Source organism: Lepidochelys kempii, chromosome 11 (genome assembly GCF_965140285.1).
Source record: "Lepidochelys kempii isolate rLepKem1 chromosome 11, rLepKem1.hap1, whole genome shotgun sequence".
Classification (NCBI taxonomy): Eukaryota; Metazoa; Chordata; order Testudines; family Cheloniidae; genus Lepidochelys; species Lepidochelys kempii.
This window is the reverse complement of record NC_136390.1, coordinates 53,467,539-53,528,486: the sequence shown is the minus strand read 5'-3', so window position 1 is coordinate 53,528,486 and position 60,948 is coordinate 53,467,539. Positions and strand designations below refer to the sequence as shown.

General features: G+C 43.5%; 1 protein-coding gene and 1 long non-coding RNA gene across 3 annotated transcripts; one reads left to right on the top strand and one right to left on the bottom strand.

The window, feature by feature from the left end:
* Positions 1-2,548: 2,548 nt before the first annotated feature.
* Positions 2,549-32,529, bottom strand: LOC140895757 (uncharacterized). 2 transcript variants are annotated; one of them, XR_012154339.2, is made up of 5 exons: positions 32,318-32,529; positions 15,360-15,586; positions 15,115-15,201; positions 8,499-8,779; positions 2,549-5,082 (listed from the first exon to the last, which is right to left on the bottom strand). It is a non-coding gene; the product is annotated as an uncharacterized LOC140895757 (long non-coding RNA). The 2 variants fall into 2 exon arrangements; XR_012154340.2 differs by having other exon boundaries at positions 32,322-32,529.
* A 7,765-nt stretch (positions 32,530-40,294) lies between these two features.
* CAVIN2 (caveolae associated protein 2) lies at positions 40,295-53,874 on the top strand. Its single transcript, XM_073306222.2, has 2 exons — positions 40,295-40,931; positions 51,257-53,874. The coding sequence occupies exons 1-2, from the start codon at positions 40,476-40,478 to the stop codon at positions 52,046-52,048; spliced, it is 1,248 nt and encodes a 415-aa protein (XP_073162323.1). The 5' UTR covers positions 40,295-40,475; the 3' UTR covers positions 52,049-53,874.
* Positions 53,875-60,948: the final 7,074 nt, after the last annotated feature.

Genomic DNA, 60,948 nt, shown 5'->3' with positions numbered 1-60,948 from the left:
AATGCTAAGGGAGTCTTAGTTAAAAGATGGCAGCACTGGTATGCTTTTCTAAGCCAGGGAACTATTTTCAGAAGTTGATTCCAGTCTGCAGGTTTTCAACGTATTAAAAAGGCACAGAAATGTGTGTTTAAATATCTTTGGCCTATTGCTGGCCTTTTCGAATCCCTGGAACAGACATTTCTTCTTGCTGATGTAGATGTAGGAAATTCTACCTAAACTCTAACAGAAAGCCAGAAAAATAGATAAGCAGACTAATCCTGTAGCCTATCAGACCCTGTGCTCCCAAAGACTATAATTTGAGTCCTTGCATTGCAGTCTTGGTCAGCAGTTTGTTCTTTTTTTTTTCTTTTTTAATCTCAGGGATGGGGAGGAAAATGTTTCCATTTTCCTAAAGGCTGAAACATTTTGCTGCAGTTTGTTGGCTGACAGCAGCAGCATGGGAAGCCAGTTCCTGACTGGTTCTACTTTTGCAAAAGCCCTTTCAGAAGTAAATGGAAAAGACCTTAAAGGAATTGCTAACAGTTTGCAGCGTGGGGGGGAGGTTAAACTACATAAACCGCCCTCCTCACCCAGGTCCTAATTCTCTCTGGCACCTTGTGATGCTACTCCAACAGGAATAGTAATGTCTTTTAGGGAAATGTCTGATTATGTCAGTTAACAAGGTCAAACAGTTCCAAATACAGTTGCACTGTACAAGCAAAAGATATTGCTTTTGATGCCTTTGGAGACTCCAGTCTGGTTAAAAAGAAATTAAAAAAAAAAACTAGAAGTAATTTGCCCCAGAATGATGTAATATCACTTTCATCTGAGTTCAGTTCATTTGCTCTAGAAAGAACCAGGAAAAACAGTGTGGGAAAATGAAATTTCAGTCAATCACCAGTGGAGGAAAGACAAGTGTAGCAGCAGAGATACATGAAAAGCAGCCATGGCTACAAATAATGGCCCTTTTCCGATAGGCAGCTCAACATGGACAAAACCCCACACAGGGTCCCAATTAAGCCAGTGGGTCTTTTTGTGGGTACAGGGAGGCCTGCTGTACAAAGAGCAGCTTGTAGGATGGGAGCCTGGAGCTGTCAACTAAGAGACATAGAAAATCACTACAAAAATATATTACACTAGCCCCAAATATATTAGCCCCAAATATTTACGCACAGGATTCAAGTGTTTGGAGTCGTTACTTAGCATGGTGTGGCGCTTTATTTTATAAAGGCCATTTTGGAACAAGGCTTTGAACGGCTGACAAAACATTAAAGGCTTTTCAGGAAATTTACATACATCGTTCTTGCAGGAGGACACAGAACATTAGCAATCTAAGTTGTCCTTGCCACCTTCTCCCTGCAAACAGCATCCTCAAGCACAGCTCCGCCTCTTCCCCCTCCCTTGCCAGTTTGTCAGTTTGCCTCCAGGCCCACAACCAGTATTACCAATCCCAAGCAGTCCAAAATCATGAGCCAGGTCCAACAAAAATCGAGACTGGTTTAAAAGAATTTATTTTGGGGTCTTTTTATTTGCCTTTTTATGAGCCTTTGGGATGTACTCGTTTCTTATCTCCAAGCTTTTCTCTAAAACCATGAAGGCGAGACACTCCCTTTTATTTCCCCCCATAATAAAAGCTGAGATTCTCATTTAAAACAAACAAAACACCAAACACCACGAGATTTGCAATAAAATCACTGAAGGTTACAGGACTGCATAGCTTTGGGGTCATCCCTGACACTGAAACTCCTCTTTTTCTTTCTTCTACCGCAAGTCCACACATGTCCCTGTCACTATTTTCTGTGCTGCACTATTGCCTGCATACAGCTGGGACAGTTGTGGAACTGCTATAGAATAAGCTAATAGCACTGAGGTGTAATAATTTTACAAATTCTCTCTGTCACCTGGTCCATGAGGTAAAGTTATCGTATAGTGGGTGTGATGCTGCTCAGTTGTGAGACACCTCACCACCACCTGCCCTTAACATGAAGTAGTCCTGTCTGATGGAGGTACAAGATACAAGCACTATCTTCCAGGCCTCACACTCTCCGTACAGATAGCAATAAGCACACATCAACCCCCGAGTCCTCAAAGCATGCCCTGCAGTGTCCAGGCCCTTATCCACTTCATAGAATCATAGAATATCAGGGTTGGAAGGGACCTCAGGAGGTCATCTAGTCAAATCCCCTGCTCAAAACAGGACCAATCCCCAATTTTTGCTCCCGATCCCTAAATGGCCCCCTCAAGGATTGAACTCACAACCCTGGGTTTAGCAGGCCAATGCTCAAATCACTGAGCTATGCCTCCCCCGCTTCTTCTTCTTTGAGTATGCGTAACGTGCCTCAGGTGGCACGTGACCAGGATTCATCATTGAATTTGGTCCACTGGTTGGATCATTAGTGTCCCTGGCTTGGGCTGGGTACTGACAAGGAGTGCAATGTGAACGCTGATCCATGCACTCCCCGTTATCTACTGAACACATGCAGAATTACCAGGCCTTCTATTCCAAAAGGAACAGTACACACCAGCTTGTAATATTCAATACAGGACCATCACTTCACTTAACGCCCTTGCACTTAGATATATTCATAGTGAAAACAAGAATATGTTTATTAGTAAGGAATAGAGATTCAAGTAATAGTGAGTAAGAATATTGAAAATAATATAAAACCAAGTCATAACAGGATTTCTAGAGATTAATGTTAATTAACAATTTCCTCTCGTGAAGCCAAATGCTGTCCTTTTACTTCCTGAGTGAAGGGTGCCCAGGTGTCTTCTCTGCCACCCAAATCTAGTCAAGCAAACCTTTACAGTGCACCTCAAGACAAGGTTCTCTCCCCCATTTTTTCTTCTTCTTGTTAGTTTCTTTTGGAGGTCCTAACAAGCCTTCCTTTGTGTTCAGTTCAGACTGGTGACAGGAAGCACATTGTGAATGAATCAGTACTCAATTTACAGGTAAACAGCAGGATGGATAAACATCTCATCTGACAGAGAATCTGTTTTTCACCTTTCCTGGTGACCAGTACCTTGATACAGACTTTAAGAACATATCTGCAGTATACATACATAACTCCTTACACACTATCTGTACATACATTTCACAATGATATTGATGACCAGTGTGATAGTGACTTTCATTTGAGACCTCATGTGACACTCTTTGGTGAACTAAAATGCACCCCCTTGCCAAGCTGGCAAAATGAGGTTTTGGGGGCCACAAGACCTTCCATTGAACTACCTTAATTGGGAAGAATTGTGTGATTCCACGTGAGTGAGGTGATGGCTCAAGGCCTGGGGGAAGAGGGGCGGGTATACTCAGAGAGACCAGGATGGGTGAGTGGTGCAGTTAGCCCAGGAACTGACAGAACATCATGTATCCACCATACATCCTTTCATCTCATTGCTCCTTAACAAGTGCAGCATCCTTCTCAGACGTCAGCACATGCAGAGTGATACTGCACCTTCTCTCACGTAGAAAAAAATTAGAACCATTTCACACACATTCTCAAAGAATTCCCCTGGCCTCCCAGTTGTTTCAAGATACATCTTAATATTGCCCTCCTTGTTTTGCAAATCTACCATGGGCATGTTCCCTTGGCCCTAACCAATTTGGACACTGGGGAAAAAAAGGAGATTGAGGAGGAGGAGGAGGAGGAGAAGGCGTTTGCTCCAGGTTACCTTTCAGTTCTCGGCCCCAGTTCTGGGCTATGCCCAAACTGCACTTGGGGCAGCTCAGGAGAGGGGAAAGGCAAAGGCAGCTTCACACCACCTGATCCTGGGGCAGCCAAAGACTGAGAAGGACCCTACCATTAGTTAGTACAACCTCAGGACTACTCGAATTTTTATGCTCATCTGCTTATGGCTTCAAAAGTCATAAATATGCCTCCTTTCACAGTTTACATTCCCTCCATGACCCAGACTCTATGCCAGCCAGGGATTCCTTCATGCTGGTATAAAGCAATAGCAATAAGGCAAAGCATCTGGTTCTTTCTAATTCTGTCCCTACTACTTGTGTTCATTTAGCACCTGTTCCACCATGTAATCAGGCTATTGCTGGTCACAGAGCCTTCTCTTCTGTAGGTCCTGCCCCCTGGAATGGTCTTCTTGCTTTTCCCAGCTTTATACACTCCCCATCTCATATCAGATCTCAGACACAAACACATCTTTCAACCTTCGCTATGCCTCTTAATTGCTCTTTTCTCTCTCTTAGAGTATCTGCATCACTGTATCAATTAGCTCTGCAGTGTGGTTTGAAATAAACTCACTGTGAATGTCTCTGTACATATTAAAAGTGTGCAGTATTGTATTGTTTAATCAGCATGCATTATTATTTTAATAAGGGAGGCAAACAACAAAGAAAGAAACCCTGCTAAATTCTAAATGCCCTCAAAACCCACCTAAAGGCAAACAGCAGTTTTTGACCCTCTTATATCAAAAATAGACAGATGGTGAAAGAACCACTTCACTTTGTCCTTATCTTGCCTACAGATCAAATGAATGGAGAACTGGAGCAGCTTTGTTTGCATTAAAGAGCAGAGATTAGAAGAATAAAGGTAATTTTTAATGGATACCTGATATATTCATATATCCAAGTACCTAGGAGCCCTGAATTATTTTTCCTGAGGCTCACAAACATTAACCCAGGTCAGTAAAAATATCCTCGCCCACACAATACATATTATAACCCATTGTTTCTCAACAAATGCTGGGTACTACACTCTCCGCGACAGAACCTTCCAATGTATCTTGTAGCCTTCATCTACTTAGTCAGTGAATTCTTCAAGACAAAGCTTTGTGTGTCTTGCAAAGTGCCAAGCACATTGGTAGTCTTTCGTTGATAAACCATGCTGATCATAATATTAAATAATAACAAAGCCATACAGCTCAGGGATTGTGCCCCCTTGCCATTGTTTCTTTTGGAAACACACCACCATATACAGAAAATCATAGGTCTTGTCACGACAGCCAAGAACATGGGTAACCACAGCCATTGCAGTCCACAGATACACGAACTCATACCAAGGTCTCTATAGATGGACTCACAAAGGTGGCGGTTTAAGACTTAATAGGATTTACCATTTTGCTGCATCCGAGTGCTTTTTATCCCTAGGACAAAGCAAATGAGAGATGAAACCATCTGATGTTTTAGTGTGAAAAGTAAACACATTAAAACTCTCTCTTTTATGCATTGATTTAGTATTCATTCCTGAAAAGAGAGCAGCGACACTGAGGAACTGACTCATTCACACAAACAACCCAAACACTCACCACTGGGGTTCTCTCCTCCGGGCACTTGGGCTCCATTCATGTTCTGGGCACAAGTGACAGTTCAGGGTTTATAGGTTTTGGGGGACTATTCCCTTGTAGCATCTCATTCTGGTCCCTCATTGGTATTAATCATGAATCACTCAATTGATGTATACAGGCTTATACCAGGGTAAGACCAGGGTCACTGAGAGAAGTATCGCATCCACAGACATCATTGGACATTTTTACACATCTCCCCAAACCACAATCCAGCATCACTGACAGTTTCTGCTCAGCTGAGCCCCGAGATCCTGTCATTGTTGAATCCCCAGCACAGATGGTTCCTCTCAGGGTACGTATGAAAGGGTAAGACTTTGGGTGAGATTCTCCCCTCTGTTCCAGACCCTATATATCACTAGATAAGGAGAATTCCCTTGGAACACTGGAATGTCATAGATGGCCCAAAGCAGACCACCCTGCAAGCCCCTGCATAGGGGGTCTGTTGGGACAGGGCTATAGCATACACAACGATCTCCAGTCAAGCTCCCAAGGCACTAACAATGCAAAGCACAATATTGCTAGAGGATACATATTGCTCTTAATATGAATTACCTGATGTTAGACAGCAAGATAAATTCAGGATCATAGTCAAAGAATTTAGGTTCTGGCTCCCTGCTACAACAGAGCCAGGCATTTCACCACTATGAGCTAGCACAGCAAGAACCAATGAAAAAGGAGTTACTAATGTATGTCTTGTCCACACAGGCCCAATCCTTGGCTGAACCATGGCCTCTTTGTGTTGCTCCAATAATGCAAAGTGGTTCCATCCCTGGGAAGACCACCCCACTTTAAGGGGATTCTCTGGTAGCAAAGAGTTGGTATTTTTTCTGTTTTTCCATACCTCTTCCCTGAAGCTGGCCTAGGGAGTGTGGACAGGGGAAGGGGCATGGCAGGGGGCTTTCTTGCAACTCAATTATTCCCTGCTTGTGCAACAGCCCCTTTGAGGCAATTGACAGCTGGCATAAATGAGAATATCCTTGGGAAGGTTGGTGAACTGCGTAAGGATGAAGGGAACTGGCTCAAGATGTAGTGGCCACTGGATCAGGGGAGTGCAAAGGTACCTTAAAGTAGGTAGCTCTGACTTGCGGGTGTCCCCAACTCCAGCTCCATCTTACAATAATACAGAAATGAAGACTGTGATGGGAGCAACCGGGCTGAGAAAAGGACTTCATTGTTGTAAACAGACAAGCTGAATTAATCATGAATTCTCTGGAAAAGGAGCGCTAAGGAAGGGAAATTGATGATATCTTCAAACGGAAGTAAGATGGAAGTGCGATATGACAATCGCATGTGAGTCATGAACAAGGCTACATCAAGTTCAACTGAGGATGCACAAGGCCTTAAAGCATGAAAGGTGAGATTTCATCACTGAGAAATTGGGTCATATATGAAAGAAACGGCCACAGAAAACAAATCAGTAAAATCACTTTTGAAAGGGAATCAAATTTTTGCAAGAGGAAAATTATTGTGGGAAGATACACGTCAACGGAGTTCTGTTTTACTAACTGAGGCCTAGCAGGCCCACTTTAAGTGTGCACCTGACTGGTGGGAAGAGGTGCCTGAATTGTCACAATTGCCTGTTGTATAAAATTTTTTCAGAACAGATTTTAAAAGGAGGCGAAAAACTGAATTAATATAAACAAAGAGGTTGTATTAATACCACTCAAGGACTATGTTAAGATTCTGACTGATAAGTAAGCGTTGAGGACTGGAAATAAAACCAAAACTGGTGCTTTGGAAATCAGGCCTAATTGGTGGGCAAAATAATGAGAGGATGGGATATTCCACACATCATCCCATATAGGGAGCCCTTAGAAAGAGGGCTAGGGGAATAAAAAGAAAGGCGGGACTACTTCCACCACTACTACACCCATTGGTAAGGAATTTTTCATCGTGACACCTGACCACCACAGCTACCAGTGAGGACCAGCCTGATTCATGTGAGATCCTGCTTTGTCTTCCCCCTCCATCATGTGTCCCTTTCTGTTCCCCGCCTCTCTCTCTCTCGGTCTCTTTCTCTCTCAGCATTTCACCTGATCCTGAAATTAACTGCACCATATGGCACCAGCACAAGATGAGACAGCCTGTCCAGCTCTGCTCGACCTGAGAAGGACCAGTGAAGGAGGGGGACCAGACCAACCAGATGATGTCCCTAACCAGGGCTCGGTAGCTGGCTCCATAGTAGCAACTGTCATCTCCAACCTACCAGCCATGACTGACCAACTGCTCTATTTTCTGAAATTATCCACAAAAGCAGTATTTATCGCATCTTACTACCCTATCTCCTCTCTCCCTCTGTGTCTATCTTTTTTGTCAAAAACAGAAATGTGACTATCATTCCCAACTCAAAATTAAACGACAGAACTAATCTTTTCTTCCTTATCAAAAAGAACTGTTTGACAGAATAAGGAATTTTAACCAATATTCACCATTACTGAAATCGAATGATTAAGTCTGCTTTGTGTATTCACTCAATTTCAGTTTCAATGTTTTTTGCCTTGTTTTATTTCTTCTCCTTGTGTGTGTTTCAATCAATACATTTCTAACCTTTGGCATGAATCTCCTAGTGTGTTTGATACGCTACTAAGCAGGCTGATGTCTCTGGGTATCAAACCGTGTTTAATGTTGGATAGTTACAGGGTCATGTTAACACCTTTAACTCTTTGGGCCTATATATTCCATGAAAATTTATACAACAGTTCCCTTACTCCTTATCACCTACCATTTCATATGTTCCTCTGTTCAAATTTTATGTTAGAATCATCATAGGATTGATCATCAACAAGTAGCAACTAAAGAAGAACGTAAAAATATCTGCTGAAACTCTTCAGTGGAAGAATTTTTTTTTTCAACCCAGATCTTAACTTCCTAGATTGTAATATAAATCAATCCACTGGGCCAGATTCATCCCTAGTGCAAACCCACTGAGATCAACTTGGCCCATAATGTTTAATTTTTGTTATTAATAACCACACTCTCACTTCTCAAAATGGAGAACATTGCCGTTTTTAGAGATCTCTGCATGTTTGCCTCATGAATACAGATCTGCCAAATAATGTGGCAATAACGCCGGTCGTGAGCGAACAGTTACTTGTTTGCTCAGTCTTCATGTGCCACGGTGAATCTGAACCGGAGAGATTCTCAGGCTCTGGTTTACATGTTGAATCTGAAAAAAACAACTCTTTAAAACATGCTGATACTTCAGATTGTGTTACCTTAAATTATGTTCCATTGCAGAGCATGAAGCTGTAGGCTGCCTTGATGATATACAGGGAAAACAGAAAACAGTTCATCAGCATTTAAAAAATAATAGGGAGACAAGTGTTTTGGATCCAGAACGGAGTCCTTTTTTTGTGAGCGTCACAGCCAGCTGACCATGCTCCGGAAGCGGGTGGTAACGTTTTTCGGAGTATAACAGTCCTTCTTCTTGCACAATAGTTTTCATCCCAAGGAAGCCATTCGTTTTAGGCAAGTACTTCTTCCCAGGTGTTATTTCCTGTGGTGGCAGTTAGATCATTTACAATAATCAGCTTTTTTGCTTTTCATTTCACGTGTACAAAAGTCCGTGACAACCACCATCACCTAGTTTGCTTTAACCTACTCCGTATCACAGCACAGCAATGCACTGTAAAATCACATTGATATACAGGACTAACCATAGAAAGTGTAACAAAGTTACTGTGACAACTCTGGTTTCAGCAAGCCCAAATCCTAAGACATGTGCAACAATCAGGAGAATGAAAAGTGCAGCATTCGTATGGGGCTGGGTTGTTTGTTTTTGTATTAAAAGAATGCTGTCAACTTGATCTTTTTTAATTGACTTTTAAAAAAAAAAAGATCAAATAAGGCACCAATGAAGTCCTGTTTACAACAATGAAGGCACCATTAAAATCGTTTGTAGTGTTTTTTTCTGCTCCCTTATTGAGGTTTTAAAAGGGTCTTTTGCCCAAGAGAAATAAAGCAAACGTGCTCAGGCCCATTCCTCTTCTTCTGTTCCTCATTGACCACACTCCTGTCTGCTACCTTTTCAGCAGCAGATTTGCGGCTGCTGTTCCTGGCAAATGTCCTCAAGCATGGGGAAGCAAAAAAGGTGAAACTGACTAAACACAAAGACCCAGATCCTCAAAGATACTTAGGCACCTACTCCCAATGAAATTAATGGGATTTAGGCAGGGCTGCACAGAGGTTTTGGGGGATTGGAGCAAAAACTGAAATTGAGGCCAGGTTGCAACACCACTCAAATTTGGCGCAGATGCCCCCCCATCATTTTGAATGCCTTCTCAAACAGGGGATCCAGGGTAAACTGCCCCTTTTCCCACCCCATCCTGCATCCCTGGCCTTGGAGGATCTGGGACAAAGAGCTGTCAAATGCGCAAAGTAATCAAGCTAGAGAAACTTTTGTTCTTTAAACTTTTTTCAATGTCTCAGAACAGTAGTAGGTACAAAAGTTTCAAAGGGAAATGTGATTTTCTAATGATGGTGCCCCTTTAACAAAGGATGTGTCTGCACTATCAGAAAATCCCAAGGCTAGAAAAATAAATAGGGTACAGAAGAACCGCATGTGCCCATAGTTGCCATGCTGTGCACTATACTTACACTGTGGCCAACAAAGCGTAGAATATAAAATCCTACATGACTGCAGGCTATTCACGGTGGAAGCCATGGGATGTGGGGACCACACTACATCTGGCTCTGTGCAGACTGGGATAGGTACATGTTCCATTGATTTATACTCCATGTCTGAGAGATTTTTATGACATTAGTCACAAACAGCAACATGCAGGTGTGCAACCAGAATGAAAGAGAAGCTTAGACAGCAGGGCAGTGGAGACTGGATGGTTCAGAGGTGCTAGAGGATATAGGATCTTACATATCTAGGTCACCATGTCAAATCTAGCTGAATTTGGTGGTAGAAACAAGGTCATTACTATCAAACGGTTGCTTGGCGACATATGTGGAATGACGCAGCGGTCTCACTCCAGTGAATAGTGGACAGGTTTCCTCATTGCAAAACTCTCATTGTGATGCTCCTGTTGGTCATCACAGCAGAGAGTCCAAAGGTTAAACGAACCTAGCGGCTCCTCCATCGATTGTCCCTACTGAGTTGAGGTATGCTGGCAGCCCGATGTGTGGGAGGGGAGCATTGCTGCTTTCAGAGCTGCGCTGACGCTGTAGATAAGCTCCCCAGAGCTTTCAATCCAGCAACTTCCACAGACACTACAATCACTTTAAAAAAAAGCAGCATGGGTTGGTGCTGCAGACTGAACATCTGTTGGAAACTGAGCTCCCTATAGTTCAGTCATAACCTAGTCCATACAGCAGAGTTTTCCATAAAGACAACACAAGGGCCCGGATCCTACGGGGCACTGAGGCAGCTTTGCACCACTGTGACCACAACGAGGAGACTGGTGGCACCTCAAAGACTAACAGATTTATAAGGTGCCATCGGACTCCTCGTTGTTTTTGTGGACTAACATGGCTACCCCTCTGATATTCAGTTAATGAAGGATTCCCCAGGGCCTCCATAACAGCCTCCAGGCCACCCCTTTCCCATCCACCAGAACATGAGTCATAGTCAGGACTCTTTTGCATGCCAGCAACCCAAAGTTGCTGGAGAAGCCCCTGGAAGCAATTGGCAGCCAGCCTGGCTGCTATACATTGTGCCTGGGGACCAATCCAGTGCTCACCAGCCCAGGATGAAGGACTTCAAGTGACCTTTGCACAAGCACACCCTTCTGAACTGTGCCAAGAGCTCCTCGGGTGGATGCAGTCCTAGATCTGGGACAATCGGTCTTTTGATTTACAACAGCAGCCACACTGGAGGAGGCTGGCATTTTGATCACCAAAGCAATTCATGAGCTGCTAAAGAGCACAAGTAAATGAAACACTAAAAGCCATCATGGGATCAGTTATGCAGCCAGTGCGTGCAAGTAACTGCCAATGGACCTGGCCCACCTTAAAAATTGGGTTCATTTTATATAAGGTTATCAACTGAACAAGTTCCCAACGTACACTGCCTATAGCAGACTTCTCAAAAATTAATAGTCCTAAACTCCTCTGTATTCACAGAAAATTATTTGCATTTTTAAAATGTCAGCAGTGTCCTGTCTAGATGACTCTATGCTTATTCAGTAGCATGACCAAAAGCACTGCATGGCTCTACAGTGGCAAATAAGGTAATATTTAAATTATATTGTAGAGCTGGGCCGTTCAGTACCTAACCTCACTTGTTTTAACCCAGGGCGTGTCTTTGGGAAATATACATCTTTCTCTTTTGTCGGACATGTAAATCTGGAAATATTTTCAATATATGAAGCAGAACTGGGGTTATTGTGGGCAGGGACAGTCTGGTATAGAATGTAGTGTTTTTTTCTTTCACGCTGCGAGCAAGCACACGCAGGGCACCAGTGAGATGGGCTGCCCAAAAGAAGAGAGCACAGACACTGTCTCAAGTACCAGCACTTCAGAAGATTCTCCTCTGCACGTTTTGCTGAGGCGTCTTCAGAGTTAAAACTGGAGCTGGGTACTGGGTCTCACTTTTCCTTCGCGAAACTTTTCAGCAAAAGAGAAGCCTTTGGAAGAGTGATCTGTTTTCCGAATTCCAGTGGAAAATAGTGCTCAGCAGAAAAAAAGAAACTCAGGGTATGTCTACACTGCAATTAAACCCCCACGACTGGCCCGTATCAGCTGACTCGGGCTCCTAGGGCTCAAGCAGTGGGACTGTAAATCTGCAGTGTAGACATTCGGACTGGGGCTGAAGCCTTGGCTTTGGGACTCATCCCCCTCAAGGGTCCCAGAGCCCAGTATCAATGTAGTCCAATGGTGCCAAAACTTTTCTTGTCACATCCCCCCCTTACCAGTAATGGACTCTGTCTGCGCCCTACCCCCTTTACCACACAGACAAGGATTCCTCAGCTGAAGCACTTGGGCTGAAGGCAGAGAGAAGGACAGAACTGGGGATTGGGAGGAGCTGGGGCTAGAGGGGGAGCTGGCCTGGAGGCAGAGAGGGAATGACGGCAGAGCTGGGCTGGTGACAGAGTGGAGCTGTGGCAGGGGTCAAAGCTGGGCTGGGGGCACAGAGGGGCTGGGTGGCGCTCACTCCCCAGCCCCCACAGGGCCCTGCCACATGCTCCCCCGTAAATGTTCCTCTGCACCCCCATAGGAGGCTGCAGCCCACAGTTTGGGGACCACTGGTGTAGACATACCTCAGGAAACAAAGGAAAGGCTAGAAACAATGGCACTCACTATATGGTTTTATGAGGGTGAACATCAGGTACGTAGGGAAGCCAAAGGGCCATATTCTTAGTGGATCTTTGCCAGCTTACACCAGATGATGATCTGGCCCCAAATTGGTTTGCCTATCTTCTTAATACATGTTGTTTCTTTATTTCCTTTTCATATTGTTTAAATAAATATTATAACCCAGTATTTTCATGGCAAACATTCTGCTGGGCTTTTAAGAAAAGAAAAACAAAGACAGCCCACAGGGTTAGGTATTTTAGTTCCTCGAATTATAACAAATGAATGACATTCATGTTTGCTCAGATTTGCATCAAGGTACACAAATCAGTTCAAATAACAATTACAGCATTCGTTTGACAAAGAAATATGATCATTTCCACTATAATTATGTATTGCCTGTGTATTGCCATGTCCCGACACTTGAAATTCAACTTCCACGTTTACGTGATCGTGCCTCCAGACTATTATCGTTAGTCCTACAGATACAGTAACCTTTGGTCCACATCCTCACCTCCCACGTTAAAAGGCACAGGAGGAGGCTTCTGGGGGGAAAACCACTCCCAGAGACCCTCCATGTTATCCCATTGGGGTTCAAAAGGAGGCAAGGCCCACCCCACATCTGTTGGATCCCTGAGAGACCTGGTGCATCAATATGGACACTCTACACCAGCTCTGGCCCTCACTGGGTCCTCTTGCTCCCTGGCAACACATCATCAGTGAAGCTGCACTAGCCAGAGCTCCTCACTGACTCCAAGAGCAAAAAAATTCTTGATCAAACTCATCCTCTTCTACTTCCTCGTATTTATACGGCTAGGGGACACAAAGCAACACTGCTAACCCTCACCCATCCCCAAGATCATACCGCTATGCTTCATCCCATGAAATCTCAATGGACTTTATCCTGTCAATTTAACACATCATTAGGTGTAGAGACTCAGTGACCACAGGGGAACTAGAATACTCTAGAGTATTATTTCAAGCTGGGTCCCTTATTGGCCAGCAATTGCATATTATGCCTATTGATACTTTGCTACTTACGCATCAACCAGGTTTCCTTCCATTTAAGGGTTAGGAGCCTGTCATTCCAGATTTGGCATAGAACTGGCAAAAACTAAGTTCTACCGTAGGTACCTACATTCAGATACTTCTAATCACATTTTCTGGTTGTAAAATAAATCAAAGACCATGTATCTGTTTCTGTCTCTCTTATTTTTTACAGTGATTGAGAGAGAGAGAGAGAAACCCATAGAGTTACTACATTTGACATTAACAGATGGTTTGACCTTTTTTTAAAAAAAAAAAAAGGGAGAATGATCTTGGGGTTACTGCATTAATCTGTCTTCTGATTCAGGAAATGTGTGTTCAGTTCCTGGCTCTGTCACATTCTTCCTTTATAACAGGGATGGCCAAACTTACTGACCCTCCGAGCTGCACATGACAATTTGCAGAAGTTTGAGACCCGGGGCTCACCTCCTGAGGCTTGGTGCTTCAGACCCATGGGAGGGGTCTGCCAGGGCTCGGGGCTTCAACCCTGCTCCTGCTGAAGCCCCAATCTCCAACAGGCATGCTCTGGGGAGCTGAAGCCCCGAGACATCCCTCCCTGCTGGGCAGAAGCTCCTACCCCATCACCCTGCTGCAAGGCAGAAATCCCGAGCTCTCCCCGCACGATCCCAGTCTGGTAGATGGAGAATAATGGGGGCATAGAGGGCTCCGCAAGGCGCACTTTAACTGTAAAAGAGCCTCATGTGGCTCGGGAGCCCGGGTTTGGCCACCCCGCTATATAACCCTGGGCAAATCATTTAGGGTAAAATTTCCCCAAGTGACTAAGGAACCTAGGCTCCATTTTCAAAAGTTACTAGGCACCTAACACCCATCCCTTTGAGGATTTGGACCCAAGTCACTCAAAAAAAATAGGACTTAGGAGCCTAAATCACTTAGGTACTTTTGCAAAATATGATTGTTAATCTCTTTGTACCAAATATGATTGTTAATCTCTTCCCGTCTCTAAAATGGGGATGCAAATATTTCCCTTCTCCTACTCTATTTAGATTGCAAGCTTTTCAGGGCAGCTACAGTCCCTTACTTTGTGATTGTACAGGGCCTAATGCTAATCTCAGTTGGGGGCCTTTATGTACTAAAGTAAGTAATACAAAAAGAAACAGTGGGTGGAATTTTGAAATTCAATAAAGATCTGGGTGCCAAACTTCTAAGTGCCTTTGAAAATTCCAGTCTATAATAATAGGCTGCAGGCAAACATACAATCAATAATGAAAAATCTCAGGTTAGACAAGGGAATGTTTAAACTCTTTGGGCATGCCTTCTTTTGTGTTTGGAAAACATATTGTGGGCATGCCTGGAAATGAAGTAATAATAAATTATAATAATAATTTTATGTTAGAGGGATGCTATAAGAAAATAGGGTGGTACTTTCTTGCTGTATGAAGGAGTACTAAATGAAAGGTTAAGAATTCCCTGTTGCTGGGAACTGGGGTTCGATTCATTCCAAGTTTTTTGTTTCTCTAAGCATGCCTGTTCAGTCAGTCAAATCTTCTATGCTCTCTGCTTCTCACCAAAGACAACCTTATGTACCTGTGAAATTCATGGCTTTTTAGGCTCCTGATTCCAAGGAGGAACTCTCTTCAGTCCAGTTTGTTTTGGTGTTTGTTTGTTTTTAATCTGGAAAACAAAAGGGAGAAGGTCGTGGGCTTTGGGTTCACAGAAATTCCAAGCTGCATTCTCCCAATTTCAGCAACAATTTGTGCTCTATACCCACTTTCCTTCCCTCTCAGGCAGAATCAAAACACATTTTTCTTCCATGATGTCAGTGTACTCACAGTGATGGTGGGTTAAACAGTCAAGGAAAACTAAAAAGCAAGAAGGAGTACAGCAAAAACTGTATCTCAGAGCCCAGCTGTTCTCTGATGGTTACTGTTTCTTACAGGGCTGCAAAGCTTGGCCCCAAAAACTTTCCTTGATCACTTGCTTGAAAAAGTCCTCCAGGATATGTATTCAGAATCTGTTTTCCTTTCATCCCTTTTCATGCCATCTTCTCCCATCGTCTCTGTTAAGCAGAAATGGTAACTCAGATTGACATCACTTCTACAAGAGATGTGGAGCTATTGAATTATCTAAGGACAATCCTAAATACCAGCTTTTAAATGATAACTGATCCACTAAAAGCAAGAATTGTTTTAGACATGCCATGTCACATTTATAACGCTTCATTTTGCATTGCATTATGTTATGTCTTGCAATGTTATTTTAACAAATGTAAAGTGGCATCACACAACATGACAGGTGCCTCAGAGACTGAAGGAAAGCCAGTATCCAGATCCAGTATCCATTATATCTTATTCTATATAAAGGATATAAGAGAAATAAACAGTAAGATATTTGCAGAATATGCAGATTGAAAGAGGCCAGAGTCTTCCCCGATTACCTAATGAAAATGCATCTCTTACATTTTCTCTCTCTTCTTTGCAGTTAATATTTTATTTGCATTGGTTAAATCCTCTCTTCTTTTCTTCTAAATTTGGTAACAAGATAAGATGAATCCCTTTGTTTAGCCTTTTAATTAGTACTGACAATCTTAGGGAATGTATGAAACCAGGACAGTTTCCTTAGCATACCACTCTTAAAGAAAATAATTTCCCTGGATTATAGTAAAAAAAACTTCTGTCTGTTCAAATAGACTTCAAATCAAGTAGCATCCCAAATGATACTACGGCAGCATTCTGCAAAAGTTGTCTGTCATGGTAGATCACCTTCCTTGCTCACTCCAGATATGAATCCCAGTTAGAACCGGTCTGAAAAAAAAGCTATTTTCCTTAAAAAACATTCACTCCCCCTTCCCCCCCCCAAAAAAAAATTAAAGGTTTTGTTGGATTCAACAGTTTCCACAGAAGTTTCTAATTTTCATTTAATTTCAGATCAAAAAGTTTTGTTTCCGTTTCAAAATCCAAACCATTTTTGGTATAGAGAACTCTTTGTAGGGGGGGAATGGTTCTCCATTTCTCTCCCTCCTACACACACACACTTTTTCAGGAGCACCTAAAAAAAACAAAACACAAAAATGTTTTAGGTTTTGAATAGAAAAATTAAACAAATGCTTCTATTCAAAACTAAGTGAAAACTTTGCTTTCCTCAACAAAATTGGAATGGTTTGAAGGAATTGAAAATTGTTGGTACACATTTTCATTTTATTTCAAACAGGCTTTTTTCTGGTCAGAAAACCCTTTGCCCAACTCTAGGGAACCTCTGCAGCCTTACACAAAAAATAATTGGCTTCCTCTGGGCACAGGCATCCAATTGCACTGAATTCACTGCAGCTCAATCCCAGACCAGGGTCTCCATTCCAAAAGAGAAGTTAGGGTTCCCATGAAGTGCCATGACTAGGATTATACTATACTAATATTTAATGGGTTTGCTTACCTAACTACCTGAATACTACTTCTCTGAATACTTGCTGGATGAATATAATAATTGGCAAGTGATGTCTGACTAGCCATATGTTGTTCAATTTGTATCCACTGGTGCCCTGAACTTGCCTTTGTCCAAGCTGCTAAATATTCTATCTGGGAGGCCTTTTTTATTTAATCAAAGGAAAATACTTTTTCTCTCTCTCATGGAAATTTCATTCATTTTTAAATGAAAAATGAGTTTTATTATTGTGCTCTTCAAATGTGTGAGGACAATACACTGGTAATGCCTGGCATGTATGTGGCTTATTTTTTATTTGGCTACAACTCTTCACAGAATTATTGCTGTTCAGAACACACCAAAAGGAAGTCTCCTGTGCAAAATAGGATTTAGGCTGACTGATAAAGAGGAAGTATTTCTTCTTTTAATATTAATTTCTACTGGATACCATTCTCACCAGAGTAGAATTGTAGCTTGATGTTCTTTTAGGGTCACACAGTTCCTGTCAGACCTCCCATCTTTTTTTTTTTTTAATTCCCAAGTTTTCAATTTTCATTTAGTAGTGACATTACAGGTTTAGCTTTTAAAATATTGCTAGGGTATTGTTACTTCTTTTGGACCTGAACAGCTGGCCAAATTTGGGGTCGTGTGGATTGTTGCCTCTAGTAGGAGGAGTTGATAATGGAGTCAGATATTTCTTTGATGCAACCCTGTTTATCTACAAAGAATGTACAAAGTCCTGTCTCCCTGAACACAGTAAGAATCAAACACCAGGAGTCAGTCTTTTTGCACACAGTCCCAAGCCTCTTTCCAGCCAGTGCTTTTCCCACCAGTTTTCTCTCTCCGCTATTCTTAAAATCACTCTACAAGTGCATTTCTGGCTGTGTCATGACTTCCTTGCTGCCCTCTCTGTGTGCTTCTCCGGCGTTTCTGCTGTTCGTCTCACACACCCAAACACACATCTGCAATCCAATCAATTCCCTATTACTGCATTTGTTATCAGACCTCCAGGGAACCCCTTGGACTGCATAGCCCAGCCACAGCCCAGGCTAGCATGTGGCCTAATCCTTGGGCAATGGTTTTCCATTGTTTCAGCTATCACTAAATAAGGGAGCACTTAAATGTTCCCTCATTTAACTTGCACAGAAGAAAGCTGTCATGCCCGGGAGCTTCAATGTGATTACCCAACCCCCAGTACAACAGCATTAATACAGATTTACAACCTGAATACGGGACCAGTTTTAGTGCATCAGAATATATAGCAGCTGTAGAAAGTTTAACTTAGTCCTATGACATTTCTAGATTATCAGTTTCCCAAATCTTACACAATGAGAAATCTGGTTGATAGACAAGTGGCAACCATGCTGACAGTCTCGATTTGTAATTGTCAGCCAATAAAGGACACAGCTTTACAACCACTGCATCCAACTCAGACCACAACTGCATTATGGCACAGGCACTATAGGCTCACACTTAGGACCCCCGCTGCCTGAGTCTGCAAAGAGCCTGAAGCGATAGCTCTGAGAGTTGTGAATGCACCCAGGTCTCTCAGTTTGTGTCCACTGGTGCCCTGAACTTGCTTTTGTCCAAGCTGCTAAATATTCTATCTGGGAGGCCCAAATACTAATCACATTAGTGTTAATCACAGCCAGGAATAGTGGGGGCCCTGACAATACTAGAGGACTGTCTGTAGGGCAGGAGGAGAAGAGTGCAGCAGGCCTCACCCAAGCATCTGAGCTAAGTACTGAGGTGGGGAGAAAGGACCCATGCTGCCACCTCTGCTGCTCCTGAGGGGAGTAGAAGACCAACTGCCCTTCCTGAGGACAGAAAGGGGCACTGCCCCTGCCTCTCAGGGATAGAAACCACCTGCCACACCAAGTTGGTGGCAATGCTCCAGGGGCAGCGCTATGGGGGGAACCAGTGTCATGGTGTGCCAAGGGCCCCAGATCGTCTTAATCCAGCCCTTAAACGGGGTCCATTTTTGCTGCAGCCGGTCCCTTCAGCTGAGGTTTTTGTCTGTTTACACAGGTTAGGTGTTCTGTTACGACTTTGCTGTGAACTTCTAGTCTGAAATATCTCTTTGAGAGGGAGGCCCAGCGCTTCGCACACAGGATGGGGAGCACTGGCTTCTGTTTCTGACTCCACCACAGACTCTCCGGGTAAAACCCAGGCTACACTGAAGTCAGTGGAAGTTTTGTCAGCCATTTCACTGGGGCAAGGATTTCATCCTCTGGGTGACACTTGACTTCTCAGTGCAATTCATGCTACCGCTCTGTGCCTCGTCTCTAAACTGAGTGTACTGACAGCAAGGGGGGCAGGGAGGCTTCATGAATGAACAGCCGTAAAACTCAATGAAAGCCTTGGCTATAAGGCACCACAGAGGAGTCAAATATTATTAATAATTATGACTATTCATAAAAATAGACCAAAGCTGCACATGTTGGCACACCCAGAGTTTGCGAGTGTTTGGGCTCACACCCATGCCTGATGATTTGTCCGTGTTATTATTAATAACCCCCTCAACATTTATGCACATGCACTAAGCTCCATTTTACCAGCCTCCATCAAAGACTGCAAGGAGCTGGAGCTGGCCAACGGGGATTCCAGGAGCCAGCCTGGATTTTGCACCAGATACACATTGTTCTAGGGCAGGATGCAGAGTAAGATACATGTCGCTGTTGTGGTTTTCCTGGGCCGGTTCGAAACCAAGAGATCTGTGAAAAATATTGGATCTGACCTAGTGGCAACTAGTGACCAAATGTAGGGGTAGGGTAGAGCTTCATATACCAAAGTACCCCTTGCCCCTCTCCCCCAATCTCCCTCTCCTATATCTCCCCACGCAGAGTGACATCCTCATTTAAATCCATCCTATTTGCATGCACACACACATCCTCTTTCGCCCACTCTCCAGTCCTGTCAGCCCACCCCTTCTAGCTCAGATCTCCTCAAGTTCCTCCTCCCCCTCTTTCCAACCCAACCTCCTCCTCAGAGTCTCCTTCCCATCCAATCTTTCAAGGGTCCTTCCCAACACCACTAGATGCTGAACCCCTCAGCTCAGAAACTCCCACTCCCAGCCGAGTAGCACGGCCCCCTTTTCTCTCAAAAGCTCAGAACCTACAAACTGCTCAGTTTCCACAGCACAGAACCCCCTCCTCTGTCGGCTGTCCCTGCTCAAAACCCTTCTGCTCCCACTTGATCCCCCTAAGATCCACCCCCACAGAACAATCCATCTTCAGACTCAGGGGGCTTCTCTCTTCCAGCTGAACCCCAACCTGCCCACACAGAAGCCCTCCTCCCAGGCTCAGACTGAGCCCCTCTGCACCCCACTAAAAAGCCTGACCTTCCCATTCCCAGACATACCTGCAGCACAGAAACCCACCCTATCTCTCGCTGGAACAGGAGAAGCAGGTGCAGAGGAGCAGGGAGTACAAGGGCAGTCCAAGGAGCCCTATAGCCTGTGGTTGTGAGGCTGACCTGGATTAACTCCGCACAGGCTGGGAATCCCTGTTGAGTGACTGCTCCCTCTGTTGTCTGCAGTGGAGGAGCAGTGCCCTCGAGCCTCCAGCAGCTGGAGAAGCTTCGCCCACCAGAAATCCCCCGCTGGCAGCAGAATGGTACTGCACTCAGCATTTCAGTAGCCAGCCCACTATAGCACCCAGCTAGCCTAATTCCACGCCACTGCACCCGCTATACACCAGAGTAACTCATTTGAATTCCAGGGCACTACTGCTGGTGGAAGGGAGTGGCGATTCAGGCCCAAACACTACAGTGTGGCAGATACCTGCAGCTGGGACTTAGCCTGACCAGCACCTATTGACCTATTAGTCCTTGTGCGCTACAGTCCGGTGCCTTCCCCAGTAAGCATGAACTGACAGAACCTTATCAACCTTTTAAATGAGCTCTGACTCACCTCCAGGGCATTTTGCCTATGTTCCATCCTGCCGCGGATATTAACTTTTAAAAATTTAATTATTAATATTTATCATTCAAGGGAGGTTTTATTTACTGGATCTCATGTGACGTGCTGAGATCTACAGCCATCTAATCCACTGGCACCTAAAACTGTCATTGCACCCCAAATGGTGCATTCACCCAAATGGAACCAGCAAGGACAACAGTTTCCTGAAGAACCCTGCAGCGCATTTGCCTCCCATTCTCCAAATATAGGTACTCTGCTCCGAGTGGAGGTAAGGGTAAAACTCCCACTGACTTCAAGGGGAAAGGAAATAGGGCAATGGTGAGTTCTTTTGAAAAGCCCACGCAACATCGTTATTAGTATTATTATTTAATACTTACATTGCAGTAGCACCCAGTACCCATGGCGAGGATTGGGTCCCAATTGTGCTAATCACTGTACAAACACAAAGACACAGACCCCGCCACAAATACTTACACTTTTTAAAAGCAAGTGACATCCAAAGGGTGGGGATAGAGGAATACAATCAAATGAAGACACTGTTTCTTAACAGCATTTAAAACATGATGGTACCCAATGTTGGATTATTTACACTGTTTCAGAAGAAGTTGTGTTTTTCAGGCTAGACGCTCCGTTTTCCATAAGGTTTGGGGCCCAATTCTGGCTGTGATGTGTCTCAGCACATGCCAGAAAATCTGCAGCCACGATGGAAACACAGCAGTTTACTATCCTGACTCTGTTGAGAGGCCACTTCTCAGGCCCCTCATCACAGAGAAAACTTCTGGGGAGAGGCCACGGGTGTGATCTGCACACATATGCTTTGCCTGTCTTGATAATGGCAATTATACACCTCCCCTCACACAGCTTATTGCTGTTTCGAGTAGAATCAATCTGCTGGGGATGTCTGCCTGAGGGCACTCTCCATGTGAGAATCTGTGCACACTGTGTCAGTCACAAACTTAAAATGCACCCATTTGAAGGCCATTTCTGCAGTGATCCAGAATTTGCCTCACTGAGTTGACGTAAAATCCCTTTCTACCTGTAATAACAAACAATGTTACAACATCTAATAAGCAATCATATGGGGGGCAGAATTCACAGAGTTCAGAAATAACTTCAGACTCACAAATCATGGGAAAGAAAGTTATTCCTGGAGACCAACAGTAGGCCAGACTCACCAATACAATCTGCCTGCTTTGTGCCATTCTGGCAATGCCACACTATTGTATACCCATTTAACTAGCCAGCTAATCCTATTTTTGCAGCTGCTCTGTACCAGCTGAGCAGCAAACAGTGGATGGTGCCAGTGAGCATGGCCCAGAATGAATTCAAATTTGTAAAAATCAAAGGCAGCATGTGGGCCTGACACATTAACTTCAAGCTATTTTTCGTACCCTACTTAATGCCTCCTTCAAATTGGGACAAACCAAATTAGATTCTGACGTAGTGTGAAGAAAAAAAACTCAACACCTTTCTATTTTGTAACTGTGGTGTTTCTCAAAGCATGAGTAGGTGATGTGTAAGCTCTCCACACGGAGCATTGTTGGTGACCCCCTGAGCAGTACAGCAGCAAATATTCTAGTCTAAGGGCCAGACCAGGACAGGGAGGAAGGCAAGGGACTTTAATTGATATAGGTCTCTTCAATTTTTTTAAAATTCAGAACAGTTACTGGCTGACTTAACTCATGACCAAGACCTGAATTGTTAGGAAGTTTTCTAATTATTTATAATTGGGGCTGCATAAAAACCATGCATCACATAATCTCTTGGGGGCAGGGACTGTACCGTGTTTGTACAGCACCAACCCCAATGGGGTTCTGGTCGATGACTGGCGCTTCTACATGCTACCGCATTACAAATAAATAATAATTGTTATAATAATTTTAGGCTATTTCTTATTCTTCTACCTGAAGTTTTAACAAACAGTTCTAGCCATGATTACCGCATTTCTCTGGGCAAAATCTCTTCTCCAGATCTACACTTGGAAAGAACACTCATGCATAGATCTCCCAGGCTCACATTGAAGGGGACATTAGCCATCGTCATGGTATTCTCCCTTCTCTATTGGGAGCTATTTGCCCCTGTCCCCCATATACATCCCTGCCTCAACTTTCATGAATTGTCCTACAGTTAGATGGCTTCAGATCGGCCCTGAACCTGCACCATTGAAGTCAATAGGAGTACGTCTAAACTTCAATGTAAGCCCAGAGTCAGCTGACCTGTGTTAGGGAGCACTGGGCTTGAGTGTATACATTGTATTTTGACCCTAGATTAAGAATTTTCTGACCTGTGCTCAAACCTAGGGCTCAGACATCCACATTGCAGTGCGCCACTCAAGTCAAAACAACCATAGCCCAGAGTCCATTGACCGCCTATCCCTGCCCATCCTGGACCGTGATGCACTGTGGGAAAACTTTACTGCCCGCCCTGCACATTACCAGGAAGCAGCTCACTTCGCTCTCCATTGCGAACCCAGGAGGCTCTCAGACTGTGCTTTCAGATCTGTTCTTTCAGATCGGTGATCAGAACAGAATGCGTTAACACTGAGCTGCTCCTGTTTGCAAACCAGGGTGGGGGGGCTTCCATTTTCAATAGAGTGGATTGCAGGTTGTTGCAATAGAGAGGACTAAAGAAGCTGTCCCAAGGAATTGTGGGATACTACCAGATGACTTCCAGGACCAGAGTCAAGCAGGGCTGTGGCTTCGCTGCAAAGCAATAGGACTCAGACCCTGAGTCCCACCTCGATTTGAGCTCAGACCCTCTAGCCCTGCAGGGTCCTGGGACCCTGGGTTTGTGCATTTGCAGTGTAGACGCCAAGGGGGGAGGTTAGCCCTGAGGCTGGGCTCAAGCATGGGTTTACATGCAGTGGAGACATATCCTAGGAGTTTTATCATTAACTGCAATGAAAATAAGGTGAAGCCCATAGTCGCTACAGCTCTTCTTTCCCCACTTAACACTCCCTCTTTTCCTTCCACATAATATCAGTTTACCTATTACTCCCTGCCTAATAAATTATCACTAATGCTCTGGCATAAAACATTTATTATCCTGAGCATCATGTGACCAATGAGTAACTGTACATTTCTGTCCATATAATTCGCACACATTGATTTCACATGAAAACAGCCCTTGACTTGCATTGCAGTGATCCTGATAAATTAAACATGTTTAATGATTTTAAAATATATATAAAAAATGTTTTCTAAAGCAAAATTTCTCACTGGTTAAAAAACCTGTTATGCCACTTAGTAAAAAAAATACAACAAAATTACTAAATAAAACTAAAAGAATAACGACATACAAAATATCTTCCTCAAATATCAGCCAGTGCAGCCAGGTGATGGCTTAAGTTAATGGTGCAATGTGCTGCCAAAGGAAATCACCAACTGGATTTCTGCTCCTGGATAGTTGGAAGCTGGAGGAAGTACTGTTTTCTGTCTCTGGGGAGAGATCAAGGGTGCATATTTATCACTGCTATAAACCCGGGTCTGTATTACCTTTCTCCTGGAACTTCCTCCATGGTGCCAAAGGATCCGCATTACCAGAGAGTGGAAGGGTCAGCAGCCCCCAAGCTGGCACAGAAGCAGAAAGCCCCTGAATGGATGATCCTGGGATCTGCACATATCTATACGGATTCTCCAAGCCTGTGGGTAGGCCTTGCAACTCATTCCTCACTGAGACTTCCTTTCCTTTGTGCCCTCCCAGGCGTTTTACCATGCTGGTGGTCAGCAGAGGAGATGATAGTTTTTAATCTTACACTGGCTACAGTGGGACTTCAATTCGATTTCACAGGGTATAAATCAGGCTAGAGGTTTTTAAAAGCCCAAGGACTTTTCTCAGATCTGTGGCAGGTTCACAAGTACCCAGGCACAATATATGTAGCCTTTAAGAAATGGAAGAGAGAGGATCAAGGACGTTATTTTTTAAAACAATGGGCCACATTCTGGTTGGCCTTACCACTACGCAATCAAATCAGCATAAAAGAGTTAGACTCTTCAGTATTGATTTTGTTGGAATAAATGGGCCCAAAGTGTCAAAGGGGTTAGCATAACCCTGTCACTGTCCCACATTAAACCGTGTTAAACAAGCTTCAGGGTTTGGTATACAGAGACCTCAGCCCGCTTAGTCCCACAGCAAACACATCATTCAACTTTTCAACCTCGCATTTAAGCTTCAGCAAAAGGAGGGGGAAACAGTAAAAGCATTTGCAATATAAAGTATTAAGTAAAGCTTTTGTTTTAACGACATCTGTTGTTCCCTTTCTCTGTAGGGTCTTTAGAAGGAAAAAATACCTTGTCTGACAGTCTCTTAAATGGTAATAATGGTCCTTTGGGGGAAAAGAGAAAAATTTGGGCTGGAGCTGTTGTTAAAGTCCAGTCCCATTGCCCAGAAGCCAAAACAAGATAAACGTACACAAGAGGAGAAACAAAAGAATAGCAAAGATAGAAAATGCAGCTTCTGTCTCTGGCGCTGACGTTCACTGGCAGCCTTACTGATGGAGCAGCCACACATAGAGCACGCAGTTTTATCTGCCACTCCAAGGCTTGGCAAACTCATACCAGCATCGGGCTGTTTAGGGCATTGCTTTTAGATGCCTCTGTCTGGTCACAAGATGCCAAAAATATTTCAAATTATACAGCCTTGGCCAGCTAAGTCAGACTCTTATTAGACAAGAGGAAAAAAAGCTGATGGATAGGAAAGAGAAAAAGTAAGGTGGGGAAGGCAAAGGACACCAAGTGGGTGGGGCTGGGAGCTGGGGACAAAGTCTCACATCCCACGTGGGGTTCGGGATTCAGGTAAGCCAGTAGAGGTGGCAATGTCATCTGTGTCCCGCTCTCTGGCTCAGTCTGCTCAGGACATTTCTCAGGATCAGGACCACAAAAGCCCAGTGATGTTATGGTAAATCCCGGGATCCAGAAAAAGGTGTGGGGGCACAGCCATGATGGTGGAAGTCACTCCCTCCCTTTATTTCAGTCAACAATAGTCATGCTTCACTTTACCTCTGCTAATTTTCCCCCCAAAGACAGTTATTTTTAAGGATCCCAAAAGGGAGTGGTAGGTGGAATAGCCCATCCCCTCATTATTTTGCACCCCCCCATTATTTTGCGTGCAAGGTGTGAACAGGCGTGCCTGCACTCTGATCACTCAGATGTTAATTAGTTCCCCTTGAGAATGCTGATGGGGGTAATTGGACAATCAGGCTGGCTGCATGGATGGTCTAAGGAGCCCATTACCACGTCAGCCCAAGGCTGATAAAGCAGCAGGAAGGAAGTACCATAGCAGGGAGGGGCGGGGAAGAGGGGACCAGGACTAGGTGAGCTCTGTTACACAGAGGCCTCAGGGGAGGAAGACCTCAGTTCCCCTCAGGTCCTGGCGAAAGGGCCAAAAAGTGCTGTTGGTGCAGTAAATAGCTTGTTGCATGGGGATTGTTGTGGAAATGGTGATGGGAACTTAAAATAAAAAGGATACAGTGAAGACACAACCACTGGAGTCCATGCAGTTTCTGCAGGAAGAAGGCAGGAGAGGAGCCATGCCCCGTAACACATCTGTTACACCTAATTTCTGGCACATCCATGTTGGTTCATTGATTTCCAGTCCAACATTTTTCTTGTTTAACAAGAAAATAAAACAGGCATGATCTTAACACAGTCCTTGAATTATAGCAGCAGGTTTTTTTTGTTTGTACTAACTCAGTCAGTCTGCCCAGTGATTTCAGCACAGGACTAGTCAGGGTTCCTGGGAGTCTACCTCCAACCCAGGCATTGCCAGGGCAGGGGTTAAAGAAAGAGCACCAGGAGCTAAGCACCTCTCCTGCGTAGGTGAGGTGGGAGTTCTGCCTCCTGTTTCAATAGATTTTAACTCCTGCACAAGTCACTGAATTCCTCTAGGCTTCAATTTTGCTCTCTGTGAACTGGGTGTAATAACAACACACGTGCTGTGAAGAGTTAATGAGTTTCACAGCAAGTTCAACACCTTAGATGAAAGACGGAATAGAAGTGCCATTGTTATTCTTTAGCTGAATGCTAACAGGGCACAGAAAAAAGTAACAAGGTATGGCATAAAACTAGGTGCGTTTGTGAAAAGGAGGGTGAAATTGATCAGTGACAGAGATCTACATAAGGGGAAGAGCATGGGCAAGAGTTGGCTTATGAGAGTCAGCATATAGCCATGGGGTTAGGGATTAAACAAGCTAGGATATGCTGTACCTTATGTGATTGCTGGAAATTGTCAGTCTATCTCCTGAATGAACTTCACGGGATTAAGTTAAACCTTACTGAATTACAGTTAACACCTTTGGGGTACTTTGAATAAAAATACAATTGTCTACATGTTATTGTATGTACCTTCTCTGGTGGGGAGAGGGGATGCTAATGTACTTCCTCCATTATCAACCCTTTGAAGCACTGCCCTGAAGAGGTTCACATATACTAGTTCAAACGGGATTCTCCAGGGACTAACAGACAAAGACAGGATTTTTGGATAAATAGCCTGGTTTTAAATTGGCCCAAGGCCTTCCCCGTGTTCCAGCACATGGACAGGACCTCTGGGTCCATGGAGGGTACGGGTGGAATGACGGGGCCTACTAAGACCTCATAAGACTGAGTGCTAGATCTGAGCTGAGGCTGTGAAGAATTTGTGTCCACAAAGAAAACCCGGGGGGTGGGGTGCTGAACGACTGACCTGCTAGAACCTATGTTAGAGTTGGGGCAATGTCTGATAAGCTTATAGCATGTGTGTAGGTTCAATTATTGTTTTCTCTGTAGTACTTTTTACCTTAGGAATTGCAGTGCTGCATGGTACCTTATTACTGGAGCAATTACACCTGTTAACCATCTCTGAAGATGTCCTTGGGCAAAGCAAGCAGATGTCCTTGGGCAACCTGTCTGAGCTGGGAATAACACAGTGAAGGCAGGGAACCGTGCAGCCTGGAAATACCCTGGTCAGAAGGGGGACAGACACTGGTCTCCACCCAGAAAGGCAGTGGCTGGGGAGCTGGAAGCTTGAGGATTGGTACCCTGGCTGGCCCACAGAGGGAAATATAGGTGCAGTTGCTCTGAACTGTGACACCTTAAATAAGCAAACCCTACAGGAGACAAAGCAGAAGGGTCTGGGCCTGACAGCGGACACCATCAGGGAACCATTAGCACAAAGTAGCTGTAAGGTAAAAATGCAAAATGAATGTTGGGAATATGTCAGTAGAAACATGGGGTAAAAAAAAAAAAAGAGAGAGAGACCTAGAACAGTTGTGGCCTGGAAGGGAACAGTGGATAATTAGTGTTGAATTCCAGCCAAGTCTCCCCAACAAACTATAATGTTCATACTCCATGACCCTCCAGGGGGATCCCCTGCACTCTGACCTCCAGAGAGGCATTCCAGGCTGGGGCTAATAGATGGGTCCGGGTATATCTTTTCCTCCACAGCCGGGATAATTAAGGGGACCAGAGAAATAATTTATGTGGAAAGACTGTCAAAAGTGAGACTCAGGGAGGAATCTTGAACCCAGGAGAAGGGAGGGTAGAGAATGATCACTATTTTAAAAATCCACTATCTATGATGTCAGTAATTGGACATTACGCAGCATTCTTCTAATGGCCATAGAAAGCAGGCAAAGGCAGAACTGTATCATTTCTGTCACTTCTTTTAAAATATGTCCACTCCCATCTGAGTCTGCATATTTTACAGTCTCAGCATATTTTCCAGAAGTTTCAACGTTTGGCCGACGTGGTGAGATTTTTTTTCTTAAGTACATTTACTCACCACACAGATTACTCACATTCTCACAGCTCTACATCTTGAAAGTTTTCATCTGAGAAACAGAAAAGTAACAGCAAGTGTGGATATTATCAGTAACCCTCCAGAAAATGCAGGCACTTGAAACTGCTCACTCAAATGTGTTGGATGTATTTAAGTCACTAATTCTCATGGATTGTGTGATAACATTACTAACATTGTTTTCTGCAGAAGAAAAAATGGTAACAGCTACTTTGGCTCCAAATTTATTATTATTTCTAGAATGTAGGTAACGATTTACATGTATCTTATGAATGGAGCATCTGAATTTTAGCAAAAATTCTTCCACTATTCAGCACGGTTTATTGGTAAAGATGAAATATAGTGTTATACAAAAAGTCTTCTATGGGGGTTGCAAAATGTCATTTTATGGGTCCTGATCTAAAGTCTATGGGATTATTTTCACTGACTTCAATGGGTGTTGGATCAGGTCCATGAAGCAGTATTATTAGAAAACAGAGTACTGTTTAAAGAGTAGCTCTTGCTAGTACAATCTTACGGGAAAACTTGACAATATCTGATCTCCACAGTCACGCAGTTACCACTGTTGCTCCTGTTTGTTATTCTAGAAATAAAGACTTACATGGTGCTGAGAATCCATTAACACAATTATAATGCCCAATTAATCTTTGCAACTTGGGTGATGAATCATATCTCTAGGTGCACCTTCGACAGAGCAGAAATTCACTCCAGTTTTAGACTATCATTTTAATGCTTAATTTAACCTCTCCAGATTAAGCTGAAGACGATACAGTGAAAGAGTTTAACTCAGATCCATATTCATAAATAACTTTCCCCAGGCATCAGTGTGAACGCCTTGGTACCCTGTGAGCCACATTTTATTACGAAGGCTCAGCAGGAAGAAAGTTATGTGCCTTCCTTTACATCTCCAATTGGATTTAGTGGTATCTCCTGCCATCTACTGATAGTTTAAATAAAAGAGAGAAAAAAAAAGAGGAGAGGCTGGCTTTTCTGATTCATTTGTCAGTTGAACAACACGGTCAATGATCATTAGATTTTGCTAAAATGCCATAAATAATCTATTGAAGCTGGAATCCATTAGCTTTTAAAATAACTAGCGTCTATTTTTAGTCTTTCATCTTTTCTTTTTTCATCACGGCCATTGCTGGGTTTCATCTGATCTCTCAAATCATTGTCTTTTTATATGTTACATATTTTTTCACCTTAACTTGAAAATTGCTCAGCAAGGCCTACTAAGCATTAGTTAGTTTTAGTATTGTGCATGGTCTAAGTATAGCCTGCAGCCTTGGGGAAAGAACAATTGCCAGCTTAAGCCCCTAGAGAGAATGAAATAAATGAGTATTTGCTATAGCTACAGATTTAAGGATCTGTTTGCTACAGTTCCAGTAAATCTCTCATTTTTCTTATTTGTAAATACAACCTTTTAATAAAATAGTCAAAATTACTACAGTATGATGGATAGAATTCAACGTGATCTTGATACTTCAACCTGGATTTCAACATTATACTTCCTGTCGTATACTCTTACAATGTCCTTTATCAGTCAGGTGGTTCCAATCCTGCCATCAAGTCAAATGCAGGACTCTTACAGAGGGTGATGGGAGTTTGGCACATTTGGACCTAGCTGGATAGTAATATCTGCAAGATCCTGGACTTCAAAGGCGCATTTTAAGGCAAGACACATATTTTATAAGTGATGTACAGGCTTAAAAAATATCAAATATTTTGAAGAGAACTGAAGTAAATAAACATGTAGCTGTGTCATAAATATAAAGGGAAGGGTAAACCCCTTTGAAATCCCTCCTGGCCAGGGGAAAGCTCCTCTCACCTGTAAAGGGTTAAGAAGCTAAAGGTAACCTCGCTGGCACCTGACCAAATGATCTGTACCCTAGAGTTCAGAGTGGGGGAGGAACTTTGACATGGTGGCAGCGGTGGGATCATGTCAAGGTTCCTCCCCCACTCTGAACTCTAGGGTACAGATGTGGGGACCTGCATGTGGGGACCTGCATGAAAAACCTCCTAAGCTTATCTCTACCAGCTTAGGTCAAAACTTCCCCAAGGTACAAAATATTACACCCGTTATCCTTGGACTGGCCGCTACCACCACCAAACTAATACTGGTTACTGGGGAAGAGCTGTTTGGACGCATCCTTCCCCCCAAAATACTTCCCAAAACCTTGCACCCCACTTCCTGGACAAGGTTTGGTAAAAAGCCTCACCAATTTGCATAGGTGACCACAGACCCAAACCCTTGGATCTGAGAACAATGAAAAAGCATTCAGTTTTTTACAAGAAGACTTTTAATAAAAAATAGAAGTAAATAGAAATAAAGAAATCCCCCCTGTAAAATCAGGATGGTAGATATCTTACAGGGTAATTAGATTCAAAAACATAGAGAACTCCTCTAGGCAAAACCTTAAGTTACAAAAAAGATACACAGACAGAAATAGTTATTCTATTCAGCACAATTCTTTTCTCAGCCATTTAAAGAAATCATAATCTAACACATACCTAGCTAGATTACTTACTAAAAGTTCTAAGACTCCATTCCTGGTCTATCCCCGGCCAAGACGACTACAGACAGACACAGACCCTTTGTTTCCCTCCCTCCTCCCAGCTTTTGAAAGTATCTTGTCTCCTCATTGGTCATTTTGGTCAGGTGCCAGCGAGGTTACCTTTAGCTTCTTAACCCTTTACAGGTGAGAGGAGCTTTCCCCTGGCCAGGAGGGATTTCAAAGGGGTTTACCCTTCCCTTTATATTTATGACAAGCTGTTTCCTTGCAGTTTAATGTGTCCCTATTACTGCAGTTACTAGAGTCTAGAGACACACCCCAGGAGGAATTTGACCTATTCTGCATGGGTTGAAGCAAGTTTCCCATAGTAAGAGATGACTCACATCCCATAGTTCATACTGTGCAGTGGAAATATGCTCTGTTCCTCCAAATCACAAGCCCAGCATTCATTCTTTGCCTGTCATACAGTGATGATTATAAATCTAGTGTTTACAAACAAGTCGCAGTCAAATCAGGAGAACCATCCAAATCAGTTCCAATATACAATGAGGCATTCCTCCAGATTTCAATTACATGTGCTTGAAACAGAAGGGTCTTTCACACGATTCCAAAACTCACTGGGCCATATCCTGTAGTTCTTCCTCAGCGTCTTTTCCTGCTTACCCTTACACATAACAGTAGCCCTCACTGACATGATCCCAAGGGCTTCAAAGGGGTACTCACTAGGGCTGTAAGAATACAGTCTGCCCCGAGTAAGTAGCAATGTATAACTTTTGGACCCGGGAGCAGAAATGTAACTCAGAGAGTCATAGAAAGAGTCACTTTCCCCTGTGCCCCAGGAAATAAACTCAGGTCCACCATCCCTTCCCAGGCACAGATCACTTCCCCCTCACACCAGCACAGATGCACTGGCTAGTATGTTGCTGGGACAGAGTCAAGGCTACACCCATTCACTGTTCCTACCTGCCCACTCTCCACCCTCCTGTAGAGACTGTTTCACCCATCCACCTCATGCTCCGACCCACAATGCAGGCTACCCTTCCCCCCTAACCCCCCACAATTTTAGGGTTGCCAACATTGTATTTCAAAACTAAGAGACTGTTTTCTTAGCACCCCTGCCTCTCTCCCAATATTATCATCATCATTATTAATAATAATAAGCAGCACTCACCTACCTTCGCCAGGGGTATTTCTTGCTGCTTTTTGCAGCTCTCACCAACTCCTGATCTTATAGGAAGATGAAAAAGTAAGGGCTGTCCCTTGTAACAAGGGACTGTTGGCAACCCTAGCCCTCATCCAGCCCTGTGTGGGTAGGTAGGACAAGCCATGATTTTGACCCGAGTAAGGGCTCCTCCTGTGCCTAAGTGTTTGCAGGATCAGGCTCCCCTCCTCCTTACCTCGGGTCATTAGGAGAAATGGCACGAGCTCAATGGGCTTTTCGCCAAGGACAGAAGGATATGGCCCAATGCTTGGAAATCTTTCAAGGCAAAGTTTTTGTGACCTCTCCTCCCCCGCTTTCCCAACACGTACACACACACACACAGGCAGCTTTGAAATCTGATGGTGGTATTGTTTCAGAACTTGAAACACATCCAATATTTGACCTTCATTTTCCAACTGTTGAGAAAACATTCCGTTCACACACCCTGATGTCTCTTCTCAAATGAGCACATGAAAATAGTAAGAAAGAAGTTTAAACCAAAGTAATTCACTTTCTAAAATAAAAACCACAAGCACTGCTTTCTATTTGACATGACAGCTCCTTAGTAACCGAAACAGAAAAATGTTCATGCTGCATTTGGGTTCTGTCGCAAAATTACTTATTTATTTGTTTGTTTGCAATAGCAGCCATGATGTGCTAGGCACTGCCCAGACATACAAGGGACAGTCCCTGCCCCAGGAAGCAAAATGTGCCTTGATCTAACCCCTTCAACACATAGGTGTATCTTAATACTATAAAGGGGCCAATTCTAAGTAATTTAAGCACTTTGGACCCAGCTGGGTCTTGAGGCTGATTCAAGGGCTGCTTGTGCATGACACCACAAAACTAGTGTATTGATGGTAGAACTGATCAGAAAATTGTCAATGAAAAAAAGTTTTTCAAGGAAACTGAAGAGAAATTTTAAAAAAGAATCTTCTTGTGAAAATAAATTCACATTTTTGACCACCACTAATCACTAGGCTATTTCACACATGCAATAACCTGGTACTTATATTCCAGACTAGAACAGACAATGCAAACAAAACCTCTGCAGCTGTGTAATCAATAGGGAACTGCACTGAACATGAGTACAATCCTACCAAATTCACTGTCCATTCTGGTCAATTTCATGGCCATAGGATTTGAAAATTAGTCAATCTCACATTTTCAGGAGTTTACATCTGAAATTTCATGGTGTTGTAACGGGCGGTCCCAACCGAAAGGGAGGTCATGAGGGGGGTTGCAAAGCTCTCGTGGGGGGGGTGGCGGGATTGCCACCCTCACTTTTGCACTGCAGGAAGCTCCAGGGCTGCTGCCCAGTCACGGAGCTTCCTGCAGCCAGGGAAAGTACCCAGAGGTGGGTCAGAGCTCCTCCTCCTCCTCCTCCCCCGCCGCCGCGCGAATGGCCATGAACCTCTCCAGTCCAGCTGGGACTAGCAGCTAGGAACCCCCAGCTGGGGCATTCCCAGCAGCATGCAGGAGATCAGACCCACCTCTGCTTCCGGGAACCTCGTCTAGGGTTGCCATTATTGGTTGGAGGTATTCCTGGAGGTTTCATCACATGACATAATTTGTAATTAAATATTCATTTTTAATTCCTGGAGACTCCAGGCCAATCCTGGAGAGTTGGCAACTCTAGAACCTCCCCTGGCTGCAGGAAGCTCAGGGGTTGCTGAAGCCACAGAGCTTCTTGCAACCGGGGGTGGTACCCAGAGGTGGGTCTGATCTTCCACCGAGAGCAGCTGTGCAGGGGAAGAGTAAGTTCCATCCCGCCCTAGCCTGGCAGGGACTAGTGGCTGGAGCCCAGGGCACAGCAGGAGCCCCCAACTGGGGCGCCCCCAGCTCTGCCCCTGCCCTCCAATAGCTAGATTTCAAAGGGGGAAGTCTGATTTCACAGTCTGTGACATGTTTTTCACAGCCCTGAATTTGGTAAGGCCCTATACCGGAGATCTCACCCATTCTTCTGCTATCTTGGAGATCCATGCAAAAAGTCTACCATGCAGGGACAGTGTATTCATCAATCAACATCCTGATTAGATGCAGAGCTTGGAAAATCCAGTTGCCAGTGGTGAGTGGAAAGCTTTCCCTGACAAGTGTTTCTCCTTGTGTTTCTCCTAAACACAACTATTTCCCCAGAGTTTAGGGGTTTGTTTTTTTATAAACAAAACAAAACAAAAAAACAATTAAGCTTCTAGCGCATTAGCTTGTGAAAATAACCTTCCAACATGAACTAATGTCGTGTTGTGTTCCTGACTCTTCAGAAGGACCTTATGCTGCAGCTCCGAGCTTTGCCAAGGAGCAAATTGGAGTTATGAAAATAACCAGGACTCAAATTTAGTGTCACTTCCGCTACTCAGCACTCTGTGGGCAAGAATGACACAGGCCTTGGGCATTTCAGTTTCACACCTCTGGCTGGGAGAGGAATGATCCAAAAAGAAAAGAGGAGGAACAATGAGTTGTGTAGCAGCAACAAAGAGGCCCATGCAGAGGAGCAGAATAGTAGAAATCTGATCCCGTGGCCGTAGCCAAGAGGTTTCTGAGGAGGGATAGAGTAGTGGGAACGCAGCCCCCAACATCTAGCAGCCAGGAGGCTCTTGGAGGAGGGGTGAAACATAAGACTATCCTCCCATCAGTAGGGAGGAGACACGTAAAGAAGGAAACAGACAGCACCTTCTCCCTTCTAGATACTGGAGGGACACCTACTAGTCTGCGGCTGGTACACAAGTGGCAGTCCCCAGACAGGATCCAGGGTCAGCAGCCTGATACAAATCCCAGACCACTCTCTGAAGTTAGGATAAAAGAGCTGGGCTTCTCAGGAGTTTGTTGCCCCTAGACCCCACTGGCAGAGGCTCCAACTTTGTGTTTGCCCTGCCAAGGAGGTTACTCCTCTGGCTAGTGAGTGTCTAGTACATTTTTCAAGCCCCAAGTTCCCCTATCCATATGCTGTTTGGAAATTCTGATAAGACATAACATGAGCAGTAATCTTCACGTAGCCCATAAATATTTCAATAAAAGTTACTCATATTGTACAGAAACAATCATCACTGTAACTAAGTTTTTTCACTTCACCTTGGGTAACTGAACAAAACTGAATGGGAACCGTTTATACAAACCTTGAAAGTCTGTGACATAACACGCCCTCCAGCCACGTGAAAGCAAGTCATACTCTAGTTTTCTAGACAGAGACATGCCATAGCCAAAACCCCAGTTGGTGATAGGACCTTCACTTCATCAAGAGGCACACTACACCTCACCAATCACTTCAATCATGACTAAAAACCATGGCAATCTGTGTTGGTTCAGGTACACTGGACATTCTAGTGCTGCTGGCCTCTATGAAGTCTGTGATTGCAGTCAGGAAAGTGGAGATATTTACATTGGCTTCAAGGGCAATATAAGCCCTTACTGTAAATGAGATTTAGGCCCACGTATGTTTTGGAGCCTGCATTTTCAATCACTATTATTACAATCTTTCATGTCCTCTAACAAAATGGCCAGGAATAGGTGTAGGTCAGAGGCACGCACCACCGTGAGATACAGATATCACATGGCAACTAGTATGGTTAAATGCTGGCTACAGGGCAGATCCTGTAAGGTGCTGAAGCTCCTGTTAAAGTGTGCACAGCACAGGGTGCTCCTAGAAAGCACTCAGCACCTCACAGGATTGAGCCCTAAAGTCTTGCCCATGGGTTCAGTACAGACCTCAGTAGAAACGGGACTGGGTCCAATATATGCCAGAAATACAGATATGGAAACCCTACCCAGAATCAGATTCTCATCCAGAGATCTGACATAACAAATCAGAATGCAGCACACTGTCAATTATCCAGCCCTTATAACATACAGAATTGAATTAGATATTGTCTTGTAAATAAATATGAGAATTTAGGGGAAGGTTTTCAAGTAAGTTAGGTGCCTAATTCCCATTTACTTTTAACAGAAGTTGGGTGCCCTAACACACTTTTTAAAATCCCATCCTTAGCCTTTAATTTAGAGACGTTGACTCCCTTAGGGGAACTGATGGGCAGGATCCCCTGGGAGGCTAATATGAGGGGGAAAGGAGTCCAGGAGAGCTGGCTGTATTTTAAAGAAGCTTTGTAGAGGGTGCAGGAACAAACCATCCCGATGTGCAGAAAGAATAGCAAAAATGGCAGGCGACCAGCTTGGCTTAATAGTGAAATCTCTGGTGAGCTTAAACTCAAAAAGGAAGCTTACAAGAAGTGGAAACTTGGTCAGAGGACTACGGAAGAGTATAAAAATATTGCTCGAGCATGCAGGGGTGTAATCAGGAAGGCCAAAACACAACTGGAGTTGCAGCTAGCAACGGATGTGAAGGGTACCAAGAAGGGTTTCTACAGGTATGTTAGCAACAAGAAGGAAGTCAGGGAAAATGTGGGACCTTTAATGAATGGGCGAGGCAACCTAGTGACAGATGATGTGAAAAAAGCTGAAGTACTCAATGCTTTTTTTGCCTCAGTCTTCACAGACAAGGTGAGTTCCCACACTACTGTCCTGGGCAACACAGTATGGGGAGAAGGCGAGCAGCCCTCAGTGGTGAAAGAACAGGTTAAGGACTGTTTAGAAAAGCTGGACATGCACAAGTCCATGGGTCCAGATCTAATGCATCCGAGGGTGCTGAGGGAATTGGCTGTGATTGCAGACCCACTGACCATTATTTTTGAAAACTTGTGGCAATCGGGGGAGGTCCCAGACGATTGGAAAAAGGAAAATATAGTGCCCATCTTTAAAAAAGGGAAGGAGGAGAACCTGGGGAACTACAGAACGGTCAGCCTCACCTCAGTTCCTGGAAAAATCATGGAGCAGGTCCTCAAGGAAACCATTTTGAAGCACTTGGAGGAGGGGAAGGTGATCAGGAACAGTCAGCATGGATTCACCAAGGGCAAGTCATGCCTGACCAACCTGATTGCCTTCTATGATGAGATAATTGACTCTGTGGATATAGGGAAAGCAGTGGATGGGATACATCTTGACTTTAGCAAAGCTTTTGATACGGTCTTCCACAGTATTGCCAGCAAGTTAAAAAAGTATGGATTGGATGAATGGACTATAAGGTGGATAGAAAGCTGGCTAAATCGTTGGGCTTAATGGATAGTGATCAACGGCTCAATGTATAGTTGGCAGCCCGTATCAAGTAGCGTGCCCCAGGGGTCGGTTTTGTTCAACATCTTTATTAACGATCTGGATGATGGGATAGATTGAACCCTCTGCAAGTTTGTGAATGACACTAAGCTGAGGGGAGAGGTAGATATGCTAGAGGGTAGGGATAGGGTCCAGAGTGACATAGACAAATCAGAGGATTGGGCCAAAAGAAATCTGAAGAGGTTCAACAAGGACAAGTGCAGAGTTCTGCACTTCGGACGGAAGAATCCCATGCACTGCTACAGGCTGGGGACCGACTGGCTAAGCAGCAGTTCTGCGGAAAAGGACCTAGGGGTGACAGTGGACGAGAAGCTGGATACAAGTCAGCAGTGTGCCCTTGTTGCCAGGAAGGCTAATGGCATATTGGGCTGCATAAGTAGGAGCACTGCCAGCAGACTGAGGGAAGTGATTATTCCCCTATATTTGGCACTGGTATTGCATCCAGTTTTGGGCTCCACACTACAAAAAGGATGTGGCCAAATTGGAGAGAGTCCGGCGGAGAGCAATGAAAATGATCAGGGGGCTAAGGCACATGACTTATAAGGAGACGCTGAGGGAACTGAGCTTGTTTAGTCTGCAGAAGAGGAGTGAGGGGGGATTTGATAGCAGCCTTCGACTACCTGAAGGGGAGTTCCACAGGGGATGGAGTTTGGCTGTGCTCGGTGTAGCAGATGACAGAACAAGGAGCAATGGTCTCAAGTTGCAGTGGGGGAGGTCTAGGTTTGATATTAGGTAGTGAAGCACTGGAATGGGTTACCTAGGGAGGTGGTGGAATCTCCATCCTTAGCAGTTTTTAAGGCCTGGCTTGACAAAGCCCTGGCTGGGATGATTTAGTTGGTGTTGGTCCTGCTTTGAGCAGGGGGTTGGACTAGATGACCTCCTGAGATCTCTTCCAACCCTAATCTTCTGTGATTCTTCTATGATTCTATGATGTGCACACAACTCCAAATAAGCAAAATTTAGCCCTTAGTTAACTTTAAATAGTTTTTAATATCTTCCTGCCTTTTGACACTAGTATAAACATTTAGAATGAGGGACAAAACAGTAAGAAAATCGTTCCGTAACATGGCTGTGTGAGTCCTTTTAAACAGTGTAAAAGCTTCTGTTAGGAGTGTATTGGTTCTTGTAAAAGTATTTTACTAGGTTATTGCAAAATCCTATACGAATACAAAATTAAAACCAAAACTATCCAAATCCATTATAATGAAAATTTTAGTATGTCCCAGTGAAATCAACAAATGTTTGCATTTTATCCACATTGTGTCTACATTATATGACATTTAATTGATATTAAAAATTATTGTGAAGATCACAGATTTGTATGCAAAATAGGTGACTTTCAAAGTTGTTTACCTTGATCACTTATGTTTGAAAATATATACATCAGAACAGTACATATTTCCAAAGCCCGCTACAGGATTTTAGCTAAGTGATTTCTGCTAACTTTAATGAGAGGGCACAATGTCAGTTGCAACTGCACAGTATAGCTGAGACACCCCCTACAGGCATTCTGTCTGGGTCAGGTTCGGGATATATTTGAGGTTCAGTGGGAAGAAGTTTGCACTGTGACTTTCCAGTCTGTGGCTCTCCTGGGGATACACAGAAGACCTCCAGGGCTGTCAAGCCAGCACCTGTCATAAACATTAAATTCATAGAAAGCTCAAAGACCCAATTCTGAAAACACTGTCACACAAGAGCAGCCCCACTGAGTTCACATGCATAAAGCTAAGTATGCATGTAAGGCTCCAGGGTCCATGTATGTGGACCCCTGAGCTGAAGTCTTTTGCCTTCTGTGGGGCTGCAGGAGGGCCCAGGGATCTACTTGCATGCATTCAGTTGCAGGATCAAGGCCCATATATTTTTTAAAAGCCTTCAAGACAGCCTCTCATTTTGTCCTTCCAATTAACCGTGGGCACAAAAGAGAAGACATTTAACTACTTGCTTTGAGAGCACAATCAAATAGCTACATGGTTAAATCCAACCACTTTTATCTGCAGGTGTGGACACAAAAATGCAGATGCAGCATTAGAGGCCACCTTTAAATGTCTGACCCAAAAAGTTTTTAAAAATATTTTTAAAACATGATAGAAATGAGAATATTATGAAGTTCTCTGAGTTACGCTTGACATATTTTTCACACAGCAGAGCTTGGTTATCTCAGTTGTAACTCAGAGAACTCAATAGCAATTGTAATGTTAAAGGGCCTGATCCTGCAAACACAGTGACTGGTTTTCTTGCCTTTAGCTTCAGGCAATGGGTGTGGTTGGATTTTATTTACTCATGAGCCCTTCCCCCGCGGCTTTCATAAGCCCATTGAGATATTTCTCTCAAAAAACAACAACAACAACTAAAGGTGGCTTAAACTTTGTTCCCCTTCCTTTCTCGGTTCAAGCTGAAACCCATCCGCCAGCCCAGAACAAAGGCAAACAATACTTTCTATCCAAATCATTCGGTATCCAGGAAAACGGGCCCGGCGGGGGGAGAAAAACACAAGCTCTTGTGTTGCCCCCGTCGCAGAGCAGTGGGTAGAAGTTTACAGGCTGCAGCCAACGGCTGGCGATGGAACTGGGCCACGGCGGGCTGGTTTTCCCCGCCTTGCATGAAGTCATGGTTGAAATATGACATGCCACTGAAAGAGCTGGGGGGAGTTAAGCCTGCAGCAGCAGGGGGAAAGCTGGCGGGCCCGATCCTGCTCCCACTGACGGCGAAGGCAACCCCCGCCCCCCACCCCCACCCCCACCCCCACCCGGCTCCGGGATTGGTTTCCTCGCTGGGGAGGGGACTCGGAAGCGGGTGTGTGTCGCCCAAAGTTGAGCGGAGCCCGGCGTTGGCGGACTCTCGCCTCCCACTGGGTGGGGAGCGGGGGAGCCTTTAAGAGAGGCTGGCAGCGCGGCGGGCAGACCGCGTCCAGCGGCGGGTCCCCACCAGGAAGGAGCGCGGCAGAGCAGGCCGCCCGGGGCCCCCCGCCATGGGCGAGGATGGGGCGCAGGCCGAGAGGAGCGGCGCCCACGCTCCGCCGAGCCCCAGCCCGGAGCCCTCGGGCGGCCCCAGCCCGCTGCCTGCAGCGCCGGGCGAGGCGATCCGGGAGGGCTCGCAGGTGAACGCCCTCACCGTGCTCACGCTGCTGGACAAGCTGGTGACCATGCTGGACTCGGTGCAGGAGAAGCAGCTCAGGATGGAGCAGCGGCAGATCGAGCTGGAGGGCTCGGTGAAGGGCATCCAGGGCGGCCTGAGCAAGCTGTGCAAGCACCACACCTCCACCGGCAACGCGGTCGGCAAGCTGCTGGAGAAGTCGCGCCAGGTCAGCGCGCACACCCGCGAGGTGCGGGAGCGCATGGAGCGCCAGTGCGCGCAGGTCCGGCGGCTGGAGAACAACCACGCGCAGCTGCTGCGCCGCAACCGCTTCAAGGTGCTCATCTTCCAGGTGAGTCCGGCGCGGCGGGCTGGACCCTGCTGCCCCCGCCCGAGGGGGTGCCTGGCGCCCGCCGTCCTCTCCCTCTCGCCCCGGGGGCAGGCGGTTGGAGGCGCTCAGCCACCTCCGCTCTTTCTCCCATAGCCACTCCGGCCAGGGCTGGTGGAGAGCCCAGTGCCTTCATCTACCCTGGGGCCGCGGAAAAGGCGAGGCCCGCTCCAGCGGCGGGGCCTCTCACCCCCGCTCCCGCTGTGCGGCGGCGATTAGTTCCCTTCGCTCCCTGCTGAGAAATGTCACGCACGGCGCTGTACAGAACTTCTCAACTCCTCGCCCTTGTGCGAGGCATGGGCTTGCCCCCAGCCATGCCTTTGCCAGACGCTTCAGAGCTGCAGGTGCGCCCCCCCCGGGAGAACACCCTACTGAATTAAATGTGTGTAACCTGTGCAGTTTCCCTTGGAGCTACCTGCATTGGCCAGGGCAGTGCTGCCCAAGGATGGCTCTTAGGAGAGACTTGGTTTTCTCATGGAAATACACTGTTCATCTCAATCTTCCTAGGGCCACACACAAAGAATGCTCAGATTCATCATCTGTAGAACACAAGTCCTTTTTACATGGATACAAATACTTTCCAGACCCGTGCTGTGGTGAACTATGCTCACTTCCCTTGTACAAAACATGCACTGCCCCCCCCCCCCGCGCAATATATATTCTCTATCACTACTATCGGTGCTTAACTAGCAAGAACACTCCGATTCACTGGCCCATGAAAGTAGGGGGCTCTTTATACATTTTGCATCTCTGTGCCACACCTAACACAAGTCACAGATTCATTACCATTCTGCAATACCGCTACGTTATCATGCATACACACATTTTCCACTTCAGAATTACTAGCACCTCCGCAGCGTGGGCACACATTCATGGCCAATAAGTCCCTGTATTTTAGCATGGACAGTTTGTAACTTTTATGCATGCAACAGTTCTTAAGAAAGCATGCACAGAAAACTCTGCATTTCACCAACCAGTTTATGTTGGCTTCCCCCCAGGAAGGGGAAGGAATCCATTGCTGCTGTTATGGTTTCATTGCAGCACAAGAGGAGCTAGTGGAAACTTTCAGAGAGAGCGCATAATTCAATCGTTAACTCTTTGAGGTCACAACTGGGAAAAAGTAACCTTTCCGTTTTGATCAAGGAAGTAGAATACTTAGAATATTAAGAGTTCTTGTTGCCCTCGACAAAATGCCAACTTTGATTTTTAGGTTGACCCCAGCATATTCCGCAATCTATTAAAAACACAGTTGTAAAACTCAGCTTTCTGTTTGTCAGCCTTTCGGTGGTATGAACGAACAGTTTGCATATTTTCTCCTTTTTAAGCAATGATGTGGATTGTACACAACATGAATTTTAACCAAGTACGGGACGTGCCTTTTACGTCTAAAAAGTGTCATTGAAATTTTGTTTCAGGAAAATCCGATTTGACTTCAGCTAGTTAAATGCTGAAGTGTAAATTTATCTTTTATGCTGTTAAATATCATGTTGGATTATATATTCCACTTTCATATATATACTTTTTTTTTAATCAGGGTAGTACTAGATTTAAAGATTTGGCAGGCTTAATTAATCTACAGCCCATTCCCTTAGGAAAGACCCCACCTTGCTGCTTATTATTCTCTTGAAGCTATAAGTTAGTATTTTAAAGACAGATGAGGAAGAGATCATGGCACATATAGACATATATGGTCTTTTCCACCTCAAAAGCAACTAAAAAGCTGACCATGTACCAGATGTATTAAAAGAGATGCAGTACCTGGGTTTTTAAAAAGAATTTCAGATATTTTATCGAAATTTAAAATAGTACTATTTCAGGGATCAGATACCAAAAGATGGGTTTGAGATACAGAATTTAGATTTTAAACCTTTAAATTTGGGGTGGGGTTCGCTCTAAAGTTTTGATTTGATCCAGATGTTTATTATGATTTATATTACAGTAGCATCCAGAGATCTGTCAGAATCAGGGCATCATTATGCTAGGGACTATACAATTTTTTTTCAAAAAACAGACATCCTTTTCTCTAAAGAATGTGCATTGTAGGATTATGAAAAGACACAACAGGTGGAAGAAACAGACAAAAGGACGGAGTAAGGGTGAGATACTGGCTCAGTTCACTTCTTGTCTTGCTGTGCGCTGCTGGTAGGGCTTTTTAGGCATCATGGTAAAAGTTAGTCTTGAGGGATTTGAAGGAGGACAAGCCGGTGGCTGAAGAGAAATATTTGCCAAATCAAATCCTCTGAAAAGTTCAGGAACCTTCAAAGTGGAGGTTTTGGCCTGGGCCTTTCTTTAATACCAGGTTCCAAAATGCATGATTGGTCACAAAAGCAAACCAAACAATGTAGCCCCATTTTTGTGAGTGACTGCAGAAGGAAATTCACCTTGTACAGTTCCATCACTCAAAGAGATACTTTCGTACAGAAGGGTGTTGTCCTAAATCTCTCTACGGATTCAGAGGACCTGACTCTCCTCTCACTTACGTGAACCAACCCATAGTTGACCCCAGTGTAAATCAGTGGAGCTAACCTGCTGTAAAGCTGGTGTAAATAATAGGAGAATCAAGCCTAAGGCCCTTATTTAGCAAAGAAAAAAAATCACATTTAACTTCAGTAAATGTATTGCCAAGAGAACAGAGAGACAAGGTAGGTGAGGTGATATCTTTTATTGGATCAGCTTCTACTGATGGAAGGGACAAGTTTTTGAGTTTCGCAGAGCTCTTCTTCAGGTCTGGGGATTGTAACTAGGGTGAATAAGCTAAATACAAGTTAGTACAAATGCTTAAGCATAAGGAGTTCACACATGCTTCAGGGAGACCATTTAGTTTAAACTGAAGTGGGCAATTGAGGGTTAGATTGATAAGCATACAGGGCACTCCATATCTGACCTCTCAATCCCCATCCTCAAAGGAAACCTGCACACCACCTTCAAAAGACAAGTTTGGAAACAAATTCATAGACGCTAGAATTGTGCTAGATACTAAAATCCATGGACTAAGCAGAGACACTGGTCTTATGGTTCATTACAAGAACTTGTTACGCACTCTGCTGCCTGCTCACTTTTAGTTGCCCACTTTATTTTAAGTGGTCTTCTACAGCATGCATGAACCTCTGGTGCCTAACCATCTGGCCTGAGGTTAGCTCGGACACTCTGGTTACCTTCCCCAGATCAGAGAAAGTGCTCTGTGAAACCTGAAAGCTTGACCCTTCCAAAACAGAAGTTGGTCCAATAAAAGATATTACCTCACCCACCTTGTCTCTTTCTCTCGTCCTGGGAGCAACATAGACACAACAACATTGCTAAGAGATTGCAATACTACTTGTCAGTAACACAAACCAGCTATTAAAGAGAAACTTGGGTGTCTTGTGGACTGAAGTCCCAGACAAAGGTCTTCTGGCCTGTCACATTTGAGTGGCTGGTGTGAAAGAGCTGTTTGGAGAGGTTGGAATTCTCTCCCAGGAGTGAAGATGGGAGGGGCTGGGATTTTCCACCCCCAGAGGCTGCGCTGTTCTCTTTCCCAGCTTGTACTCTGCTCAAGGGAGCACACTGACCACACCCTGGCAAGGATCCCAAATGTTGGTCATGATGCTTTTCTGTTGCCTTACTTTCCTTCTGCATAAGCCTGCTAATAACTGTGTTACCTGGCTTCAGATCTCCCCAAAAGCTGTATGGTGTCTTTAAGAGACATTTAATATGGAAAAGACCTATTAGTCCTCTAGAGCAGGGGTGGGCAAACTTTGTATGGAGGGCCAGTTAGGGGAGTCTGCCTCCCCAAACAGCCAGGCATGGCCCAGCCCCTGGGACTCCTGCCCCATCCAACCCCCCTTGTTCCCTGATGGCCCCCTCGGGACCCCTGCCCCATCCATCCCCCCACCACCACCACTCCCTGTACCCTGACTGCCCCCCTGCCCCATCTGACCCCTCCTCTCATTCCTGACTGCCCCCTGCCACCCCATCCAACCCCCCTCAACTGCACCCCCGGGACCCCTGTCCCCATTCAACTCCCCTGTTCCCCAACCCCTATCCACACCCGCGCCCCCTGACAACCCCCCACCAAACTCCCCTGACCTCTATCCAACCTCCCCGCTCCCTGCCTCCTTATCGCACTGCCTGGAGCACCGGTGACTGGCGGCATGACAGCGCTGCCCGGCTGGAGCCAGCTATGCCACCGCGTAGCACAGAGCACCGGGTCAGGCTGGGGTCTGCAGCTGCACTGCCCCAGGAGCTCGCAGCCCTGCCGCCCACAGCATTGCGCCAGCGGTGCAGTGAACTGTGGCCCCCGGGGGGCGGGGGGAGACAGTGGGAGAGGAGCTGGGGGCTAGCCTCCCGGGCCAGGAGCTCAGGCAGGAGGGTCCCATGGGCCGTAGTTTGCCCACCTCTGATCTAGACTGTCCCCCCAGGAAAAGAATTAAACACAGGAAAAAGCTCAAAAGGATGGATGGATTTGTGTACGACACTGGACAGGGACCTCTGGGCGAAAGAAGCAACTGCTGCTATGATACAGTATTAATATCAGATTTGTTTTGAAAATGGAATTTGGATAAAGGGCAATTTTGTTTAGTTTAGGTTTTATTTTCTGCCACTTAAAAACAAATTTAACTTTCATGCTGTGCGTTTCTCATTAAGGACTCTGTCTCCTGTTTTAGAAAAACAACTTCATGTGAAAATAAAAGCAAAGATTAGGGACTCAATTCTGAATTTGAGTTTGCTCCCTATTGTTGCTTTAACAGGAGCATTGGGTGTGTAAGGAAGACATGATTGAGCTCAGGGTTTGTATTTTCGGAGGACAGGCTGTGAGTTGTTTGCATTGGATTTCCCTCAATGTATACACTCAATATGAAAACACAGTGAGAAAACTATCAATTTGCATATTTTGTATTCAAATGTTTAGGGGTTTTTTCTCCCGAGACGTCCTGTATTGTTCCTAGTTTGCATATTTCTTTAATTGATGCCATATTTTAATGTTGTCACATCTAAACATGTAAGGCTTTAAAAATAATTACAAATACCATAAGTGGTGCAGCAGTCTAAAACACTGAAGTGACTGTTTTTAAATCCTTGTTAAGCTTTGGCATTGTTCCTGTCTGTTTTGTTGCAACCGCATGACCAGCACAATTTTGGACTGCATGGATTCAGAACAAATTTTATGCGGTCACACATATATTAAGACAGAGTGAAGGGGGGTGATATAGTAAAATCCAAAATAAAGAGGAATACAGACTAGTGTTTCAATAAAAATCTCTCATTTACTACTGGATGGGACAGAAAAATATGCTAAATTATAGCTAGGAGTCAGTAAAGTGGTATTCAGGCCCCTTCTAGGCACTGCAGTTAGTGAATATCTGATCCTGAAATGAAGTGAGCAGAGAAAGCCACAGGAAATTAACTGTGTTTGCATTTTGTTGCATCAACCAGCATAACAAACAGCCTTTTGAAAAAGCATCTTCATCTTCAAAAGTAAAGAAAAAAAGAAAATGGGAAAGTAAGCGAGCTATGGCTGATGTGCTGAAAACTATTAACTTATTAGAGAATTTGCCTCTACAGCGTCCTGTTTGGTACTGTGCCCACATCCATTTACAAACTCAGGGCTTGTCTACACTACCGCGCGGGGTCGATCTAAGATACACAACTTCAGTTACGTGAATAGCATAGCTGAAGTCAACGTACTTAGATCTACTTACCGCGGTGTCTTCACTGCAGTGAGTCGACAGCTGACGCTCTCCTTTCAGCTCTGCTTGCACTCCTCATTTTGGTGGAGTACCAGAGTCTATGGGAGAGCGCTCAGCAGTTGATTTATCGTGTCAGACATGATAAATCAACTCCCGTTGGATCAATCGCTGCCTGCTGAGCCAGCGAGTAGTGTAGACAAGCTCTTAAAGAGCAGGTGTGGTCTGAGAAAAAGTGGAGGGAGTTAAGGCTGTTCTGAGCAGTAGTAAACTTACTCGACAGAAATCTGCTCTGCATTTGGCAAAACATTCATTTAGAATATTAGATGGTTAAGCATCTAACGGCCCTCTGAAAAATAACAAGGGAGGGAGGCTTGAGAAAAGTTTTTCTGTATGTGACATGTCCTTTTATTACATAGTCGGCTCTAGATGTAGCCAGTTAAATGCTCCTATCTTCCCCAACACAGCGGTTGCAGAGATGTTTGTCTTCAGTGGTGATTCTAGCCATTCCAGGGGTAGGTGATTTAAAAAAAAATTCTCACTGTTTGTTATAAATACTCACTCATAGTTCAATTTTTATAGTACGTTATGAATGTGAGGCCTTTCCATAGCTTTTACTACAGAGGAGAAGTATATATCCCCATAAACAAGAGCCCCCGAAACGACTGCGTAAAACCTCTATGCTGACCAAGGACCTGATCTTGCAGAAACTACTCAGGTCAAATTCCTGTTGACGTCAGTGGGAGTTCCACACCCACGGAGCACTTGCAGGATTGTGTCCCAGCTGATGACATTAGAAACAGAATACAGAAAGGCTGCTCCTTAGTTGTGTACAGTAATGACTAATCTGGAAAAATGCAAGCCTTGTTTTAGCTTTCTAAAGGTGGGGGATGAAGGAAGATATATTATGATCCCATCTCAGAATTGGTTAGCATATTTCTCCTGGTTTTGATCTAGTCCAAGAGATCAGATGCTTAAATTTTATCTGGAAAAATTAATAGATGGTACTTACGTGCTGGAGTTTTAAAGTGAACTACAGTCCTGCAACCTACCTAGCACAACCAAACGTAACATAATGGAATTCAGAAGGACTTCTGGGTAGACTGCAGTCAAAGTTCCTGATACCGCATTTAACATGCTCATAGTAATGATTTTTAAAACAGTATTAGCAACAAAGCAGATTTCATTCTAGAGATTTTATTCTATTATAATTTCCATTTTTGTTGTAACTGCTATCTAAGGATCCCATAATGCTTTACAAACATGAATGAGCCAAGTCTCAACACCCACTGAGAGACGAAAATACTTCCATTTTACAGGTGGAAAAATTGAGGCACAAAGGTTGATTTACACATGAAATCGGTGACAGTGGTGCGAATACAAGCCAGACTTCCTGATTCCCACACTTGTGCTTCAGCCACAAGTACATCCCACCTCTGTAACTTTAAATGAATAATTAGCTGATTATTATGGAGCATTATAGAGGTTATGAATTTTTATCTGTACTGAAAACTGGATGTTCCAGCCTCCCCACAAATGTATTTTAATATTAAAATAAAATGTTTATAGTAATGTTTTTAGAATTTGCAGTACTTCAATTTAACAGTTTAGAAGTGTCACTGAATTGACCTTGAACTGAGCAGTGTTGGTTCATCTCTGGATCAGACTCCGTATATGATCAATTTCATGTGAAACCATTTTGCTATATTAAGATCCCACTCATCTTTCCTCAGACGGAATTCCCAATAAAGTCAAAGGGAGTTCTATCTGAGTAAGGATGGCAGGATTTGGGCCTTTTATTTCATATAGTTCAGCTGTTAAAGCAAATCGTAATAAATCCTAATCAATGTAATTTACAAGTGATTACAAGGTTTCAGACCATCTGTTCTATTCATTCTTATGCTTGAATATTGGATCATACAGAATTGTACACAAATTCTAATTGTCCAGATTTGGAAAGAATCTGGACAGTTAGGCCAGTAAACTTGTATACTTGATGCCTTATACTTGATTCTGCAAATAGTTGTATTGGGGTCAAATGAGCAATTGTGTCTGCTCATATAGTCCATATTTCAGTAATCAAATTGGAGAACATTATAAATATTTTAATTGCAGTAAGGGCTTTTTTGGATCGTTAAAGCTGCTGTGATAAATAGTTGCTTTCTGGTCACCGTAAACCAAGTTAAAAATCACAAGACTATACCGTGCCCATTTACTTACAGTACTCAGCACCAGAACAAAATCTTTATATGTAAACATGCAGCAAGGGTGACAGTTTTATTAGGATTCCACTGTGGGAAAGGTACAGAGCATTTTGGGAGCGTCATTTGTCCAAGTTTATTATTTATTGTTAGTTCAAGGTCAATAGAATTTTAAAACGTACAAATATCTCAGAAGTGTTTTCTATCCTTTTTCTTTTGTAACCTTGAAGAATATTCCTCACACACCAAGCACACTTGTTTAAAATTCTGTTCATAGGCGTATGGATAATTTGTTTCCAGGAAGGCTCTGTAGTGGACTAGCAGCAAAGGAATGTGACTTTTTATTTTAAAAAACCAAGCCGCATACAAAATGTAGTTTGGTGTTTGCAGTGCATTCATCCAGTCATTCCTGTGCAGCCTCACCAGAAATCGTAACCCCAGAGACCATTTTCTCTAGGGATCACACCCTGTGCTAATGAACAGAGGTTTTGAATTGCATATGGTATTTTTTCCCTTAAATGTTGTCTCTAGCCCACTAAGGACAGACCTGAGGCCATCACATCTGGCACACAGCCCTTTCTATATCTAAAAGAGATGTTTTGAATTCTTTCCCCACAGTCTGTAGCTCTGAACGAGGTGACTGGGGTATCTCCTAAGCTTTGCCAAGTTAAAAATGATAAACTAAGTAATATGAATGCAGAACATGCAGCTATTACAAGGATAGGAAAAGAAATAAAGGAAGTATTGTAGGTTTGCTTGCTTTTCTGTCTTAGGACACAACCCTGCAGAAACTTACTACCTAATGTAGTGCTTACTACTAGGAGATGTCCCCTTTGAACTCCTCATGGCTGCAAGCGCTGTACTCAGTAGTAACTATTTGCAGGAGGCGGCCCTTAATTTCCAGTTCCAGCTCTTTCCCCTGCTCAGTCTGCTCTTTATTTAGAGACTTCTGGAATACATCCCTCCCTGGCCTTTTTTGGTTCTAAAAAATAATATGCAGCTGTTGTCCACCTCAACTGCTTGATGCAAAGAATTACTGTTATTCCCTGGGGCATGGAACATTAGTCACCTTTCATTTTTGCATGATTTTTCACTTTCATTTTTTTTTAGACATTTCATAGATGTGTTTAGTTTATATGTCCCATCCTCCATTATCCCCACCCCCCAAATAAAAAAGAAAATCAGTATCATTCCTTCGATCTTGGAAACGCAACATATTCTAATCATCTCGCGCTGGATCAGCTCTCCTACCATAAAACCCACAGGAGACGGAGAAGGGAAACCTGTGCAAAGTTCTTCAGAGTTTTTCCCATGATATTCCATCCAGGGAAAGGAGATGCTGGGTTCTGACCCACCCAGAAAGGGTTTGGGGTTAGACTTCATACAGCTGCCTGAGGGATCTGCAGGAGGCCTGCGCTACCCCACGTGGAAACTCTGTGCACCCTCACTAGCTCTGGAGCACTTGTGGCTGCCCATAGGGCCTCCTTTAAAAGCCAAGCCTCTCCCCCTTCTGCTGTTTCCTCCTCTCCTCCCAGAGCTCAACCCTGCAGAGCACTGTTCCATCCAGAGGAAGCCGGGACATGGGCAGGGTGAGAGCAACGTGCCAAAGGTCTCATCCTCGTGTGAATCAAGGTGGTCAAAATCCAGCTCCATCAAACTGTTCCAGCAGTGTTCAAGCTACTGCAATCAAAGTTCAACAGAACTAAAAATATTGGACATATTGTCAGTGGCTGTAAAACTAACTGAAATCAATGAGGCTTAACCATTTACACCAACTAAGGATGTGGTCCGTTCTTTACAAACATACTTTACCAACTTTTAGCAACCTCTCAAACACAATTAATCCTACTTTCCATGCATATTGCACTTTTCCAGCTGAGGATCTCAAAACACATATTTTAAGGAAATAAGACTCGCTATACCTGTGTCATAGGTCAGCAGTATATCCCTATTTTATAGACAGGGAAACTGAAGCACAGAGAGGTTATATGACTTGCCTGAGGTCATGTGGTGAGTGTGACAGAACCAAGAATTGAACCCAAACTTCCCAGTGCTCAGTCTCATGCCTTAACCACAACCCTACCCTTTTTCTCTAGCATTAGATTTACAGCTTTGTAGTTAAACCCTTATTAGTAATATCTAATTTAAATGACAGAATAGGATTGATTCATATTCTAGATCTATATATTCTGAGCCCTCTGAAACTGGAATATCACAGTTGGCCCCTCATTTGCCTCAAGCTGTACAACGGAATGGCTGAGAGGGTTTTGAGTGGCTTCTTGCTGGCTAAATATACCAAAACAATAAAAAATGCTCAGCTTCCTTCATCTCATTGTAAAAAAACAATGTAACATTGTGCAAGGTTATGCTTTATCAAATTTGTGTCCTGTGAACTATGAAACTCAAATATTGTCCTCTCTTTCAGGAGGAAAATGAGATTCCTGCCAACGTGTTTGTGAAAGAACCAGTTCCCAGTATTACAGAAGGAAAGGAAGAGTCTGTGGATGAGAACAAAACTCTGGAAGAAACCTTGCATACAGTGGAGCTGTCGTCCGATGATGAAATGCCTCATGACGAAGATGGTCTGGATGACAGCGTAGAGGAAAAAATGGGAGAATCAAGAGCCGAGAAGATAAAAAGATCAAGCCTCAAGAAAGTGGACAGCCTCAAGAAAGCATTTTCTCGCCAAAATATCGAGAAAAAGATGAACAAGATCAGCACAAAAATTGTCTCAGTTGAACGACGGGAGAAGATTAAGAAATCGCTCACTCCACATCATCAGAAATCCTCATCCTCAAAAAGCTCCTCTTTCAAAGCGTCTCCCCTCACATTGAACATGAAGAAAGTCCATGAAGGAGAGACCCCTGCTGAAAATGAAGACAAACCAACAGAAACTACAAGCAGTGAGCAGGCAGTAAATGACGAGACCACCTCGTTTACTGAGGGGCTCTCAGATATCTCACCTCCAACTTCTCTAATTGAGGAAGGCAAAGCAATAGCTGATTCTCTAGAGAAAGAAAGCAGAGAAGGGGACGCGAAGATAAACAGCAACATTGAGCTCTCAATTGTTGAAGATGATGAAGAATATGGGACAGCACTAGAAGTTTCTAGCCAGAGACTGTATGATGAAAGAAACAAACCAACCAGTGGGGAAACAGAACAATCTGATGAAGAATCAACTCAAGCAGCTGTTCTCCAAATAGACCAAACTGCATAATAAATCTGAGCCGTCCTTTGTGTTCAGAAATGCAAAAAGGTTTAGTTAAGCGAAGAAGCAATGTATATTTCTGTTACACATACAACGTATCGGGTGACAACAATTAAGTTTGTTGTTTTCTATGCAGTGCTAATGTATTGCATAGTATTGAGATGCAGAGTGAACAAGGTCTACTATGCAGGCAACCTACAAGGTGCTCCACTCCTATACTAGGTCAAACAGCTGGTAATATTAATTTAGAGTTGCTGCAGTCAGTTGCAATTGGAGATATCAGGAGAAGAACCTGACCAGGGGAGGCAGGCTGGTCAGCTGGATTTTTAACTTAGATCAGGGAAGTGCTTGGATAGTAGTCAAGAAATATTTTTTCCCTCTTATTGCAGTATTTTGTAGCTGTGTAGTAGTTTTTATATAAACAATGTCACTGAACACTCTAGCTTAGCTTAGCATATCCGGGACATGGCAAGGCAAGGTAATAGACTCAGTAACTGTTGTATATACACATGTATATTTTATTTTGGGTATGGCTCCATTTTACATTCTGACTAGAAGAGCAGACTATGCAAAGGGTGAAATCCTGCCTCCTGAAATCAGTGGGAGTTTTGCCATTGAGTCAGTGGGGCCAGGATTTCACCCAGAGTCTTTTGTTAGTCATTTAATAGAAACAACTGTGTTTATATGGCAAAGGGAGTCATGGTTTTGTAATTCACAGCAGTTTATAGAAATAGATGACTTCAAGGATGAATGTGTAACTAGCTACAGTACTTACCGTGAGATATTAGGTAACGCTTGGCATGTTGGCAAAAATAGTGACAGACATAGAAGCAAGGGATGATATGATAGAAACTTAGAGGCAATATGATGAAAGAGCAGAAGGGGAGAATGTGAAAAAGAAAAGGAAAAAATCTCTACTGCCAGCATAAAGAATATACACTCAAATAACACAATTAAATTTCTACTTATTCCTTAGAGCAGTATATTTTCCATCTTTGCACCTGTACCTAAGAATATTTTGAAAATAGCATAACTTATCTATATAAAGACTTTCATATATGTAATGCTATACCTACAGAATAGTTACATAGTTACAGGGATGTAAGGACAATTTTTGTAAAAAGGTAAAGTTTTGTGTTTCTGGTCAGGATGTTGAAGGATAACAGTGTGTTGTGGTTTTAACTGTTTGCCAAAGAGGCCAATTTATACAAGCCATGGGGTTGGACTCTCCACTAATGTTACAACTTTCACATACAAAAATTACTACATATTCTCAAATTACAGGTTTCAAATTGAGAAAAGGCATTAAAAATGAGGGGTTAAAGAAATTTCATTCTCTTTGAATTTTCATTCCAGCTACTTATAAATGGAAAAAAAGAAAAGGCTAAAACCCTTAGTTGCCTCACATCCATGTTATTTTTATGCATTTTTGTTTTTCTGTTTCCTTTTGAATACTGAATGCTTGTTACATAACATTGCACTAACATGTTGCTTCCTTCCTTGTATTTAAAATTACAAATCATTTAAAGTTTTCTAAGAAAAAAATACACATTACAGTATGCTTACCAGAGATCACACAATGGATGTGAGCACTCTCTTGAACCAGTAAATCACGCTGGAAATTAGCCTGGAAGCATAGCGGATTTTAAACAGACACTGTTAAAAGTTAAGCTCTTTATTATATAGTATCATACAAGAACTATCATCTGTAAGAAGAATGATGACATAAATCCATGCAGCTACATTATTTTGTATTAACTAAAATGTAACTCAGTTATTCAATACTTGTAACTAACTACAGATGTGATGAAGTAAATAAAAAAGAAATAATCAAACTAATACAACTATGTCAGTGTTTGGGCAACGAAATTTTAGAGGTTGGTAAAAACAAAATTAAAGACTAAACATTTACTACTTGAGTTTATGTCCCAATTACATTTATTTTTTGTTCCCTTGTTCTTATTTAGAAATCCAAGAACCATTTCTCAAATTTAACTCTTCAGATATCACCTTACCAGATTGCTAAAGCATCTGAATATTTTCAGACAGCTTGGTGAATTTGATAGTTCCATCTGCATTTTTATTGCATTGTACTAGACTTTTAATACTTTAAATACTCCTACAGGCATAATTGTATTGAACTGTACATTTTGTTTAGTCACACAGATAAATTTGTGTCTTCTAGAGTGCCACATAGCCTTACTAGACTTAATTTTACAGACAGGTCAAAGCATACATGTTTAACCTTTTATGGAACAATTGTCAACTTCTTGCAGCCATGAAATGCTAGCCAGGGAACCCAACAATGTCTGTTTTGTTCCTCCCTATAAGCTTTAATTCAGATAGTACTACTGAAAAAATTAGCAGTCAGACATGTTTTGTCATGTTTTACAGACACTGGACTTAATTACATGCTTGGTGTTCTAAGAGCTTTAAAACCCCCTACAATAGGAACTGCAGGTGTTCAAAATCAGCCCAATAGAGAATTAGTACAAATAATTACTTTAAGAAACATTGTATGCACAGGGATTAGTTTTAGGGCCAGAATTTAACTTATTTCTAAGATTATATATTTATACATTTACAAGGACTAACAGGTCTGTAATCCTAGCAACATAAAATTATCTTTGTATAAAATTCATAAGTTTATTCTGTTGTCTGCTATCTGCTGTACTGCATCCCATAACAGAGAGAAATTCCTTTGTTCCAAGCTATCTTAAAGTCCCTTTCTGTCTTTGAGTTCCATGACTCCTGAAAATGAATATTAGTCCCTATAATATACTTTCACGGCCAAATGTCTGCAGTGGCAGCATGATATTTTTTCCAAAAAAAAAAAAACCCCCAAACATTAAAATATGTGATGGCCAACCTGACAGCTTACAGATTTCACCCAGGGGCACGATTGTTCTTTTTTGTGATGACAGGTATTTATATATTTAAGCAAAGGTGCAGCTACTTCTCTGGACACCCTTGATATCATGCAAAATATGTAGGTCTCTTAACGTGAGTTTTGTGCAAAGATTAAGTACAGTAAGGACCATATGGCAGAAATACTTATGTTAGTGGCAGCCTATAGCTGCTGGTGCTTCTATTTCCAGTGCCATAAAAACTGCTCACTTTCCTATCCACTTCTGGGTGAAAAGGCAAGGAGCATCCCTTTGACCTTCATATGCTATCTCTGGCACTGGACACTATAAGAAGACACCTCTGTGAAAAGACATGGGAATATGGGCCTTCTCTATCCTTTTATTATCAAAAAAGGAGATCTGGATTGAGGGCTTGCACTACAAAAGCTTTGTTGATCAAAAAGAACATATACATGCCAGAAGTTATGGTATTTTTACACTCTTTAAATTGAAGAAATTAAAATACAGTTTTCCATCTGGCCTGGTCACCTCTATGGTGATAAAATTAATTGATGGCCATACAAGTTATAGCGTGGGTATGCTCAGAAAAGCTAGTGCAAAAATGCCCCCTTGTTAGTGAACATACCTGCTGACAAAGGGACCAGTCCAACAGCCACTAATGTCAGTGGAAAGACTCCCATTGACTTCAGTGGGTTTAGATTGGGCTCTGAGAATCACATTATGCCCCAGAACCATACATACACTTCCCATTGATAGGAGGACATGATATGGCTCTGTATCTCCCTAATCCTATTCGCTTAGTTCATCGACAGAATAAATAGTTTTACTGCCGTCAGCAGCGCAGAGCCAACACAGCTGCAGAAAAGCAAGCTCTATTCTGCTTTGACTGCTGCATCATTAGCAAAATTTCTAGCTAAGTTCTGATTCCAGGGTCTTTACTGTTGCTAATTACATACAAAGGAGAGAACACAGCTCGATTTTCAGATACATTGAGGTTGCAGTTGGGGAAAAAAACAACCTTGTTTTGAACCTGTAACCTGAGCAAACGTGCTGCAGAAGCCACTGATGGAATATGAACATGAAATGGCAAACTGTCATTTTCACAGCCAATTTTCCTACCATACCTCATCGTTGAAAGTGCTGGAGGGCAACTGTGGTTTGCAAACCCATCCCTTCTAATTATCTTTTCCCCTAAAGGTGAGTAAGTAAGATGGGCTAGATTCAGGGGTGTAAAGTTTGCACTTCTCTGTGCCACCTCAATCCCCTGCTTGCTAGTGGGAAGATTAATCTCAAAGAAGGCCACCTACCTTTGTTAGTGCTTGGCTTATGTTCATAGCTGGAGCTCCTTAGGAGACTGCAAATGCTGAATCTACAGGGGCTACACTCTGCTTCTGATCCCTGCCCCTCTCATTCCCAGGCTAGTGGAAGAGAGGCTGTAGCTTCTTTCTGCTGCTTTGGAGTTTCTATTGCTGGAGTCCTGTGCCAGCATCAACCCCAGGTGGAATCTAACTGTATGTGTGTAGAATCCTTAAGACATTTACACCTCTTTTTCCAATTTCTCTGCCCTTTTTTTCCAGCCATGTCCCCTTCCTTTTCCCCTCCCACTCATGCTGCTGTTTGAGGTACACACTAAATTCACTCTAACTTTTCTAATTGTGTATGTTTTGATTTAACCATCAGTTTAACCTTCAGTGTCTCTTGTGTGGGCATCCCACATACTGAATTACATTGTTCTAACACAAAATGAATCTGGTAGAGTTTGCTATTTATCTTTCTTTCAAATGACCTTTGGCGCTAACCTCCTTTTCCATAGCAACACAAAAGGGAACAAACTATGAGTCATAATTTCTCTGGAGGAGACTCTTTTTGGGGGGGTAATTTTAATCATTCTGTCATTCCTAAAATATATTAGCTGATTTATAGTTCTGGCATGCCAGCTTTTGATTCTGTTTCTTCTTTCTGTATGTTCAGATGAGGTCTCCGTTATTCTTTTTTGCTGTGTGATTGTGACAAGACTGAGCTAGAGATTAAATAATACATTTGACCCTAATTGTAATTTTCTGGGTCTATAAGCTCCCATAGCATTCAGTTTTCCAACCAAAAAATAGTTGTTTGCCTGAGTTTTAATAATTTTAAATGATACTGATCTGCATTAAAAAAAACACGTGTGCCTTTCAACGTGCTTTGTAAATCAGGTTCTGCCAGCTGGATTGGATCCCATCTGAAAATCACTACATATCATACTTCATGGCTGTTAACCGGGAGGCATGCTATGCTGTCAGGAAGTAGCTTTACATTCTCCCACATTTCTGCTCACATGTAACGGTGGCAAAATACAGCCTGAAATAAACTATATCTGTCTCAGAGCAAGAGGAGTAGAGCACTCTGTGCTTCCACGAGTGGGGACCTGGCTTAGGAACAACCTGTTGTAAACAGTACACTCCTTGGGGCACCTCTGTGGAGTGGAGATATCAAAGAGATGATATGACTGTGTTTGAGGGAGTCTAACTGCCAGCTACATTCCACTTCCAGCATAATCTGCTATGGCCTGGAGTGAAGGATTCAAGACGCCCTGTGGTGCAATCCACCCATTTACTTCAATAGGAGTAGAACTAGAGGCCTAGCGGGAAAGTGGATTGGTAACAGAAAAACAAAATTGGTCAACGGCCATAACCTCGAATGAAGAGGCAGATAGGAGTGTAAACCAGAGCTTTCGTACCACGCCAAAATCCTAGCACCAGCATTTACAATGTATTCATTACCCAAAAGACTTCATTAACACAGAGTTAAGATTACCCAGTTCTGCCTCATGCCTTTCCAGAATATGGAAGCACCCACCAACTCAGACCTGTCACAAATGGGCCACACCCACCCACAACTAAATACATAGCTAGGTTAGAAAACCAGAATGGCACAGTCAACGTAATGCCAACTGCACCGCACACCCTTCACTTCTCCCCCTTTAGGCTAAACTCAAACCTCTGCAAAACAGGAAATAGGGGTTCAAGATAATGCCTCCCACACCACACCTCCACACTGCCCCCTTTCATGGAGGCCTGGAAGGGAGATCACAGGACCATAATCATGCCAAAGATATGGAGGAAAGTGAAGAAGAGTACTTTGGGGAACCCTTAAGGACTTCAAAGTTGTCCAAGCTTTATTAATTGTCACAAAGACATCACCTTCGCTTATCCCTCAATGAACCTGGTGGTCCAGTGATGGGTAAACAAACGTTATTTCTCTCCAGAGCAACGGTGCAGCACAGAGGACAGGAGGGTACGTGAGAGTGTGGATAGCAGTGCAGATCTGGAGTTGTGGGCACTGAGAATAAGCAAGGGATTGTTAGGACAGGGTAAAGTATTCCTATATTGCCTGTCCCACTTGACATCCCTCGTGGGATGGTTCTTGAGGTGCTAATGCGGGCTGTGGTAGCCAGCATCGAGGACTCTCCAAATCATTACTGCTGAACATAGCACAGTGAGGCATAGTAGAAATGTCTGACTAGGGGTGGTGAAGTGGATTTGTGGCAAGTACATATAACTCTTCTTTATTCACAGTGCCTATTGCCATCTCCACAGGGGCAGAGTTAAGGTGGTGTCGTGTCTAACTAACACCCCTGCTATTTCTAGATCACTTCTTAAAGTGTAAGAAACACTAAGACCAAACATTTCAAATTGGGGTGCCTAAATCCAGGTTCCTAAATCCATCTGAAGGCACCTAGCGAGACATGGCCTGATTTCCAGAGGTGCTAAGCAACAGCAGCTTCCATAGAGTTCAGTGGCAGCTCAGGTTGCTGTGAACTTCTGAAGATGAGGCTCTTGGTACTTGGGTACCCACAGACTACCTGGATTTAGGAGCCTAAGTTTAAGGCATCCAGATTGAACATTTTGAACTAATTTTATAGGAAGGTGACTTCAGCACTCAGATGGAGTGATGGAGATACAAAGCCGTGAGTCAGAGAGGAGGTTACCCTGATGACTGAAAGTCTTAAGAGATGATAGGTCATCTAAGACCTTTGTGCATATTATTCCTATGTAAATTTTAAAGAAGGGATTTTCTGTTCCCACACCCTGCAGCATGCTTTTTCAAAGAATGGCTGCTCTGAGGCTTAGAATTTGTGTGTGGAGTATTCATGCATGCTGCTGTACATGCCCTTAAAATAACAACTAAACATGCTACATGAGAGAGAGGGGTGGAAAGGCTACATTTTTGTTTTAGTGGATATCCTCATGTTATTAATATCTAAAACAAATTCATGAGCTATGTCATAGTTTTAATATATCCCATATATGTGCCACCCATTTTAAAGTAGGGGGAGCTCCTGGAAAAATGTTTGTGTTTTTCTGTAGAGTCACAAAAGTCCCTCATAAAACAATACTGAAAAGACTTGTGGGATCTTATAAATCTGCTAGATGTTTTTGTGTGTTCTCATTACTTCTCAGATTTATGACAGCACAGACTGGGGGGAATGGAGAGAGGGAGAGACAGGGAGAAGTATGAGAGAGAGAAAATAGGATAGTAAGAAAAGCCCTTATGAGAGAATGGATGCGTGTGTGTATGTAAGAGGCAGGATGTGTGTTTGAGATATGGAAGCGTGTGTCTGCCTGTGGGAGAGAGAACAGGGGGCATTGTTAGGAAGGAAACAACACAGAGGTCACTGAATAGGGAATGGAGCACAAAACGAGACAGGGTGTAGGGAAGGAAAACAACACGGAGACCTAAAAGGGGGGGGAGAGAGAAACTAGAAAATAGATTATGACGACAATAAAAACAGAGAAAACACAAAAGAAGAGAAGAGACGGTAGGAGCTAGATTAGAAAAATAAAAGGATGGAACTGGGAACTTGAGAATAAAGGAAATAAAGCAGCTAAAAAGGGATGTGAGGGCAACTCTAAGGTAAAAAACTAGAATGAGGCAAGAATTGTATTTTTTTATTTATGCCTATCCCTGCATGGTAAGCTGTATTTTAGAGAACTCTTAGGAAATGGGTCTGAAAATGACTTTTTTAAATTATGGAATATTAGTCTCACATACTTCTCACCTACCAAGGGCATCAAAATATTTGAATCTGATCCTGCTGTGACCCAGAATAAAGAAAGCCCCAACACAGGGCAACTGATGGTGCAGCAGAGGAAGAAAAAGGACTCTGCCCTCAGTTATATATCCATGCAACCTCACTGAGTTTTCAGGAATGTTTACTTCAAATGCTGCTAAGAGCAGGAATTGGCTTCCTATTTTTGAGACATTTAAACTTATTCCACACACTGAGTACAGAAGAACTCCAACGGGAAAGTGTGAGATCCCCAAAAAGCGTGAGGAAGAGAGACACGCCTCAAATAGCTAGAAATTGTCACTGGGTCGCTGAGCGGTGCCATGGTCCCACCAGGTGACTGAAATGGGGCCAAAGGGAATTAATTGCAAGTAAAAATAAGTACAGTAAATGAAATGTAAAACCCAAAATCCATCGAGTCTTAATTCTCTCTTCCTTTCTCAGCCCCTTTGACACCCACCTTCCCTAAGAAATCTGCTGTATGAGACTATAAAGCATCCATGTCTGGTGAAACCATTTCCCTCACATGTCTGGCCTCCCTCGGGCGCTGTTACGCTCCCACATATTTGCTGAAAAACATTCTGTTTGTTCTGGCTTCTCTCCGTTGCTGTTTTTACTTGCTCCTTTCCCTACTGAGGAATATATAGGACACTTCGGTTTATACAGAATAAATCCTGATTCTGCTCTTGCTTTGACACCGGCATAGCTCCATTCACTTGTGAAGTTACTCCTGAGACACATGGGATCTGAAACAACCCCTGCTCCACTCCAACCCCTCCACCCCCATTTTTAATATTTCCGAGTTTATCCCTGGAATTTACTGTGCTTTTCCTTAAGCCCTTTGGTCCAACATAGCTCTCTCCTGAAATGAAGGCTGGTAGTGCATTCTCTAATTCTAAAAACAGCTCACAGAATGCTGGCTAGCAATAAGGCTTTATTACACATACCGTACTGGCCATTTTCTTCTGTGTAAGAATGGGCTCTGTAGGTGG

Coding starts and splice junctions, on each gene's coding strand:
- CAVIN2 (XM_073306222.2), top strand. CDS start 40,476: ATGGGCGAGGATGGGGCGCAGGCCGAGAGGAGCGGCGCCCACGCTCCG. Junction 40,932..51,256: donor TCAAGGTGCTCATCTTCCAG/GTGAGTCCGGCG, acceptor CCTCTCTTTCAG/GAGGAAAATGAGATTCCTGC.